The following is a 72,089-nucleotide window of genomic DNA, read 5'->3' on the forward strand; positions in this document are numbered from 1 at the left end:
CTTTTCATGGACAGGCCATATCTGGGCAATTTTCCACATGGCCAGGTAGATGCCAGTGTTGTAGCTGTACTGGAACAGATTGGCTAGGGGTGCAGCATGTTACGGAGCACAAGTCTTCAGTATTATTGCCGAAATATTATCACGGCCCACAGTCTTTGCAGTATCCAATGCCTTCAGCCGTTTCTTGATATCACATGAAATGAATCGAATTGGCTGAAGACTGGCATCTGTGATGCTGGGGACCGACAGAGGAGACCAAGATGGATCATCCACTCGGCACTTCTGGCTGAAGATTGTTCCAAATGCCTTATCTTTTGCACGATGTGGTGGGCTCCTCCATCATTGAGGAGGGGGATATTTGTGGAGCCTCCTCCTCCAATGAGTTGTTTAATTGTTCACCACCATTCATGACTGGATGCGGCAGGACTACAAAGTTCAGATCTGATCGCTCGGCCCTATCACTTGATTATGCTGTTTGGCATGCAAATAGTCCTGTGTTATAGCTTCACCAGGTTGACACCTCATTTTTAGGTATGCCTGGTGCTGCTCCTGCACTCTTCATTGAACCAGGGTTGATCCCCTGCCCTGATGGTAATGATAGAGTGGGGGATATGCCAAGTTCAAGTGCAGTTCTGCTGCTGCTGATGGCCCACAGCACCTCATGGATGCCCAGTCTTAAGTTGCTAGATCTGTTCGATATCTATGCCATTTAGCACGGTGGTAATGCCACACAACACGATGGAGGGTATCCTCAATGTGAAGCTAAGACTTTGTCTCCACAATGGCTGTGCGGTGGTCACTCCTACTGATACTGTCATGGCAGGCAGGATGAGGTCAAGTATGTTTTTCCCTCTTGTTGGTTCCCTCAGCACCTGCTGCAGACCCAGTCTAGCAGCTATGTCATTTAGGACTCAGCCAGCTCAGTCAGTCGTGGTGCTACCAAGCCACTCGGTGGTGTCGAAGACACAGCGAAGTCCCCCACCCAGAGTACATTCTGCGCCCTTGCCACCCTCAGGTTCCTCCAAGTGATGTTCAATATGCAGGAGCACTGATTCATCAGCTGAGGGAAGGCAGTACATGGTAATCAGCAGGCGGTTTCCATGCCCATGTTTGACCTGCTGCCATGAGACTTCATGGGGTCCAGGGTCATGTTGATGGATTTTTACAACAATGGTTTGGTCACCATTAGACTTTTAATTCCAGATTTTTATTGAATTCAAATTCCACCAGCTGCTGTGGTGAGATTCGAACCTGGGTCTCTGGATTACTAGGCCAGCGACAATACCACTACGCCATCGCATTTCCTGTAACATGACAAAAGTGCCTTTCAAACCAGTGTCCTCCACTGCCTAAAAGGGCAGCAGGCACATGCGAACACAAACAGTCTCCCCTCCAAGTCATGCACCATTTTACTCTGCAAATACATAGTCATTCCTTGATTATCACTGGATCAGAATCCTAGAACTCTCTACCTAACAGCACTGTTAGTGTAACTATAGCACATGAACTGCTGTGGTTCAAGAAGGCAGGGCCAACATCCCATAAAAAAAAATTTAAGAGATGTTAAAATTGAAAAAGTCAAGGTCAAATTGTGCTACCTACTCTAATGGGTTAAATTTAACAGCACCAAGTAATCTACTTTAATAAGGTTCATTTTGGCAAATTCTCCGTTAAGAAAAACATCAAACATATTACTCAAAATAAAAACAGAAAACAGGTACCATCTGTGGAGAGAGAAACAGAGTTAACGTTCCAGGTCAACGACCTTTCGTTTCAAAGGTTCTGATGATTGGTCATCGAACTGAAACGTTAACTCTCTTTCTCTCCTCACAGATGCTGCCTAATCGGAGCACCTAAAAGCATTTTCTGTTTTTATTTCAGATTTCTAACATCTTCAGTATTTTCAGTTTGCAAGCATGTTATTAATCACTGTTAAACGCAGTGAAGCCTGAGGTTTGTGTGTCTGTTACATATAGATGTAGATAAAAATATAGATTTTTTTTTAAAAACAGATTCCTCTCCTTTCAAGAACCCAAGCTTTCGCCATGTTTTATCTGAATGAACTTAAATAATTTCCCTTCAGACTAAAGAATACTCTGTTGTAAATGTCGCCAAAATTATTCTTCAATGAAAAATTACCAGAATATAAAAAGGACACTTACAAAAGAAAAATCAAGAAAAATAACCTCTTAATTTGAAAGAAAATCACACCACAATATTCAGATATTTTATACTGATATCTGAAGTAATTACTGGATCAGCCAGGTTAAGATGCTGTCCACAGAATTGGGTCCAAATGGTAAATGCATTAGGTAAACATTATTATAATAAAACAGTGGTATCTTTAGGAAATTAACACTTTTAAAAACAAAATTTTCACATGAGTACTTGCCATTGGTACAAAGTTAGACTGGATGAACAGCTCAGCATTTTAAAAGCAGAAATACTTCAGTATTCACATTTAACATTTGACCTCTGATGGCAGAGCTGAAAGCTTTTTCATAATCAATTATCAGAAAATGTGAATTAAGCTAGTCAAGCCAGGTATTATTTCTTTTCCTCAAAAGATGACCTCCTCCCTGAATTCCACTGCACAAGAGAACTACACTAGTTGTTAGACTAGTTAAGTTTAGGGGCAGGCAGCTCTGAGAATTTGCACTTGTGAATTCAGTTTGCAGCCAAGGACTCAACATAACTGTCAATACATTTAAATTATGTTTTTTTTGTGATTAACCACAGAGGAATCAAGATTGACAGAGTCACCATCCCAGTACTCAAAGAAGTGTTAAATCTAAATTTCAATACATGTGCAAAAATAATTTTACTTCTATTGCACAAGAAGAAACAAGTCATTTTATTTCAAAATTATCGTTTCTTTTTAAATTTCTGTGACTTGGATGCACTTCTGTTTTTATTCTTGTTCTTGACATTATGCGTTTCATAGTATCGAACGCCGACCTTCTTCGAGTGCTGCAGCCGGTCGAGTCTTCGCTTCTGCAAATATAAAATTGCACAGGTCAGTGCAACAGCTCAGTGAGCTGAATGCTCCCCACTAGATTATCTATACAAAATTCACAAATAACACAGCATTTTACCTAAATAAGTTTTACATAGAGTTCCTCCAGAAGCAAACCCCAGTGCTTGGTTTGCTTTTTTAAAAAATGGCATTAACTTGTACTGCTACTTTTAATGATTTGTGTATCAGTACCTGTGCATCACTTTGCTCCTTTACCCTATTTAAACTCTATTGTCCAAGCAGTATCTTCCCTGTTCTTCATAGCAAAATGGACTTACCTCTGTTGATATTAAGTTGCCAGTTACATACCCATTCTACAAGTTTATTAGTATCTTGTACTTTGTTGCTTTTTTCTCCTCAATGTTACGTATACTCCTCAATTTGCTGTTTTCCACAAATTTTGAAATTGTACTACTGATTCACAAGTTCACATCGTTTGTTAGTTTTTATCTCAGCTACACACTGCTTAAAAGAATTTTGACAACAATCGAAAACTGTCTTTTAATGCAACTGTAACTTAGTTTACTGAATCATCATCACATTCAACTTCAGAATCTTTTTGAATGAACTCTGAGAAAGTTACATGATGTAAATTGAGAAGGATTTTTGAATTATTTGTCACACAGTAAAGAAAGAGAGTTAAATTTGTTATTAGGCTCCATTCTAATACAATTGAGTGTAGAAAACAAGAAGAGTTTACCTCTTTGGATGAGAGCTTGGCAGGAGGTTGTGCATCATCAGGTTCTTCTTGAGCTTTTCTCTTTCCTACTATATGACCTGTAAATTGTTTAACAGAAGTTTTACACAAGATGTTCTACTTCAGAAAGACATCTGGAAACAGATGATACTGGAGGCAATATTTACTCATTTACTTAGAGTGAAATATTATAAGCATATAGCTCCTAACTCAACCACACTACAGTTTTAAGTGTTTCTTCTTACATGCTCAAGTGAAACCCAAATTAATGCCCGCCACCTTTTTTATTTATGCTTTTAAGGGATGTGAGTGTCACTGGCATGGCCAGAATTTGTTGCCCAGCCCTAATGGCCTTTGGACCGCTGCAGTCCACAAAATATATAATTAAATACAATTGATACACAATTAACAAACACAAACCTGTCAAGAAAGCACCAATCCTTTGAAAAGGAGCCATATTCCATGTTTTAAAAAAATTATTTGATATTGGGCCAGGGAGAGGAAAGAGTGATCCACACTCTTTCACAATATTGCCTGGGCCATGACTTCAGAATTTATTCAAAACAAAGAAATCACAGATTGCTGCAAATTGCAAAGGGTAAATATTCCAATGATTGTTTTAGTTCGAAATTCCTCAATTAGAATACATTTAAGGCATTGAGATTCTCTGAAAGTACTGAAAACAGCAAACTTAATACAGCATCTTTTTGTGATCTGCATGAATCAGTGTATTCACACTATTTCTTGATGATAAAGTGAAGACCATAAATGAAAATAACGCCTGCATCTTATCAGATGTAACTTAAATAGGTGGTTACTAGAAAATCTCAGCACAAATTTTACAATGCATATTTTTAATTGAATTCTATGAAATGGATTGCAGAGAAGTTGATGATGCCCAAGCTGTCTGAACTTACCCTTTTCTGTTAATTCCTCTTCTTGATCAGCTGCCTTTTGACTTGATTTTGTAAGCAACTTTGTAGTAAGTTCCTTGGGAATCCTAAAAGATTAAAGATAGAATTTTGCACCAGAAAACCTCAGAAACAAAATATGCTGCTGTAGCAAAATCTAGAATTTAAATTCTCGAAATTTAAATTTCATGTTTTATTCTGACACTGAAATTTGGATGAATGTTTGCTGCAAGTATGTGTAATCTCCTACAGTTTTTGTTTTAACTTCTGCTAGGCTATAAAAAACTGCTGGGTTATTACAGAAATTATACTAACTACACCTATGAAAGTAGTCATAAGCTAGATTCATCCAAGAGCCGAAGGATAGCCCTGCTCTGGGGCTGGTTAAAAAATATAACAGAACCAAAAGACAAAATAAAGAACCACAGCAACAAATGAAGTGTTCAGTGGGTGGAAAAAAAAGGTCATAAACAGTTAGGAAATGGTCGAAAAAATGAACAAGGTAATGCACCATGGGCAAAACTCACATTCAGATTGATATACTCCCTCAGTTTCTCTTTTGAGGGCACAGTCAAGTATTCAAGTAATATTTTCTAAACATGAAGATCGTGTGGTTCACTTCATTATGCCATAAGCAATAAAATAACATTTTATTTTATCCTCCTGCAACTATAATCTTTTTGTTAAAAACTCAGTTATAGTTCTAAAAGAGGTTCTTTTTTGTACACCGGAGTCACAGGCTATTCTCTGAGCAAAGGAAGAGTCAATTCCCTTTTGTAATTGACTGCTAGAAGACATAGCCTGGGAAGATTCTTCATGACCAAAAATTTGGGGGCGTGGGGGTGGGGTGGTGGAACTCGAAATGAAACTAGTACATGATGTTCTGCATTGCAAACATTTTGAATAATACATGAATTCCCTTGCTATTCAAATGTCTCCAAGCCATTAAATTAAAGTTGACTAGCTGTGGATGACACCAGTACTTAGAGTAGGGTATAGTACTTGTTATCAGATGTTAAATGGGGCAAAAGGCTGGATTTTTAAGATGAAAGAAACCCAAGCTTATTTTAAAAAACTGAAATAATTCAATGAACATCTCAGAAATGCTTCTTGTGGATAATTCTGAAATTTCACATACAAGCATATGATTACGTGGTGAACTCCCATCTACACTGCTCAATCAAACTTCCCCTGCTAAATGGATAAACAAGAAAAAAGTTACGACGGCTTGAGCAAAATAGCCTCTCTCCCACATACAGGTCTATTTTCTATCCAGTATTACAACAGGATGACACAAGATAATGATATAGAAACAAAATGCCTAAGAGGTAGGTTTACCCCAGCTGTGGGATGTAGTGCATTAGTTCAGTATCTAGCCCACTTTATTAATTACAGACCACTACACTAAACCTCACTGAAGGACATATTATCCATTGAAGTTGCTAACCCTCACCTTTTTTCTCTCCATTTTCAAACAATACACAAACAAAACAAAAGTCAAACAGATGACTACATACTGGACCTTTATTCACACTGCTGAAACTGGTCATCAGAAAACACAGTCTGCCTAGTTAAAATTCATCTCTCCCTCCATTAATAACAACCTGCATTTATAAAGTATCCAAAGACGCTTCAACAAAATTTGACACCAAGTCACATTAGGAGGTATCAGAAGTGACCAAAAGCTTGGTCATGTAACAAAACACCTAAGTGCTGGTCAACACCTAACTATAATACAGCCAAGATTGACAAATCACTGCGGTTCAGTATGAAACTGTGCGATCACTTCACTGCATCCCTTTCCCTGTGCACTATCTGCAACCACGCTAGACCAATTACATCTTTGGCATCCTATTTGACACCAAGCTGTGCTTTCACTCCCATACTTCCACCTCCTTTACACTGCCACTTTCAGCTGCTTTCTCAGTTTACCTGCTGCTGAAACCCTCATCCATGCTTTTGTTACTCCTAGACAAGATAATTCAATACTCTCCTGGCTGGCGTACCACCTTGCATCCACCATAACCTTGAGCTCATCCAAAAGTCCACTGCTCTTATCCTAACTTGTACCTGGTCCCAATAATTCATCACCCCTGTGTTGCCTGACCTATGTTTGCTCCTGGTGCAGCAACACCTAGATTTTAAAATTCCTACCCTCGTTTTCACACGCCACCCCCCACCCTCACCCTCCCCATCTCTCAATCTCCTCCAGCCTGACAACCCTGTAAGATCTCTGCACTCCTCCAATTCAGACACCTTGAGCACCCCGATTTAAAAATCACTCCACCACTGAGCTGCCTAGACCCTAAGCTCTATAATTCCTCCCTTAAACCTCTCTCTCCTCCTTAAAATCTACCTACTCGACCAAGCTTTTGATCACCTGTTCTAATTTCTCCTTATGTGGCTGTGTCAAATCTTTTTGATAATGCTCCAGAAAAGCACCTTGGGATATTTTAAAGGCACTATATAAATGAAGTTGTTGTTGCTGTAGCATGAACCAGTGTTCCAAATTTCTATACTAAAAACATGCCACTTTTCTTTTTAAATTCTTCCCCTTAATCCCTTCCTGTTTTGAATGCGGTCACCATAGGGGCTTCTGGTAATCCAGGGTGGGGTGGGCATTGGGGAAGGAGGAACCCTTCCAGCACCTTGTCCAAGTCACCATATTTCATAAACAAGCAATACTTATCATTGGCAGGCTACATATCCACCCTATAGTGCCATTACAGTCTATCCCAACCAAAGCTTCACCCAGCATCCATATATACTGAATGAGTCTGGGGGCAGGGAACTGGGCACTCAATTCTGATCTGGTGCTGAAAACCCAACCAATTCCATCACTCCCCCTGCCATCTCAGCCCAAGGATGCTGTGGCAAACTTAACAGTGGCTGCCATCATTTAGAGGTCACCAAATTTAACTTCATTTTTTTGTGCTGGGTGAGGTTTGGTGTTTAGGAACTTTTCATTTAGGCTCTAAATTCAGAATCAATGCAGTGTAATGCCCCCTTTGCTGCAGCTCTTAGCTCATTAGAATATCTTCTACTACACCAGTATGATATTACTCCATCTTACATGTCAACTGTCCAGGGGCTTTTTTTGAGCAAAACTGTCAATTTTGTACCAAATTTGGGGCAGTACTGTGTTTTGAGCCTCTGCCTATTCTGAGATGAATTTAAAACCAGGAGTGCAAGGCCAATCCATAAAAGTGTCTCTAAACCTTTTGCCTGTTTATTTAAAAAAAAAGGGATGTTTAACCAGCTTACTTGCTACTTAAATCCAATCCTGTGTAAATTCTCACTTGCCTAAAACCCACATTCTCAACAATCTACATTGACGTCTTGTTTTACCTCAAATTCTGCCCTAAAATTCTTGTCCTCATTTCAATACCATCTGGAGCATTGTCCTATCCTATTTTTGTAATCCTCCAGCCGTCCAACCTCCAAAACATGCTGTTCCCCGAATCCAGCCTGTGTATCCCACTATCGGCAGCCGTGCCTTCAGCTATTGAGATCCTACTTTCTGGAATTCCTCTCCAAACCCCTTCACATTCCTCACATTTCTTAATCTTTTCTTTGGCTTGGATCCACCTTGCTCAAACCTCTGAAATTCCTTTGGGCTTTTAAAAAGTGCTTTATAGCCATAAGTTATGTAAAAATACCTTAAAAGCTTCGTTAACGAATGGAAGGCCACACCGACTAGCTCTGACGGTTCAGTCCCTACCTAATCAGATACCATCAAGTTCAGTAAATATTGCTCTTAAGAAACAATTTTTTGTATCAATTTATTCTGTATAGGGGAGGAGGAAGCTTACCTAACAGCAGAGAATCTCTTTGCTTTGGCTTTATCCAAGAACTTTTTATATTTAGCAATTTTTTCATCCAAATCCTGGAGTACTTGTTTTGGTTTTTTTGATTTGTTCTCTATTTGAATACTAGTTTCTTGATCGATCTTCTGATCTTCATTCAGATCAGCCCCAGGTGATTCTTTTTCTTCACTATCCTCTGTTTCCTCCTCTTCCTCTGAGCAGCTCCCTTCATTGTCAGAAATGTTTACAGGTAGGAGGTCTGTCTCTAAAAATTCAGGTGCCACGTTGATTTTTCCAAAGTTTTGTCTAACTTGTGCAATTTGTTGTGTCACATTGGGTTTTTCAGTTTTTTCTGGTTCACTTTCTACATTCACTTCTTCTGATGACGTCTTCACTTGATTAGGTTCTTTGTTCACTTTCAATGTATCCAATAGCTATATATAAAAAATGAGAGAAAGCTATTACAGGAAAAAGAGTCAGGCTATACGTGCGCACTTTGTGGAACATGAGCTCAAATATAAGCCACATGAAAAATCCAAACAAATATTATACACCGTAACCTCTCCAGTCTGGAACTCTGAAATTCAGAAGCACCAGTTGTCTGGAATTTTTTCACTCAGTCCTGTAACACTCAGACTCTCTACTCGTAATGCTGCAACAAATCGCTGGTAAGTGTAATTTAGAGACTGATTGATGTGTCCGGAATGCGGAAAAAAAAGTCATGTGGCTGAGCTGGAATGACGACTGGTGCCCTCAAACTTTGCTGCATTTCTGCTCCTGTCTGCTTTGTACAGGCTCGTTATCCTGGGCTGTTGGCTCTGCTTTGCAGGCACTGGCAACTGGATCAAAAGTTTGGAAAGCACTGGTGTACAGGATACAGACTAGGTGTGATGAGAGATGTGTCTTTTTATATTCTTGTGGGTTTGAGGTACAAGTAAATAGGTTGGATCTGAAACTTGCATTTTGAGATAAGTTTGGAAACTGAGTTTTCAACTGAATTTCAAAAGGGATTTCAGTCAGGGACATTACCATCTTGCAGGAGCCCCATGAGTAAACAGGGGAAGGTATATTAAATTTTATTGACCCAAAAGTAGAGGCAAAATAGAAAACATGAAAGATTTTTATCTTTGAAGTTGAATTTCAAAGAGGTGTTTGAGGACAATGGAACCAGAGATGAAAGGGGAAAAAGATATTTAAGGAAAGGGATGTTTAACTGCTGAGAGTTGCTGTGGGGGATCCACTGAAGGCCAGCTTCTTTGTGTGTGAGCTGCTGAGAAGCTGTAAAAGTTCTGAATTGGAAGCAGCCACCCTGTGTTAAGCCAGGAGTGTCTTTGTTTTAGGAAATAGTTTGTTTCTAAACCTCCTTTAGGAATTCTACATCAGAGTGGAAGTGTCTGAAAAGGTGTGGGGTGTACCTTTATTAAAGTGACAACAATTCCTTGACTTAGGTAATATTTACTGGATTTTTATGGTTAAAAATCTATAAGGGGTTGTTGCCAGAAAGGTAGTTTAATTGTGTACTTTGGACCAAGCATATTTTTTGGGGGTTATCCCGGAAGACTGCTTTAACTGTGTAATATTTATCTTGTGTGCTTAAGTTTTTTTTTCCTTTTTAGTAAATCTTTTAATTAAAATTCTAAAAGATATTACTCGAGTTTTATGCTTTTGAGGTCAGTAGCTTTTCCTCCTCGTTTTCACAATAAAAAAAAAGGTTCGCAATCAGTGAGACAGACTTCACTCTGGGGTCTGGCTTGCTCAGCAATAACATCAACTGTGATTGTAACATTAGGTAAAAACTTGATATAACTGCAAGTTTCTTCAAATGTATACTGAGTGCATTGCATTTACAAGCCTTAAAGAACATTTTAAAGGAGTGTAATGCTTAATTGTTGATGATGCTCAATTTTATTCTAGACCTCTGTACATTAGTGCATCAGCCCATATTTTCAAATGAACCTGAAAATATGGGCTGATGCACTAATGTTTTGGTATGTTTTGTGTCTCAGGTACATATTTATATTTGGTTCACACACTTGTGATTAAGCATTTAGAGGAGACGGTGGTGTAGTGGCAATGTCATTGGACATCCAGAGGCCCAGGCTAATGCTCTGGGGACATGGGTTCAAATCCCACCATGGCAGCTGGTGGAATTTGAATTCAGTTAATAAATCTTTAATATTGATGGTGACCATGAAACTATCATTGATTGTCATAAAAACCCATCTGGTTTATGAATGTCCTTTAGGGAAGGAAATCTGCCCTCCTTACCTGGTCTGGACTACATGTGATTCCAGATCCATAGACTGCAATGTGGCTGACTCTTAACTACCCTCTGAAATGGCCTAGCAAGCCACTCAATTCAAGATCAATTGGGGGCAGGCAACAAATCCTGGCACTGCCAGTGACATCCATATACCAAGAAAGAATAAAAGACAAAAATTCTAATGTTATTCTATAATCCAGAAATGCCTTGCTCCTAAGCATTCTGGAACACAGAGGTTAAAGTGTATATATGGTTTGGTGTGAAAAATTACAACCATTAAACACGAAATCACCAATGAAAAACCTAACAAACATACATAATGACATATGTAGCTCAAGCCTAAATAACTCTGAATTCAGGATTATTCATAAATATCTAGTTATCGACCAAGTCTTCCAGTTTGGAAGTGATTGCCTACGCCCTAACTTCATGTAAATAGTTCTTTATAAGTATGAAGTGCAGAAGAGAAGGAATTGGCTCCTCAAACAATTTGCTTCACCCTTGTATTTCATGCAATGTTATGAATAAATGTAAAATTTTATATGTTATCAGAACAGATTTTGTGCCTTCTGTAACATTACTAGGAGTTGAAATTATAATTGGTTGCTGTAAGGGAAACAATTCATTCACAGACTGTGAATTTCTAAGCAGATATTAAAAACCAACACTAAAATTACCTTTTGCATAGCTTTACTATCTTTAAAAAAGTTGTTAAATGATATTAATTTTACCATCTGTAAAACAGCAAATGCTGATGGCATTGAGGAACTTACACCCAGTCAGGTGCATCAATTCCTCCTGAAATTCCTCCTGAATGAGATCAGTATTCATTTTGTCATTCATTCATTTTTTTTGGGAAATTAATGAAAACAGACAGAGAAAGATGACAAACAGTGGCCTTGAAGAGAATTCTCATCATATAGCTTTATGGTTTCATGTTGCAGGGCCATCTAGTTGATCCGAATCATTGCATTATACATCACAAGACACAAACATTTCAAAAATCTTGGTGCTAAACACCTCTGTGGTTGTATTTCTGTGCTCTGGGTATAAGCTGTCTTTAGGCAAATATTATGCATCCATAAATATTTGATGTTCAATTCAGCTGCAGAATTAATTCAAGACTCAATTTAAAAAAAATCAATTTCACAATAAGTTGACTACAAAGAGATTTCTGTAGCAACAAGACATCAGGAGAAGGTTCTGAAGATAATCTCTATGCTGCACATTCCCTTGAGCAGCCAAGCTCAAGCTTCTTGACATAACTGGGATAAGTTATTCTGTTTTTATGCAGCCCATTAGGCTGGCTTCAACAGCACCCAGCACAAATTTGATGCAGATGTAATCGAATCTTTTGTTAGTGACAAAATGATTGATACAATCTTGTTCCTTCCAATGCCCAGATGGGAGCATCTAGCCTGGATGAGGTAGGCAGAAGTGACAAGACACAAGTGACAGGACGTTGCAATAATGTCCTGCAAACTTCAACATCACTGAGACGAGGCCAACCTTGGTCTTCAAGGGTTCCACTGCTATAGTCCCAACTCCAGAGGTGAAGTGAGAGTGACTGCCCTTGACATCAAGGCAGCATCTGACTGGATTCAATGTGAATCAGGGAAAAATCTGCACTGGTTAGATTCATACCTAGCACAAAGGAAGACTGTTATTGTTGGATGTCAATCATGTCAGTCCTAGGACTTCGCTGCAGGAGTTCGTCAGGATAGCGTCCTAGGCCCAAACATCTTCAGCTGCTTCATCAATGACCTTCCTTCCATCATAAGGTTAGAAGTGTGGATGCTAGCTGATGATTGCACAATGTTCAGCACCATTTGCGACTCCTCAGGTACTGAAGCAGTTCATGTCCATCTGCAGCAAGACCTGGGCAACATTCAGGCTTGGGCTGATAAGTGGCAAGTAACACACCACACAAGTACCAGGCAATGACCATCTCTAACAAGAGAGAATCTAACCATCTCCCCATGACATTCAATGGCATTACTATCACTGAATCACCTATCATTAACATCCTGGGGGTTATAATTGACCAGAAGCTGAGCTGGACCAGTTACCATATAGATACTGTGGCTACAAGAACAGCTTAGAGTCTGGGAATTCTGTGGCGATTAACTCACCTCCTGACTCCCCAAAGTCTATCCATCATCTACAAGGTGCAAGTCAGGAGTGTGATGGAATACACTCCACTTGCCTGGTTGAGTGCAGCTCCAACAACACAAGTAGATTGATACCATCCAGGACAAAGCAGCTCAATTGATTGGCGCCCCATCCACCAGCTCAAACATCCACTCCATCCTCCGACGCACAGTGGCAGCAGTGTGTACCATCTATATGATGAACTGCAGCAACTCACCAAGGTTCCTTCGACAGCACCTTCCAAACCCACGACATTTGCCACCTAGAAGGGCAAGAGCAGCAGAGGCATGGGAACATCACCACCTGCAACTTCTCCTCCAAGCCACACACCGTCGTGACTTGGAACTAGATCACTGTTCTTTCACTCACTGGGTCAAAAACCTAGAACTCCCTTCCTAACAGCTGCTCTACATGGAATGCAACGTTTCACAAATTCCATATCCTCCTGTAATCAAACTAGCACCATGCAGGTGTCAAGAGGTTCGATTCCCATGTGAAAACAGTTTAAGCTACAGGTGTTAAGCGATAGTGACAGGACTTAATATAACAAGCAGGGAATACTATACCATCTGAATTGCCCAAGTCAACAATTGCAAGGCAACATACATGCAAAGTTACAAGTTTATTCTTGTTTACTTGCTACCATCAGATGTGCAAGTCGGATTTCCTTCTGCAGATTGTACTACAGCAGCCTTGCAAAAGTTGATTGGAACAATAGTCATTGATTTCAATAACTCAATGAGTACTTGAAAATGACTACTACTGTTGCTTTCAAGAGTTAATATAATTTGATATTTTCAGTTTCTGAAGCTTTATACTTTGGATTATGTTTGGATCAATTTAGGACTGTACATATTATAGCTTTTTAAAATTATAGAATTACATTGCTTTGATATGAACAATACACACCATCAACATGGATTTATATTCATGAGCACAGCTTTTATAATCCAAAAAACATTACCTGTGAGTTTACTTCTGCATTTGGTGGTTTCACAAAGAAAGGTATTCGACCTCTTTGCCAATCATTCAGCACCATTTTGGCTACTGTTTGTATGTCTGGTTCTCCACCCTGGAAAACAATAAAAGGTGATAAACTGGAAACCAAAACTGACCTTGGGAAGAAAAAGCAAGCATAAAAACTGTGTCAGCTAAACATTTAGTTATTGTTGATATTCCAAACCAAGAGACCGAAAGCACTGCACTATAGACAAAGATTTCCAAAGCCATGTTCAAACAATGATCCAGCACTGGTTCAACACTGCAATATGTAAGTTGCAATTATTTCACATATCTTGTTTTACCCACTCCTTTCCGTCCCTTGGTGAGTATAATTTTCTTTCTCAAGTGTAGTTTGTTCTTATGAACTAAGTTTCTAAATGTGCAATGATATACTTACTTACTTACACACACTATGTTATTCAGAGAATGCAGAGAACCATATCAGGCTACATACATATAATACTACTGTTAACAATAGGATAAAGTTTAAAACTAAAGTAACATTTTTGCAGATATAGATGCACAATCTATGTATAAATATTTTAGTTTTATTCCAAGACTTCAACATGTAATCAAGGCTGACTTCAATGCATTACTTAGGAAGCAATTACTAAGGGAGCATTACTAAGACAGCATCAATGATGTTGTCTTTCATATGAAACTTCAAACCAAGGCCAATCTACTTGCTCAAGTCAATTTGAAACAAAGTCCTGGCTAACGTACCACAGTCAATCACCATCCAAAAATAGACTAACTCATTAATTTACTTGTTACTTTTTGAAGCATTTTCACTGCAAAATGGCTGCCTGCATTACAGTGGCTAATGCAGTTCACTGTGTGTGAAGTACTTTGGGAAATTTTTAGGAAATATGATGATGTTTGATAAAAATGCATGTCTGTCCTTTAAGTTTTTCAATGCTCCCTGCCTTAAAAATAATTTCCTGGCAGCCAGTCTTTGTGGATTCTGCAACTTATCTCTGGGGTTGTCACTGGCAGCTGGAGACCAACATCCTACCATGCACAATATAAGTGTAGCTGCTTTTGTATTTTCATCCTCTATCTTGTCTTTGTGGTCTAATACTTAGCAGCTGGCTGCCCAGCTGCGCCAGACCATCCAGGCATAATTTTATGGTACTGTCATCCTACCAGGGGGAAAGGCTGTAGCCTCCAATTTGCACGGTTAAGTTGGTAAACAAAAGCAGCAGTACTTGAAACTGTATTCATCACTGCCCCATGGCATTTAGCATTAATGCAAAACAGTCATTTTAATAACTTCATTGCTTTCAGATTTCTTCCAGCGCGTTTGGCAGGACATGTTAGATAAGCAGAGGAAATCTGTTCTATGGAGTGGTCAGTGAAAACTTAATCCGCCACTCTACTACTGGCTTGCAAAACGACACCATTGGTCAAAGTTTGTATGTAAACCAGTTGTCCTTGTATGCTAAAACAGGATATTTAAATGTTGGTAACATCAAGCCTCTTTGCCTTTAACCACTTGAGAAACACAGGGATTGTTAAAATTTGGAAAATGAACAGTTTTTTTCTACCACAAATCATGTCCCACACTGAAAGTAGTTTGCCAGTTACCAGTTTCTCTGAGCTTGCACTTTGGAGCTGGCAATTATGAGGTACACCTTTATTCTCTCTGCCTACAGGTTAGTGGACTACATTTGAACAAGATATTATTCACTTTGTGTGTTTCAAAACGAGGTATAATAGTTAGTAATTCTGGAATGAGTGATAAAAAGTCACCTTCAAAAGCTTCCCCATCCTGAAAGCAAGCTTTTCTAAGAAATCCACTTCATGGCTCCAACAATCTATCTTGTAGGTCTTGCTGATATATTCTGATTTTGCTCTTTCCAGCACTGCAGCAATGTGATCCTCGGGACATTTGATTTTCTCCACTTGAACCTGTAAGGGGAGGAGGGGTTGGGAAGAAAGAAATCAATTTAGGCAGGTGGGGTCTTCCAAACCCAGTCAGCATTGAGTTTTGCTCTTAACTTGGTTCCTAATGCGGTCAATAAAGAGTCAGAAAATATAAAGCTCATAGAAACACTGGTGATCAACAGCAAATTACAACAACTTGTACTTATACAGTGCCTTTAACACAATAAAATGCTCTCAATAAGCTCGGAATGACAACATCACAACTATTAAGCATTGGGTATCAGTGATCTAGAATAGGCTGATTGTTGTGTTCAACATTAACAGCTGCTTTCAACATGAAACAACACCTCAAATTAAGTTGACCAAAGCAACCAATCATGGATGACTGCAATCCAGTAATCCATTCATGGGTCAGATAAAAGACAGCTCCACCTAAACACTCAGGTTTTGCAATTTAAACCTCACAATTGGGTTACTACCATGAATCCGTTATTCTCAACGTAACGTATTATACCTACAAAATAAAACATGCTTTTTCGTGTTTCACTAGATGTTCACTTCCAGGAACCTATAGAGTGATGATTTACATCAGGATTAAATGATTAAACTTAGTAATTCTTAGAATCACAGAATTCTATAGAATTACAAAGCCACAAATAATTTTTCTCCCAAGATGTGCTGAATGTAGATGGAGTGATTGCATCATCTATACACATCACTCAAGAGCGAGTGAGTGCATCTTCTATATGTAGCTTGTATGAAAAGCAAGTGAAGTTTCAATAAGTGGTGTGTAGGAAGAGAGATTGCAGCTTCTGTGTCCTTTACAGATTTTATACCAATCTTCTATGTTATATGTGGTGTAGGTAGAGTAACCCAAGATTTTACTTCTACTCCTGAATTTAATTTATGCTGTCAATCCCTCCATGAACAGGCAGCAGAGGGGAAGCACACATACAGAATGGCTGTTATAAATTAGCCATTGCACATCTATGTAATTCATGGAATCAAATGATGATGTAACACCCAAAACATACATAGGACTCGAGCATCCAATGACATGATGTAACAGCACGGTATCGCCAAAGGTTGTGGTACGGCTGCAAGTGCAGCACCTTCAATGGGCACAGTTAGAACATGAGAACGTAATAGAAAGGAGGAGTAGATCACACAGTCCCTCGAGCCTGTTTGGCCATTCAATATCATGACTGATCTGCCACAACTGCACTTTCCTGCCACTCCCCATATCCCTAGATTATCCGAGACACCAAAAATCTGTCTACCTCAGCTTTAAGTATATTCAAAGATAGACCAAACTCAACCCTTCCGGATAGAAAATTCCAAACATTCACAAGTGAGTGAGGAAATTTCTGTTCATCTAAGTCCTAAATGCTTATTCCCTTATCCTGAGGTTGCAAAACTGTGTTCTAGATTCCCCAGCCAGGGAAAACAACCTCTCAGTGTCTACCTGCCAAGCCTCTTCAGAACCTTTTTATGTTTCAACGAGATCATGCCTCATTCTTCTAAATCCCAGAGTATATCAGCACAAACTACTCAGCTTCTCATCCCAGGAACCAATCTAGTGAACTTTTGCTCTACCACCTCCTTATTCTTCCTCAAACATGGAGATCAAAACTGCGCAGAGTACGCCAGGTGTGGTCTCAGCAACAGGGACCTAGTGGCAGACATTACAATCCAGGGAAAATGAGTCCTGGCCATTAAGGCCATGCCTTAACAAAATCTGAATGCTTTACCATCACCTACTCACTGACTGCAGGAGACCCAGAGGCTGAAGAAAAATAGATAAATAGCTCAATTTACTATACTTAAAACCCCACCACATGGTTTATAGCAACAGCAGCAACACAAAGGTCTCACTTTGGAAAGCAGAAAGCACAATCCAAAAAGTGAGTACGAAAGGAGAAAGTTGTGATCAAGTTCAAGAAGATAGTGTTACATTTTTCTCTAACAAAAAATGTTCAATCCCAAAATTGTCAATGTTCTTTCTTAAATACATTAGTAATTTTGCTAAGAAAGGAAAATTACAAAAAAAAGTTCTGCGGCATCATTACCATCTTGCAAAAAGAATTTTTTACTGCTGTTTTAGATCATATCAACCTTGGTGGAAGTCATCAACATAATTTACAGATTTGTGCTTTGTGGCTCACTTTACAATGATAATACTATTGTTTTTCTAGAGCTAATTTACTTCAAAGTTTTAGACTCACCACTCCTTTCAACACAATTTCAGTCTCTGTATCACCAGACGGATAGACAACACCAGGGCAATCAATTAGGAAAATGCGTCGCATCAGAGTGATATACTGCCAAACCTACAACAAGGAATGAGGAAAGACAGAAATTATTGTAGCATTTTCTGTCATGAAATTATTCTCATATTAAACTACAACTGAACAAAGAGCCACAAATTCCATTTGAGTTATAGAAAATCAAATCACTAGCAGAAAAGCACACAAGGCAATGGTCAAAGTTCATCAATTAATGGGAGTTAGTTATTTTGAGGTCTTCATACTCAAAGTGAAAGATGGTAGCGTTGGAGAGTGGAGCATTTTTCCAGGTTAAGCACTCCAAGGTTAAATATGGGCAAATAGAAACAGACTAAACCCATTTCTCCACTGCGTCACAATGCAGCCTATCTCAATCTTGTCCTCCTGTGACATGTTAATTTCCCACGTCAGCTATCTTTTCAAGATTGGGATTCAATGTAAAAATACTGAGATGCTGACCGTGAATCTACAATATCAAGGGAGGTTGTAGAAGTAAGCAGCTTATCTTTCTGAGATCAAACTGGATAAATATCTTGGAGAGAAACATATTGGTAATTGTAACTTCAGAGGTCTTCTCCAACTTCAAGGGTTTTGATGTTTCTTCAAGAGAGCACTTTATGAAATCTGACTGCTCCTGGTGATAGCATCAACTGAATGGCCAATTGTACATTGGAGAATGAGCTAACTATGTGTGCTGAAAATCTCTGACTCCTAGCCATTCCCTGTTAGGATCAAAGTCAATCTGTCCACCCAGCTATCATCTTCTAATAACAATCACCTTTATGGATCTGGAAAAAATTCTAAATTTCACTTTCTAGATGTCAAACAAACCTTTTAGCTCAGTCAGAATGAGCGCTTAGAAATCATATAACACAAAAGCAAAATACTGTGGGTTCTGGAAATCTGAAATAAAGACAAAAAGTGCTGGAAATACTCAGCAGGTCAGGCAGCATCTTTGGAAAGAGAGAGGGAAAGCAAAGTGCAACAAGTTCAGAGGGGGACAGGTTGGAGTGAGATGAGCAGAGAAATTGAGATGGTTGACGTCATGCCAACAATTCTCAATGAAAGGATCTAGAGGGTAAGAGGCTGGGGGAAGTGGCAGGCGTAAAGGCATTCATTATGTGGGGATAGACTCCTGGTCAAAGAAATGGACACAGAGGCAGAGGTGGAGGAGATGGAAGAAGAGCTCAGTGTCATGCTGAGCTTGAAAGTCATTGAGGTGGGGTCATAAAGAGATGAAGCCAAGGCCTTTGGAGTTCTGATGAAACGTTGACCTGAAAATATTAACTCTGTTTCTCTCTCCACAGATGCTGCCTGACCTGCTGGATATTTCCAACACTTTTGTTTTTATTTCTTATTAATTATAGTCTTGTAAAAAAAAATTGAGAGTGTGAAATGACCACTCATCTACAAAACCTCGGCCAATTCAGTCAGTTGTAACCTTGACGTTGAGTCATTAGAGCAGGGAGCAAGTTGTATTGGTGACACATGATTACTGCACTTACTGAAATATCTGGACAGTTGGGCAGAGAGAAAATCTATTTAAGTATTCCTGAAAAAGACATATTGTTGAAGATTTTTGTCTTGCAGTCATCAGGACAATTCACAAGAACACCAGTAGTAAAGGGAACAATAATTTATACTGCATGAGGAGAGAGTGCTAACTGATTGCCAAGTGGACTCTGATTGTTGGAGGCAATGCCTCTACCAATAAGACAGACTAAAAGGTTTAATGTTAGCGGCCACATAAACGCAGCAAGGTCTTTGTGAGAATGGATGTTATTTTTAAAAATATTTTTAGGGAATATTGTTATTCCGTGAAGAAGGCGGTGTTTCTGCGCGTAGATGATTTGATTATGATGGAGAAAAGGTACTAGAGACAGGTTGTCTGGGAAGTAAGACATGAAAGAATAGAAGCGTTAGGTGTGCATTTGTAATGAGATATTACGGTGGGTTTGAGGTACAAGTAAATAGGTTGGATCTAACATTAAGAGGCCGTGTGGTATGCCTTTCTTAAGGCTACAGCAGTTTGCCTTGGGTAATATTACAGGATTTTATATTTAAACATCCATAAGGGAGTATTGCCTGGAAGGTGTTTACTTGTGTGTCTGATCAAGTAGGGAGTTTTTTGGGGGAATGTTTGGAAGACTAATTTTAACCGTGTAACTGCAGTCTAATGTGCTTAAGTTTTTTCTTCTTGTTAATAAAATTTTTACTTTTAATTTTTTAAATCCCAAAAGTGTTACTGGACTTCTTGCTGCTGAGATCAGTATATTCTCTTCTTGTTTTCAGAATACAAAAAAAAAGGGTATGGTACATTAGCCAAGTTTCCCTCTGGGATTTGGTTTGCTTAGCAATTAGCATCTACTGCGGTCATAAAAATCTTCCATTCAATTTCTCCTGTGACTGGATTTGGTTAGACTTTCAAATTTTTAATTTCACAAGATCTTGTGGTCCATAATACATACCTTTGTTTCACCAGCAATAGGCGCAACATTGCAGACTTTCTTGGATCGAAGTGCATTAATAATAGAGCTCTTGCCAACGTTAGGATAGCCAATGAAACCCACACTGATCTGCTTTTTGTCACTGTGTAGCTGTTTAAAAAAGGGGATAAATTACACACAATGCATTTATAATATTAGTTCGTTCTAAATTACAGTAGAGTAGATAGCAGTTTTAAAATTAAAGCACTGGATTTTTGATAATTTGTATGATACATTAATCCTCAGATACTCATAAGTGCAGGTCTATACAAAATGTGTTCCTCTTTTCTCTCTGCCCATTTTTTGAGGAAAAAGGGAAGATGGAGGAGAGCGAAAGAGAATGCAAACACATACAAGAACAAACCTTCAAGATTTCAAAAAATATTATTGTATCAAATGGTGATCCCAAATCAATAGAAAAAGTTATCGCAAACCTACAATTTTGTTCCATTTTTCAAATTTTTAAGTCCAGCAGTGAGAGACAATTGCCCATTAAAATAACATTGGACAGTTATAAACTGGCTTACCAAATGTTTAAACCATGCTACTGTTAGATTCTATTAAAGTTCTCTTTATAGATACAGCAACAGTATTGTCGGGAGAGAGTAGCCCTGGGAGTCCGCAACTTCGACTCTGAACCCCAGAAAGTCTCATGGCATCAGGCCAAACATGGGAAAGGAAGCCTCCTGCTGATTACCAAGTATCGCCCTCCCTCAGCTGATGAATCAGTGCTCCCCCATGTTGAACATCACTTGGAGGAAGCACCGAGGATGGCAAGGGCACAGAATGTACTCTGGGTGGGGGACTTCAAAGTCCATTACCAAGAGTGGCTCGGTAGCACCGCTACTGACAGAGTTGGCTGAGTCCTAAATGACATAGCTGCTAGACTGGGTCTGCGGCAGATGGTGAGGGAACCAACAAGAGGGAAAAATATACTTGATCTCATCCTCACCTGCCGCAGATGCATCTGTCCATGACAGTATCGGTAGGAGTGACAACTGCACAGTCGTTGTGGAGACGAAATCCCGCCATCACATTGAGGATACCCTCCATTGTGTTGTGTGGCACCATGCTAAATGGGATAGATTTCGAACAGCTCTAGCAACTCAAGACTGGGCATCCATTAGGCACTATGGGCCATCAGCAGCAGCAGAATTGTAGTCGAGCACAATCAGTAACCTCATGGCCTGGCATATCACCCACTCTACCATTACCATCAAGCCAGGGGGATCAACCTTGGTTCAATGGACAGTGCAGGAGGGCATGCCAGGAGCAGCACCAGGCATACCTAAAAACGAGGTGTCAACCTGGTGAAGCTATAACACTACTTGCGTGCCAAACAGCCTAAGCAGCAAGTGATAGACAGAGCTAAGCGATCCCACAACCAACGGATCAGATCTAAGCTCTGCAAGTCCTGCCACATTTAGACGTGAATGGTGGTGGACAATTAAACAACCCACTGGAGGAGGCAGCTCCACAAATATCCCCATCCTCAAAGATGGAGGAGCCTATCAGTGCAAAAGATAAGGCTGAAACATTCGTAACAATCCTCAGGCAAAACTGCCTGATTGGATGATCCATCTCAGCCTCCTCCTCCAGAGGTTCCCAGCATCACAGATGCCAGTCTTTAGCCAATTTGATTCACTCCACGAAAAGGCTGAAGGCACTGGATGCTGCAAAGGCTATGGGCCCTAACAACATTCCAGCAATAATAGTGAAGACTTGTGCTCCAGAACTTGCTACACCCCTAACCAAGCTGCTCCAGTACAGCTACAATACGAGCTTCTACCCGGCTATGTGGAAAATTGCCCAGGTATGTCTTGTACACAAAAACAGGACAAATCTAACCAGGCCAATTACTGCCCCATCAGTCTACTCTCGATCATCAGTAAAATAATGGAAGGGGGTCATCAAAAGTGCCATGAAATGACACTTGCTTAGCAATAACCTGCTCACTGACATCCAGTTCGGGTTCCGCCAGGGCCAGTCAGCTCCTGACCTCATTACAGCCTTGGTTCAAACATGGACAAAAGAGCTGAACTCCCGAACTGAGGTGAGTGACTGCCCTTGACATCAAGGCAGCATTTGATAGAGTGTGCCATCAAGGAGCCCAAACAAAACTGGAGTCAATGGGAATCAAGGGGAAAACTGTCCGTTGGTTGGAGTTATACCAAGCACAAAGGAAGATGGCTGTGGTTGTTGGAGGTCAGTCAGCTCCAGGACATCACTGCAGGATTTCCTCAGGGAAGAGTCCTTGGCCCAACCATTTTCAGCTGCTTCATCAATGACCTTCCTTCCATCATAAGGTCAGAAGTTTGTTGATGATTGCACAATGTTTAGCACCATTCGCGACTCCCCAGATAATGAAGCAGTCCATGCCCAAATGCATCAAGACCTGGACAATATCCAGGCTTGGGCTGACAAGTGGCGAGTAACATTCGCACCGCATAAGTGTCAGGCAATGATCATCTTCAACAAGAGGGAATCCAACCATCACCCCTTGATGTTATATGACATTACCATTACTGAATCCCCCACTATCAACATCCTGGGGGGGTTACCATTGACTAGTTTGGAAGTTTTTTTTTGATTCATTCAAACTGGACTAGCCATATAAATACCGTGGCTATAAGAGCATGCCAGAGGCTAGGAATCGTGCGACAAGTAACTCACCCCGACTCCCCAAAGTCCACCATCTACAAGGCACAAGTCAGAAGTGTGATGGAATACTCCCCACTTGCCTAAATGAGTGCAGCTCCCACAACACTTAAGAAGCTTGACACCATCCAGGACAAAGCAGCCCACTTGATTGGCATCACATCCACAAACATTCACTCCTCCACCACCAATGCACAGTGGCAGCAGTGTGTACCATCTACAAGATGCACTGCAGGAACTCACCAAGGCTTCTTCAACAGCACCTTTCAAACCCATGACCTCTACCATCTAGAAAGGCAAGGGCAGCAGATAGATGGGAACACCACCACCTGGAAGTTCCCCTCCAAGCCACTCACCATCCTGACTTGGAAATATATCGCCGTTCCTTCACTGTCGCTGGGTCAAAATCTTGGAACTCTCTTCTCAACAGCACTGTGGGTGTACCTACACCACATGGACTGCAGTGGTTCAAGAAGTCAGCTCACCACCACCGTCTCAAGGGCAACTAGGGATGGGCAATAAATGCTGGCCCAGCCAACGATGTTAATGTCCCGTGAATGAATAAAAAAACTTCCAAAGAACAAAAACATTGACTTTCAATAAGTTAAGAAATCGGATTCTCAATCCAACAACATTAATCTTCATAAGCTGGAGTTCTGATCCATTACTAACTCCACAAGTAGGCTTTCAACATGTTGGCCAGAAGAGAAATCCAGAAAACCAAAGAATTCTTCATTTGCAGCATGTCTTTCTAATGTATTGAAAGAATTCATTTTATTTCCAGAACAGAGAGTAGAAAAATAATCCATAACCATTTAAATATCCCTCACAAAGCAAATCTTTCATTCACTAAAAACTGGCACCAGCCTGCAGGATGTTCAGACTTTAAATACAGTGTAGTTAGTAATAGAGGATATTTATTGTATAAGCATTTGCTCAGCCATGTTTTTGCACAATAACTTGCGTCACTGTCTCTTTATGATGAATGATTGACAACTCTGAATTAAATGGGTTTTGGACTATTCAAGTACAGGAGAATTTCTCAGCTTTTATTGCTGGTAAGAGATCTGGTCACTGTGGATGAATCAAGATTTGTATTGTCTATAAGCAAATTCACAAGATCTAAAAATCCAGTCACTTATCAAAGGCTGTAGAAACACAATCTAGAGTAGAGTAATGTTGTACAAAATTATCCCTGTTTTGCTTCTGATTATTGCACTAATTTATATCTGACATTATAATTCAGCTTCTGTGCATTAATTACCCTTAAAGTAAATCTGACCAAATAGTTTTGGCCTATATACATTGGTCTGTCATGTGTGATAATTTCCATCTTTCAGAAGGGTCAGGAGTAAAATCTGGGCATGCTACCTGATATCCCGCATTCAACGCTACAGTGAGCGTATTTGTTAAGAGTATCATGGTCAAACATGATGCTGTCCTTACACAATATTTAAAAATGCATCTTTTTGAGCAGAAACAGGAACCCTAACAGTACATTGTTCCTCCCAGTCCTAACACTGAGGCCAACTGTAAAACCCTAACAGCTTCTCCAGCCAAGATGAGATAATTCTTAAGAAAAATAGAACTGAATTTATTATCTTCTGGTCAGTGTTGTTTGACGATGCTACAGATGATGCTTTTACACACCAAGTCATCTAGGCACTGATTTATACAAATTATATTCAACATTTAGACAGATTTAACAAATTCACAATATCCAGTTTAAAAAGAAAGTTCTTACTGCTTTTCATTTCACCTAGCCTCCTCCATTGTTTTTCACCATTTTCTTCTTAAAACTAGTAGGAGGAAGGTCTATATGGGCATTACTGTGAGCTCTAGCAGTGAATATCTCTCCTCAATAGCGCAACAAGAGGTTCATATGATAATCAGAAAACACATGACTTGGAATGTGTTACAAAGTTTTTTTTTATTTATTCACAGGATGTGGGTGTTGCTGGCTAGGCCAGCATTTATTGCCCAACCCTAACTGCCCTTGAGGTGGTGAGCTACCTTCTTGCAAAGTTAATAACATATCAAACCTTTGCAATGATCACAATCTGCCAGTTAACTCACCCAACCCCCAATGCCATTATCTCTTGCCACAACCACACAAAAGTAAATGTGCAATGGAATTAAGGAGAAAAGGCAATTCCACAAATAAAATAAAGAATGAATAGACTACAAGGCAGCACAATTCCCTACTTTATGAAATGCATAAACAGTAAGCAAATGACTGAGAATTTGATGAGCTCAACCTGACAATATATGATCTATGGCCTTCAATATAAAACGCAGAGTTCAGTAGGCCTTCCATTTTTATTTTGTAAATTAAGGCCTGCATTTTGCAACACACTAATTATTTGTATACAGAAATGTTCATAATTGTGAAATCCTTTTATTATTTTATACTATTGCAATCCTAGACCTGAACCCCAAGTTGCTGGTAATATCCGGTTATGGACCAATAACGTTTTGTTTAAAGTAGACAAAGTTTGAGATTCAAGAAACTTGTTTAGTGAGTAAAGCCACAAGATTCCACGGGTTTTGAACAAACAGAAATAAACTTTACAAGGTAAGAAAGATAAAATAATTTACAATATCTAACAATTTACAATATCCATCTTATATATTCTATCATTCAGGGTTAATATGAGATGCATGTGAACTAACAGGCAAACTGCTGTCGAACATAACCACACAGCATAATAAATGGCAGATATGACCGAGACAGAGCCCATGGAGTTCTCAATTACTCACCCAGACATCAGAAACATTGAGTCAACCAATCTCACTGAAACTCTATCCCTCTCACGAGAGATTCCAGTCTTTACCTTTGACGATCTCACCTTAGAATTCTCTCCAAAAGTCGCTCAAACTTGGGCTGCATTAACAATGGCCCAACTCCCTGGGTTTCAATCTCGTCTCCCAAGATTCCGTTCCCCTGGATTCTCGAGCATGCACTCAAGCACTAACCCACAAGCACAACTTCAGCTCTGCGGCTGTGCTGAGCAGGACACTACTGCTCCAAAAGGGTACTTTTGCCCCAACACACCACAGCACAGTCACCAAGCTTCGGCTGCCTTTGTGGATCTTCAAGGCTTCCCCTGAGCCCTCTTCCATTACCAGGGCTTCTCCTGAGCCCTCTCCACTTAAAGTCTGCTAACTGCAACCTTTTTTCTAATTGGAGCCTCTTTCTCTGCTCCTCTTTTTTTAACTGAACGGTCCCCACCCTGGGACTCTTCTTTTAGGACCTCCCCCTGTCCCCTCTTGCTTTGGGACCTTTCCCCATCCCCTGCCTTAGACACTTGTTGGCAATGGCGCTCCGCTCCTGGTCACCTGACTCGGGTTTTCACACCGTTTTCCATCTCTGTTCCGGATGTGGTGGGCCCGTCTTTGGCCCAAAGAACTTAAAGATGCAGATCTGTGCATGTTCAGCCTGCTTCCAGTCTGCACATGTGTGGAAACTCCACGGTCTGCCAGGAACTAGAGTCCCTAACTTCTGCCCTGGACGAAATGGTAAGTCTGGCTTTGATAACAATAATTATTTTATTTTAATGACTGCCTATAACTATGTTATGAATTATGATTACATGTTTTATTTGTATCGTCATCACAATTCACCATCTGCCGCCATGAGGATTTTTCAATAAGCCAAAACCAATTATTTACCTAAGTCTGATTCGTTCACCTGACATTACAATCCTCAAACATGATCTACCTTTAAACTATTTACAGGACAAGTGAAACAATCTTAGTTCAGACTTTGAGGGGCTGCGCAGGCAATCTCCTGTAACCATACTGCATGATCTTAATTACAGTGATACTTACACTGGGTTTTATTTCATTGCATGTTGCTATACAGGGAAAGAGCAGACCCATAAATGTGCATTATCCAACATGTATCCATTTAATATCATGTACAACAGGCTTTCAAAGTAAGTTTTATTTTCTATGCCCTTTGTGTTCTTATCCAAGTCAGTATTTTGTAAAGACCTCTTACCTTCCCAAACTGCCGCAAAAGTTGGATGAGAGCTCCTTTTCCAAAGGGATTGGTGAGGCTGGCATGAAAGGCAAGAGTTGGGTATTCATGCGATAGGACTGCAACCCATCGTTTCTAGAATACAGAGAATTTAACTGTTCACTTTTAATGTTGTGACTAAAGAAAATATGCAATATATACAATCATTATTTTCTTTCACTGTAAAAAAATCATTTGCTCAACTAATATTGCGGAACTTCATTCTAAACCTATATGAAATAATATCCTATTGATTGCTGCATTGGCTCAATGGTTCAACTAATTTAATAATCAGTGAAGCTTTTCAGGTGTTTTTAATTCATCATCGAGTTATTCAGAGCTGATTTTTTTTAATTCATTCATGGGATGTGGACATCGCTGACTCAGCCAGCATTTATTACCCATCCCTAATTTCCTTGAGGTGGTGGTGAGCTGTCTTCTTGAACCGCTGCAATTCATGTGGTGTAGGTACACTCACAGTGCTGTTAGGGAGGGAGTTCAAGGGTTTTGACCCAGCGACAGTGAAGGAATGGCAATATATTTCCAAGTCAGAATGGTGTGTGGTTTGGAGGGGAGCTTGGAGGTGGTGGTGTTCCCATGTGTCTGCTGCCCTTGTCCTGGACGCTGGCAGTTGTGAGTTTGGAAGGTGCTGTCTAAGGAACCTTGCTGCCTTCCTGCAGTGCATTTTGTAGATGGTACACACTGTTGCCATGATGTGTCAGTGGTAGAGGGAGTGAATGTTTGTGGAAAGGGTGCCAATCAAGTGGGTTGCTTGTCCTGGGTGATGTCAAGCTTCTTGAGTGTTTTTGGAGTTGCACTCATCCAGGCAGTTGGAGAGCATTTCATCACGCTCCTGACTTGTGCCTTGTCGATGGTGGGCAGGCTTTGGGGAGTTAGGAGGTGAATTACACACCGCAGGGTTCCTAGCGGCCACAGTATTTATATGGTTAGTCCAGTTCAGTTTCTGGTCAATGTGGATAATGGGGGATTCTGCAAGGGGCAATGGTTAGATTCTCTCTTGTTGGAGATGGTCATTGCCAGGCACTGTGTGGCGCAAATGTTACTTGTCGCTTGTCAGCCCAAGCCTGGATATTGTCCAGGTCTTGCTGCATTTGGACATGGGCTGCTTCAGTATCTGAGGAGTTGTGAACGGTGCTGAACATTGTGCAATCATCAATCACCATTTCTTGATATCACTTGGAGTGAATTGAATTGACTGAAGACTGGCATCTGTAATGCTGGGGACCTCAGCACTTCTGGCTGAATATTGTTGCAAGTGCTTCAGCCTTTGCTTTTGCACTGGATGAGCTGGGCTCCCCCATCATTAAGGATGGGGATATTTGTGGAGCCTCCTCCTCCAGTGAGTTGCTAAATCGCCCACCACCATTCACGACTGACTGTGGCAGGCCTGCAGAGCTTAGATTTGATCTGTTGGTTGTGGGATTGCTTAGCTTTGTTTACCGCATGCTGCATATGCTGTTTGGCACACAAGCAGTCCTGAATTGTAGCTTCTCCAGGTTGACACCTCATTTTTAGGTATGCCTGGTGTTGCTCCTGGCATGCCCTCCTGCACTCTTCACTGAGCCAGGGTTGATCCCCTGGCTTGATGGTAATGGTAGAGTGGGGGATATGCCGGCCCATGAGGTTACAGATTGAGGTTGAGTACAATTCTGCTTCAGCAGTGCCTCATGGTTGCCAGTCTCGAGTTGCTAGGTCTGTTCGAAATCTATCCTATTTAGCACTGTGGTTGTGCCACACAACGCGATGGAGGATATCCTCAACATGAAGACGGGGCAGGACGGGACGGTCTCCACAAGGACTCTGGGGTGGTCATTTCTACTGATACTGTCATGAACAGATGCATCTGCAGCAGGCAGATTGATGAGGATGAGGTCAAGTATCTTTTTCCCTCTTGTTGTTCCCCCATCATCTGCTGCAGACCCAGTCCAGCAGCTATGTCCTTTAAGACTCAGCCAGCTCGGTCTGTACTGGTTCTACTGAGCCACTCTTGGTGATGGGCATTGAAGAGTACATTCTGTGCCCTTTCCACCCTCAGTGCTTCCTCCAAGTGCTGTTCAACATGGAGGAGTACTGATTCATCAGCTGAGGGGGTGGGGTACATGGTAATCAGCAGGAGGTTTTGTTGCCCATGTTTGACCTGATGCCATGAGACTTTATGGGTCCGGAGACGCTGTTGAGGACTCCCAGGGCAACTCCCTCTCGACTGTATACCACTGTGCTGCCACCTCTGCTGGGTCTGTCCTGCGGTGGGACAGGACATACCCAGGGATGGTGATGGTGGTATCTGGAACATTATCTGTAAGGTACGATTCTATGAGGATGACTATGTTAGGCTTTTGCTTGACTAGTCTGTGGGGCAGCTCTCCCAATTTTGGCACAGATGTTGGCAAGAAGGACTTTGAAGGGTCAACAGGGCTGAGTTTGCCGTTGTTGTTTCCAGTGCCTAAGTCGATGCTGAATGCTCTAAGGATTTCATTCCTTAGACTTCGCAGTGGTTTATACAACTGAGTTTCACAGGGCGTTTAAGAGGCATCCACACTGCTGTGGGTCTGGAGTCACATGTAGGCCAGACCAGATAGAGAGCAGAATTCTCTCGCTAAAGGACATTAGTGAACCAGTTAGATTTTTACAACACTTAACAATGGTTTCATACTCATCATTAGACTTTTAATCCAGATTTTTATTGAATTCAAATTTCACCATCTGCTGCGGTGGGATTCAAACTCAGGTCCCCAGAGCATTACCCTGGGTCTCTAGGTTACTAGTCGTGACAATAGCACTATGCAACTGCCTCCTCCAATCTGCTCAAATGGTGAGTGCACCCAAATCCAGGCCAGAAATTTCTTAAATCTGGTCTCAAACTCACTCCACTAAAAAATTGGTATTCACAGATCCCCACTTCATTAATCACCATCTTCGATTCCTTCCTCCCACTTTGTTTGAGGATATGACTTTTGTTGTACTGTGACAAGTTTCCTGATCTCATGACAGTTTTACAAGGTCACCAATTCATAGCATACCACCAGGTTGCTATTATCTCAGAATGTAATTTCAACCCACTTGCACTTCCAAGGGAATTCCAGACTCTACGGCACTAACACTTAGATCAATGGACTAAATTATCATCCTGATATAGAATTACAAAAAAGTACTAAATGTTTTAGCAAAATGTGCAACAGAAACACCTTTGTATGATAGTCTATACTGGTATTTTGTAAACTGAGGCAAAATTGTTGCCATAAACTATTGTGGTGACACATTGGATTATTTTAGCAATGTGTAATTAAAAAAAAACAGAACAGGGCTTTGAATTTACAATTCCCATTTTGAGAGTTTGCATTTTGAGCTCGCCATTATATGTGGCAGAAGATGGCACTTTCCCCACACTAAAAGGAAGGTAATCATATTCCAATGTTGAATTTTTAAGCAAAATGAAAACCAAAAACTTACAGTTGCCCAGGTAGGTACAAGGTCACACTTGTTAAACACAAACACCAAATGCTTCCATGGCTTTTCCTTCTTTATGTAAGCCTCTATATGGGGTGAACGTGTTCCCATTGGATCTCTAGCATCCAGCACTTGGATTATAACATCCGAAGAATCAATTACCTAACAAAAATTATTTTTTTGTTAAATAAGTAAAAATAAAACCCATATATTCCAATATCCAAGCAAAGAAACATACTTATCCTCAGCCTATACTCAACCATCTATAATATTTCATTAAAATATTTATTAAAGTGGTGTACAATTATTAAAGTTAAGTGACAAAAACATTTGTACATGTTTCCTCCAAAACTGGTGGGAAAAACACAGAAGACGTATTCAATCGCTAATAAAACAGAAAATGCTGGAAATCAGCATTTCTCAGCAGGTCAGGAAGCATCTGCGACCTGCTGAGTATTTCCAGCATTTTCTGTTTTTATTTCACATTTCCTGCACCTGCAGTAATCTGCTTTTCAATTTTAATCAATTCCTATTTGGTGTGGTATCTGGTATTGCATCTTGGCCTTTCATCATGCAGCAGAGCAGAACATTGTCTAAGGAAAGCAACTGACGCCATTTACAGATGGAGGAAGAAACAAACCTCTTATAATAGATATAAATGACTTTTAAAGAAACTTATGAGAAACAATGGATGGCGTACAATTCACAGGTGTCTCCACTATAATTCTTATTGATACTCACTATTTTGCTGATAGCAAACATCTGATTATTTGGTTTACAATAACATTTGGAATCAAGTTAACTGCTAATGCCCAATAATACGCCCACTGATATCATTCCTTAACAAAACACATACCTTGTATAGCTCACCCCATATTCTTTTGGACTGCCCTTTTTTGAAGATTTCTTCTCGGACTTCATCCCTAAGCAAAAATTGAAATCAACAGTGCTTAATCGCCAATAATATTACAGTCAATCTCCCATATTCCCCTCCAAGTCACACATCATGCTGACTTGAGCATTTATCGGCATTCTTTCATTATTGGCAGACCAAAATCCGAGCAGACCTTACCCAACAGCACTGTGGGAATGCGGTCAGCACATGAATTACTGCAGTTCAAGGAGATGGTCCACTACAACTTTAAGGCCAAGTATAGATGGGCAATAAATGCCTGAGTCACCAGTGCTACCCACACCCCAACATGAATGTTTTCTTTTAAAAATATCTCTATAGGCATCAAATCTCTGATTATTAAAAAGACAATTCTTTCCCCACTAACAGCCAAAAGCTGAAGCAGATATTCACCAACTGTGCTCTTAAGCACACAAGTGTTGCTCAGAGCAAATCTTGGGTATTTTCTGTCCAACCAGGGAACAACTGGCCTGCACTTACCAACCTTGCACACAACCAGCCAGCTGAAATTGGGAACTTATAACATATCTTACCACTCCTAGCCAATGTGGCAATGATACAATGCACTGTATTAGCCTGAGATGCAGCACCTGCTTCAGCCTTTGCAGCAACTATAAGGCTTACGTCATGAGAGGCAGAGAGTAAATTCCTAAAATGTAACGAGTGGAATATAACCACTGCTGATATTGAGAACATAGATGCAAAAACATACTGAAGCTTTAAGAAACGCCAGTGTTTGTTTTCCAATTTTGAGTAGAGCAATTAAGATACTTGGGTAGTATCTTTGTAATTTTACATGCTCTGATTTTTAAATGAATAAAAATACTTGTGTTCCTAAGGTATTATGGAAACTCCAATAATAAATCTGCAATATTCAAAAACAAGAGCTACATTTGTGCATCCTAACAGTTCATGTGTCCAGATTTCGCTCACCGTACTCCAGTATCTTCCACAACCAGATCGCGATCCTTTTCTAGATCATATTCTTCTGCCAATGTTTCAGCTTTTTCCACCAGGCTCTGTACATCACAAACATTAAGATTTGGTCTCTTTCGCTGAGCTTTAGGACCAAAGGTTGTTTCAAATGTTTCCGTATCCAGAATGTGTACTTTTGAATTCTGCAAGCAAATAATTTTCCTTTAAGCATTCATTGCTTTGAAACAGATATATACCTACCCAAATGTGTAATGTCAATATACTATACTCAAATATGACCTCCCCACCCAAGCTCAGTGAACAATTCACTACACAGTGTGATACTGAGACATATGGTTCAGGAAGCTCGCAATTGATCTTGACCAGGATGAAGTGGGAAATTACAAATTACAATCAATAGGGTAGACTTTAGATTTCACTGCCTGAACAGCAAACTGGTAGAATGGAGCAGAACCGCCACTGAAAGCAATAGAAGCGCCTTGATTTTCAATCACTGGGATGATTACCAATCAACCCCATTGTTTAGAGACGTTATGAAATAGAAGATTCACTCCTGATAATTATTAAGTAACCTCCACTGAGAAAACTGCATCAGTGGGCAATGAGAAAACAACTGAACTTGACAGCTTTGCCTTTACAGTTGAATAGCCTGTCAACACACCCAAACTCATACATAAAGGATCACTTGGTTGAGGTACTCAAATCTGTGCCTGAAGAAGTTGCCACCTTCAAGAAAGCAGGGAAAAGGTGGGGGTGGGTGGGGGGAGAGAAACCATTGTAATTTTTTATTATCTTCCAAATGGATACATCTCCATTTAATATAATTGCTCATATGGACGCAAAAGCCGTCATCATCTACAAACAAGACGAATATTCTCAGCACAGGAACTCAAGACTCAAAGATGTTAAGGAAATTACTGTACCAATTCACCAACCTTAGCTAGAGGAAATCACAGAAATTTGAAGATTTCTCCATCTGTTTTAGCTCAACTCATAGGGAATTTTTACAATCACCTTTTGTTTTGACTATAAACTTTAAAATAAACCATGGCTTAGATAGAAAAAAAATGTTTTAATAACAGCCATCTATGCCAAGATATGCCTTGGAGCAAAAACAGCAATTCGTACTTACGAAATTCTCTACTTTTTCAGTCACAATCATTGAATGAAACATAAAAAGGTGCAGATATCTTGGAATGTCAAGGGTCTAAACATAGAGGAAATTTCCACAATTTCTGAGACACTGCCAACCTAGGCTATCCAAAAAGCTTAAATCCTTCACTTCATTCATGAAAGGATGTATGCTCATGCTCGGCCCAAAGCAGAGCTTTCATCATGTTCTTGAAACCATGTTGGGAAAAATTAATTGTAGAATGAAGCAAACAGCAATGCAGACAACTGACAAGTACATCAGTGAATATGGCAGGAATAATAAATATAAATGGATGGAATGAAATGAACTGCACGTTCCAAATCACATTACCTGTGCAAGGATGCAACAGACAGCCTGGAATTGAGTGAGGATGGAATTTCAGTCACATAACTGATGTTAACTTATTTGAGAGGAAGACACACAGAAAGTAACAAATATAAATTAATACTTAGAGAGGCCTAATAATTATAGCCATGGTTAGGCAGTGGGATTTATACATGAAATGTATATGAAAGCTGGTATCCAGGCACTGTCCTCTTTCCTCCAAGTTTATCTACTACATTAACCTTTCACACGCAGAAATATAGTTTTTCTTGACAACACCACAAGATCTATCTCATGGACTAGTCTTACCCCAAATCAGATCAACCATGATTTCATTGAATGTAGGAATAGGCTCAAGTTGCTGAATGGCCCACTTCTGTCCCCATGTTGAATTGCATCTGTAATTACAAACTGACTGCCAAAACCATAACCTTAACCTCTACACTATTTCCCATTTCTGAAAAACTCATAAAACATTAAATGTGTGCCTGGCACATTTTTGTGGGGACTGTAAATATGCAAATATCACTGGGTTTGGTTATTTATGAGGTATGTGGTTATCCTTACGAACTTGTAACTTCCTCTATGCTCAAAAGGCTTAGGAAAGGCACAGAACACAATGCTGGTGAGAGACTAGTGACCAACATTTACAGACTGCAGCAACAATCAACGCATATTATTGCTGAGCTTTCATCTAACACTTGATGTTCACATAGAAAAATTAAGTAATATCCTTAAGTGGGCACTCTCCTGTGAACGAAAATATGCAGTTTTAATACATCTTCTAAGTGGAATGACATGCCGCGGGACTACCAATTAGCCCTTAATTAGGGTGTAATGTTTTCAAGACCAAATTCCTCAGTCTGCACTTTAATGTGGTAACAGAGTATTACATTTCAGGCTAAAACTCGTGGTCAGGTTTATTTACAAGTCAGGTAATTACTCACCAGTAAAAATACTTTGCAAATTACCAATAGCACAAAAACTTTTTTAAAAAATCACTCTACAATGGGTTAAACTATCTTTTTCAGTCTGATATTCTTCAAAATTTTTTGAAAAAGCAAGTTTTCATGAATTTCAATATGAAATTTGGGCGATGCAATTCCAGAAACTGCAAGTGTTAATTCTAGAAAATGAAAACATAATGAAAAGAGTGCTTATATGCTCTAGTTCAAAAAGCATTTGAATAAAGGCCCAAATCAATAAAGTTCAAAGGTACACCAGCATGTACTGTGCACAAAACTGTTTGATGAGCAACTGCTCATATTATTGCCAGGCCTCTCACATTTCTTAATACTTTGATGATCATTATTTGTAGCAGCACTTAGGACAAAGCTTCTGCACCGTGGCTAATTTACAAATCAAAGTATCGTTTGGACCTTGCACAGAGCTAATCTCTGACAACTAACTTGAAGATTAGCAAAAAAAGACAGCTTCCACTTTAATACCATTTCTGAAATAAGGTGTAACATGCATAAAGATACAATACACAAGATTATGTTATCTGGCACAGGACAAAACTCTACATTTGTAAAAGTATATAGATACTATTTTTGTGATAAGAATATCTTCATATGATTAGCATGAAGTGCAAATGCTGCAAAATTATTTTACATTTACCAGAGGGGTTTTGCTAAAACCAACAACTGCTGGTTAAAAAATCTAAAATTACAGCACTGTATCTCAGTATCAGCTTTCTACACTATTCCATATATGGGCAGTTAGTACTCTGATACTCCTGAAAATACAGAGCTCACAATGATTTCTGATCACCATTACCACCTTCTCAAGAACAATTAGGGATGGGCAACAAATGCTGGCCTAACCACACCCCAATAAAGAATAAAAAATAAAAAAGACCTCCATGACTGTTGAAAAAGAAACTTGCCAGAAAGGATCAGAATGCTTTACTTATTTATGTTTTTGATTAAATTGCGGCAAATGCTAAAGGGCAAAATAAATCTTAGAAATATCCCACAAATTCCTTTGAAAGAAAACCCTGCTTTAAAGGAATTAGTCACGCATCCCCTCAAAAGTTCTAAAGGCAGGAGCCTTTTGAATCATTCCAAATGTGACGGCATCAGGATAAAATGCTTTATTTCAAGGGAAGTTATACCTAATACTGAATGCAACTTCAAATAGGATATAGTTGTCACAAGGCTAAATCTTATGATACTGTTGAACAGCATCGCATAAAAATGCATTAAAAAATACAGCAGTCCAAAAGCTACAAGTTGTACTGCTGATTAAAAGAACAGAGCTTAAATTATTTCCAGCCAGCAATGTATTTAGGCCTCTCAGGAGGGTGATTTGAAGTTTTTTCAGAATTAGGATTCACTATTTAACTTTTAGATTCCCATTTAGAATTCATAAGACAAACTTTTTGACACTGCACTTCCTCCCGAATACATTGTCAACATCGGGAATGTGCCATCAGAATTTGCATCGCCACAGCCAGTGAACTTAACAGTAAACTACTTCAGAGGCTTCTAATGAAGAGTCATACGGACTCGAAACGTTAACTGTATTCCTCTCCGCAGATGCTGTCAGACCTGCTGAGTTTTTCCAGCTATTTTTGTTTTTGTTACTTCAGAGACTATACTGTCAAGAAATTACATACAAATGTAGATTGACTGAGGCGAGAAAGAACCAGAGCATTTCTTTTGGCGTATTTCCGAATTTTAAACATAAACAATGAGAAATCGAGATGCACAAATACTCTCCATTTCAGTTTAAATACAATGCTACATTAAAAACTGCAATTAGCAACCACTTAGTTAAAAAAAAATCAAATTTCTACAAATGATGGCTACGTTCCTAAATTTCTATCGAATCAACAAAAGAAAGTAAGTAACTTACATGAGGCTTGATTCGGTCATTCAGAAGAGACATTGGAAGTTTGGTCTGCTTCATAACTACCCTATAAGGGTCTTTCATAACGTTACCCATCTCATCTTGGAATTTTTGCAGCAATGACTGCTTTATGACCCGAGTGTTAGCTGTTCACAAAACACAAAGATTTGAGAGCATTATATCTTTTTTTTTATAAAGCAGTCTTTTTGTCAAGTTTTAGAAAAAAATCTGTGCAGTACCAGGGGGTACACACACAGGGAACTCTATTCCCAAGTTTCTGCTCTTGCATCAGGCCACTAAGCGGGTGCTCAACTCATTTAAAAATTACCATCTGAACTGCTGTAACCTGCAAGGCTAGGGACCAGGTGCTGGAAAGTGGGATTAAAATGAGCAGCTAGTTTCTTTTTCCTCTTTTTGGCTGGCGCAAGCACGACGGGCTAAATGGCCTCTTTCTGCACTGTAACTTTTCTATGATTTTATGGGTGGGTGACACTCCCAGCAGAATTGATTTCCTTGGCTCAGCGTTTTGTCTAATTGAGGAACTGAGGTCAAGCACTTAGGTGGGGAAATCTTGGTTGCGGGTTTGCATCTTATTATCCAGCACCAACACGAAACCACGGGATAATAAATGAATAAAATCATTAGCAAGGTTTAATTCAAAGAAAGCAGAATTTTAAATTCATATGCACAGTTGAACCATCTATGAAGCATCTTAGATTGATTATTAATTCAACTCTCTCATTCCTTCACTCCCAGCAGCTCCTGCTATTAAGTTTCTAAGGTATCATATATACTGTTAAAAATAAAATATTAAGTACTACACAAAAACAGGTTATGTTTATTCCTTGTATTTACTTAAAAAAAAGGTCTCAGTTACTGTAAGAGCCAATAACATCTATCTCTGGAGTCCAAAGTGTGCAATACCTTATTACTCAATCATATTTAGATGACAAATGTTACTTTGTAACAATTATAGGTTGTATAAACACTAGAAAAGTCTGAACAGAAGACAAGTACTCTCATACTTTCTTTGAATTCCTTTGCCTTGTATTACTGCTTCAGATCATTCCCAGCTACACAAAAGTGCAAGAGGCTGATTTTACCTGCAGTTCCTGTAAAACCCCAGACAGTAAGTTTTCTGCTGACTCTGGCCACCCAAAGAAGATGATCACTGTGTTATGTATGCAGGTGGAGCCCGTGTGTCAAACCATGAAAACTATACCCACATTCTTTCTGCATGGAAAATATGAACTCACCGAACCACTTGATATTTGGCTCCACGCGGGCTACAGTGCCAGATGAAACTGTTGACTGGTATTGCAGGGGCTTGATGACCTTTCCTACTTTGTTTCTTCAGGGAAAGAAATAATTAGGTGTGCATGTAAGATTTCACATTATTAACAAAGTTGCTACACTGTGAAGTAGTGCAAAAATACAATTCATAGATAAATTCATACACAGATGGGGTTGATTGTGCATTTTGAAGATTGTTGCACCACCTCAAAATTTGGGAAAAAAATTCTAACATCCTTAATAGAAAGTGAAGCAAAAACACTAAGTGGATAAGCCATAAGGATGCAATTATTGAGTATGGCTTATTAAACCATTATCCACCCTGATGCAAAAATTACTTTAATTGTAGGGGCACAACTTCAGAGGTCATGTTAGAAAGCACTACAATGGAAACCTCCATTTTACCTCACAGCTGAGTGCTTAACGCAACTCAGTAATCTACCAGGCCCCTGTCAACATTGTCAGGGACTGACTACAATAAATCTTTCATCCTGCCATCATTGTGATTTTGCAGTGATAAAGCAGATCCCTGATATGTACACATATTGCTAAAATTCAAACAGGCACCCCACATCTGTAGCACCATGTGAGAGTATTTAATGTTACAAGATCAGTGATTACTTGAATCATGAAAAGCTGTGGAGGTACTTCTTCCTAGGTCAAACGTTTTTCAGCTGATGTCACAACCCAGAGTTTACCAGGGTCCTATTAGCATCCCACTCCTTTCTCCTCCCTTCCCCTCTCACCTTTTTACAAAGATACAGCAGATAAAGCTTTGGTAAGATCAAATTATGGAGTTGCATCACCATTCTGAATAGGGTGACTGAGTGTTAACTATTGTTCAGATAAATTCTACAATTAGTTCATTGAATTTTTGCACCAAAAGATAATTGGGACACTTACCTTCGTTCTTTCTGTCTGTACATATTAAGGCGTTTAATAGTTGCCCGGTCCCTCCTGTGGCCTCCTGCATCTTTGGGCCGATCTGCACAAAAACACAAGTACCAATAAAATACAAACAACTGACTAATATACCACATTTCAAACTGCACTTATATGGATATTTCTGTCACTTCTCCAGTAAAAAAAATTTCTGAATTACTCAATCATTTGAATCAGGGAACAGAAATGTAGCTAAGTTGAATTAAGCTTTAATGAAGAGGAAAATGTCCTGTAGAACATTCCAAGGTTTTAAAGATGTTTTGTATCCATGTAACATATGTGATATCTTGTAACCAATGTGTATATTACGGCTAACTAGAGACATGATAATGACTTTACAGAACAAGGGAGGCAGGAATTGAAGAATACTAGCTGTTTCAGACTTTTACTTCAAGTAATTTTTCTCCAACAAGCCTGTACAAATTTAAAATTTGTCTTGCAACTCCCTAAAAAACTAGTGACTCAGTTAATGTTCGACATCTGCTTCATTCCCAGAGGCTGATCTCAAGTAGTTGTAATTTTTTAAAGTTTGGTACAAACTTCGAGAAGAATGGGTAAGGTGGTGGACAAACTGCTAAACTATAGATAATCTTATGCTGTTGGCTCATGTATACCAAAAAAAGTGGACCGAAATCATCCAAATCCACGGCATAAACACTACACAGCATGTGCCATCTTCATAATCAATGAGACTATATTATTAAAGTTCCAATCTTTATTTCCCCAACAATCTTTAAGTTTTCTTTAACAGTCTGAATGTAATTACTTTAACTGAAATCATGAGGTATATAAACAGCAAAACATGTTCGTGCCATATTTACAATAGTTAATTCTGTCAGATTCTCATCCTTATTTACAAATCCCTCCATGGCCTTGCCCCTCCTTATCTCTGTCATCTCCTCCAGCTCCATCATTCATATTTATTCCCCTCTTATTCTGGCATCTTGAACATCCCATATTTTAATCTCTCCAGAATTGATGGCCATGCCATCAGCTGCCTAGGCCCTAAGCACTGGAATTCCCTCCGTAAATGTCTTCAACCTCTCTTTCCTCCTTTAAGATGCTCCCTAAAACCTACCTCTTTGACCAAGCTTTTGGTCATCTGCCCTAATATCTGCTTGCATAGCTCGGTATCATATTTTGTTTTATAATGCCCATGAAGCACCTTGAGATGGTTTATTACGTTAAAGTGCTATATAAATATGTACCAATGCTGTTGGAAAAGCATAACACCCAGCTTGAAGAGTACATTTTTACAATACAATCATAAGCAAAAATAGAAACCATGCTTTTTTATATATCATGAAGGAATGTTAACCAACTTGGTCAGATTACAAACACCATAAAGTGTTTCTTAAAAGTCTTCTTGTTGAAATTGTACTGTAAGCATTGTACATACCCTCATTATCATGGCTCCCAGGAGATAGTGGTCAAAATTTTACTGTGGAATTTGTGAAAGCTGGGCCCTCTCTTTCCTCGCCCAATTAATTCCTACCCGCCCCCCCGCCCCCTTCCCTTTCAAACGCTAAATTACCCAACCATGAAATTATAGTGTGATGCAGCACAGGAGAAAGCCATTCGACTCGTTATGCCTGTGTTGGGTCTTTGGAAAAGCTATCCAATTTAGTCCCACTTGCTGGTCTATCCTCATGGACCTGTAATTTTTTTCCCTTCAAGTATATATCCAATTCCCTTCTAAGTTTTAGTATCGAACCTGCTTCCACTGCCCTTTCAAGCAGTGCATTCTAGATCATAATTCATTACGTAAATAAATCTTCATCTCGCCTTGCAATCTTTTCCGCATCACCTTAAATCTGTCCCCTCTGGTTATCAACCATTTTGCTACTGGAAACACATGCCTCTTACTTACTCTTATCGAAATTGTTTATGATTTTGAACACCTCAAGCAAAACTTCTCTGAATATCTGTGCTCTAAGGTGGACAACTCCAGCCTCGACATAACTGAAAACCTTCATCCTTGGTACCATTTTAATAAATCTCTTCTTCACCCACTCAAGGCCTTGACATTATTCCTGCGCAGAATTAAACACAATATTCCAGCTGAGGTCTAACCTGTGTTTTATTAACTGTTTAGCATAACTTCCTTGTTTTTGCATTCTGAGCTTCCATTAATAAAGCTAAGGATCTCACATGCTTTTTGAACAGATTTTTCAACCTGCCCTGCAAAGGTTTCTGGACAAACATCCTCTGGTCTCTGTTCCTACATCCCCCTTAAAACTGTACCATTTTGGTTTATACTCATTCTCCCTATCAAAATGTAACACTTTGCACATGTTAAATTTCAGTGACCACGTGTCTGCCCATTTCCACCTTTGTCCTCCTAAAATCTATTATCCTTGTTGTTTACCACTTTCCCATTTGCAAATGTTGAGTTAACGCCCCATAAAACCCAGTCTAGGTCATGAATATATCAAAACAGCAATGGTCCCAATACTGACCCCTGGGAAACACCACTGCATACTTCCTTAGTAACCTTCTCTGTAACTTAATTGAGTTCTTCAAGGAAGCAAATGAAACATATTTTATTATTCATTTACGGGATGTGGGTGTCGTTGGCTATGCCAGTGTTTATTGCCCATCTCCAACTGCCCTTGAGGTGGTGGTGGTGGTGGTGGAGTTGCCTTCTTGGTTAGGTACACCACAGTGCTGTTAGGGAGGGAGTTCCAAGATTGACCCAGCAACAGTGAAGGAACAGCGATATATTACCAAGTCAGGATGGTGAGTGGCTTGGAAGGGAACTTCTAGGTGATGGTGTTCCGATGTACCTGCTGCCATTGTCCTTCTAGGTGGTATTGGTCATGGATTTCGAAGGTGCTGTCTAAGGAGCCTTGGTGGGTTTCTGCAGTGCATTTGTAGATGGTACACACTGTTGCAAATGTTCGTTGGTGGTGGAGGGAGTGAAGGTTTGTGGGAGGGGCGCCAATCAAGCAGACTACTTTGTCTTGGCTGATGTCAAGCTTCTCGAATGTTGTTGGAGCTGCACTCACCCATCACGCTTCTAACTTGAGCCTTGTAGATGGTGGACAAGCTTCGCGGAGTTGGGAGGTGAGTTACTCGTTGCAGGATTCCTAGCCTCTGACCTGCTCTTGTAGCCACAGTATTTATACGGCTAGTCCAATTCAGTTTCTGGACAATAGTAACCCCAGGATGTTGATAGTGGGGGATTCAGCAATGGTAATGCCATTGAATGTCAAGGGGGGGGATGGCTAGATTCTCTCTTGCTGGAGATGGCCATCGCCTGGCACGAATCTTTCTTGCCACTTGTCAGCCCAAGCCTGGATATTGTCCAGGTCTTGCTGCATTTGAACATGGACTGCTTTAGTATCTGAGGAGTTGCGAATGGCGCTGAACATTGTACAATTATCCGTTAGTATCCACACATCTGACCTTATGATGGAAGGAAGGTTATTGATGAAGCACCTGAAGGTGGTTGGGCCTAGGACACTACCCTGAGGAACTCCTGCAGCGTTGTCCTGGAACTGAGATGGTTGATCTCCAACAACCACATCCATTTTCCTTTGTGCTAGGTATGACTCCAATCAGTGGAGAGTTTCCTTCTGGTTTCCATTGACTCCAATTTCGCTAGGGTTCCTTGATGCACACTTGGTCAAATGCTGCCTTGATATCAAGGGCAGTCACTCTCACCTCACCCCTGGAGTTCAGCTCTTTTGTCCATGTTTGAACCAAGGCTGTAATGAGGTCAGAAGCTGAGTGACCCTGCTGGAACCCAAACTGAGCATCAGTGAGCAGGTTGTTGCTAAGCAAGTGCCGCTTGATAACACTATTGATGACCCCCTCTCTTACTTTACTGATGTTCAAGAGTAGGCTGTTGGGGTGTTAATTTTCTGGGTTGGATTTGTCCTGCTTTTTGTGTACAGGACATAGTTGGGCAATTTTCCACATTGCCAGGTAGATGCCAGTGTCGTAGCTGTACTGGAACAACTTGCCAACAGTGTGGCAAGTTCTGCAGCTCAAGTCTTCAGTACTATTGCCGGAATATTGTTAGGGCCCATAGACTTTGCAGTATCCAGCACCTTCAGCCGTTTCTTGATATTATGTGGAGTGAATTGAATTGGCTGAAGACTGGCATCTGTGATGCTGGGGACCTCCGGAGAAGGCCGAGATGGGTCATCTCCTTGACACTTCTGGCTGTAGATTGTTATGAATGCTTCAGCCTTATTTTTTGCACTGATATGCTGGGCTCCTCCATCATTGGGAATGAGAATATTTGTGGAGCCTCCTCTTCCAGTGAGCTGCTTAATTGCCCACCACCAATCACGGCTGAATCTGGCAGGACTGTAGAGCTTAGATCTAATCCGTTGGTTGTGGAATTGCATCACTCTATCACTTGCTGCTTATGCTGTTTGGCATGCAAGTAGTCCTGTGCTGTAGCTTCACTTAATTGACACATTTTTAGGTATGCCTGGTGCTGCTCCTAGCATGCCCTTCTGCTCTCTTCATTGAACCAGGGTTGATCCCCTGGCTTGGCGGTACTGGTAGAATGGGGGATATGTCAGGCCATGGGGTTACAGATTGTGGTTGAGTACAATTCTGCTGCTGCTGATGGACCACAGCACCTCATTGATGCCCAATCTTGAATTGGTACATCTGTTCAAAATCTCTCTCGTTTAGCATGATGGTACAGCCATACAATACAATGAAGGATATCCTCAATGTGAAGATGGGACTTCGTCTCCACAAGGTCTTGACCGCTACCGTCAAGGAGAGATGCATCTGCGGTAGGCAGGTTGGTGAGGATGAGGTCAAGTATGTTTTTCCCTCTTGTTGGTTCCCTCACCACCTGCTGCAGACCCAGTCTAGCAGCTATGCCCTTTAAGACTCAGCCAGCTTGGTCTGTGGTGGTGCTACTGAGCCACTCTTGGTGATGGACATTGAAGTCCTCACCCAGAGTACATTCTGTGCCTTTGCCACCCTCAGTGCTTCGTCCAAGTGATATTCAACAAGCAGCAGTACTGATTCGTCAGCTGGGGGAGTGGGGGGAGTACGTGGCAATCAACAGGAAGTCTCCTTGCCCATGTTGACCTGATGCCATGGTATCCAGAGTCGTCATTGAGGACTCCCAGGGCAACTCCCTCCCGATTGTATACCACTGTGCCGCCACCTCTGCTGGGTCTTGTGGAACAGGATCTACCTAGGGATGTTGATGGTGGTGTCTGGAATATTATCTGTAAGATATGATTCCACGAGAATGACTATGTCAGGCTGTTGCTTGACTAGTCTGTCAGACAGCTCTCCCAATTTTGGCACAAGCTCCCAGCTGTTCATAAGGAGGACTTTGAAGGGTCAACAGGGTTGGGTTTTGCCATTGTCGTTTCCGGTGCCTAGGTCAATGTCGGGTCTCCATCCAGTTTTATTCCTCATAAGTGACTTTTTCACAGTTGATACAACTGAGTGATTTGCCAGGCCATTTCTGAGGGCACTTAAGAGTCAACCACATTATTTTGGATCTGGAGTTGCATGAAGGCCAGACCAGATATCATATTTCCTTCCCTAAAGGACATTATTGAACCAGATGGGTTTTTACAACAATCGAGAATGGTTTCATGGTCACTATTAGACTTTTAATTCCAGATGTTTATTGAATTCAAATTCCACCTTCTGCCACAGTGGGGTTTGAACCCGGGTCCCCAGAGCATTCCCCTGGGTCTCTGAATTACCAGTCCAGTGCCAATACCACAATGTCAATGCCTCCCTCCGAGGGAAAGAAGTAGCTACACCACACAGACTGAAGCGGTTCAAGAAGATAGCTCACCAGCTTCTCAATGGCAATAAATGTTGGTCTTGCCAGTGATGCCCACATCCTGTGAACAAATTAAAAAGAATCTTTGCAGAGGATAAACACCAACTTTCTGATACCTCTTGGTAATGCGCCCTGGACTGTGACCCCCCCATCACTGAACGTCAAGTCATCGTTTCTCAGACTGCCAATGACCTCATCTTGTTTGGAGATCTTCCCATCTCCAACATCATAGGCCCCAACCTGCAAAGTTTCTAACCCAAGTTCGCAAACATGATCGTCAAACCCACTGTTTCAGTTTGTCCTTGGCCGATAGAACTTATTTCTATTGCAATTATTTTTTCTTATGTCCAGTCTCTTTTCACCTCTGCTTCTGATACCGTCCATCACTTCCCTGTCTCTAACTGTCCCCTTTTCACGATGGACATCCAATCCCTCTACACTTTCGGCCCCCCATCAGGGTGGCATAAATACCCTCTGCTTCTTCTCTGAACCAAAGCCAAACCTGAGCCCACCCATCACCACTCTCCTCCACCTATCTGAACTTGTTCTTACAATGAACAGCTTCTCCTCTCACTCCAAATAAAAGATGTTGTTATGGGAATCCATATGGGTCCTAGCTATGTCTGCCTTTTTGTGGAATGTGAGGAACATTTTTTGTTCCAACTCTGTTCAGGTCGGGTCCCTTTTCCAGTACATTGGTGACAATACCAGTGTCGCTTTCTGCTCTTGCCCCAAACTGGAAAATTTCTACAACTTTGCTTCCAATTTCCACCCTTCCCTCACCCTCACTTGATCCATATCTGACTCTTCCCTTCCTCGACACCTCTAACTCCATTTTTGGGGATAGGTTGTCAAATAATACTGACCCAAAGCCCACCAATTTCCACAGCTACCTTCATTATACTTCCCCTCATCCCGCCTCCCATAAGAACTCTATTCCACTCTCCCAGCTTCTCTGACATCTGTCCGGGTGACGCAGCCTTCTATGCCAGTGCTTCCAATATGTCTTCCTTTGCCCTTAACCAAGGATTCTTCCTCATTGAAGCTGACATGGACCCCAATCAATGTTCTCCATAAGCTACGCAGTTATGCAAGTCCCTGTGTAGGGTGTGTACACGTCAATCCCTTTAAGTTACCTTGACAATTTCTCAAAATTCTGCTCTCACCCCTTCCCCGAACCATGATATGGTTCCCTTTGTCCTCAGCTTTCATCCCACCAGCCTTTACATTCAACAGATCATCCTCTGCCATTTCTGCCAGCTCCAGCATGATGCCACCACCAAACACATCTTCCCTCCCCCTTTTTTCAGCATTCCTAAGGGATCATTCCCTCTGCTACCCCTGGTCCACTCCTCAATCAGCCACATCATCCCTTCCCCATTCCATAGCACTGTGCCATACAAGCATAGGAAATGCAATGCTTGCTTTTTTATTTCTTCCCTTTTCACCATTCAAAAGCCCAAACACACCTTACAAGTGAAAGAGTGATGTACATGTACTTCTTTCAATTTAGTGTACTGTATTTGCTGCTCACAATATGGTCTCCTTTACACTGGGGAGGCCAAATGCAGAGACTGGGTGACCACTTTGCAAATTGCCTCTGTTCAGTCTGCCATCGTGTGCCTGAGCTTCCTTGTGTGTCATTTTAATTCTCTACCCCACTCTCACATTGACCACTATCTTCAACCTCCTATACTGTATTAATGAAGCTCAAGGAACAACACCTCAGAGGAACATAGTAGCAGGAGTAGGCCCATTTGGCCCTTCGAGCCTGCTCCACCATTCAATAAGTTCACGGCTAACCCAATTGTGGTCTCAGCTTCACTTTCCTGTCTGTCCCCAAAAACCCTTGGCTCCCATGTCTAACAAAAATCTGTCTAACTCTGCCTTGAATAAATTCAAAGACCCAGCCTCTGCTATTTTCTGGAGAAAAGAATGCCACACACCAATGACCCTTTGGGAGAAAAAGTTTCTCATGTCTGTCTTAAAAGGAAGACCTCTTATTTTTAAACTTCGTCCCCTAGTTTTAGTCTCCTTTATAAAAGAAAACATCCTCCAGGTATCCAACCTATTAAGTCCCCTCAAGATCTTATATGTTTCAATAAGTTCACCTCACATTCTTCTAAACTCCAGTGGGGGTATAAGCCTAATCTGTTCAATGTTTCTTCATAAGACAACCATTTCATCTGAGGGATGAGTCCAGTGATCCTTCTCTGAACTGCTTCTAAAGTAATTATATCTTTTAAATTTATACAAAAACAGAATCGGTACCAGAATTCAATTCAGCACTTCACAGCCACCTAGACTCAACTCCAAGTTCAACATCTTCAGAACATAACCACTCCTCCCATTTTTTCAGACAGCTATTGCTAGTAGTGATTCTGTTTTTGTAATTTGCAGCTCCTCCAGACTGATCTTGTTTCTTTTATTGGTCTATTTCAACTGCCAGTTCTGATGAAAGGTCGCAGACCTGAAACGTTCACTTTGTTTCTCCCTCCACAGATGCTGCCTGACTTGCTGAAAATTCCGGCATTTTCAGTCTTTATTCCTATCGTAGACCTGAAAAACTTGCCCTATTTCTCTCTCCACAGATGCGACCTTTCTGTTTCAACATTTTGATTTTACGTCAGATTTCCAGCATCCACAGCATTTTGCCTTTGAAGAAAAAAAATCCATGCTGACTTTCATTAACCAGCACCAACTTATCCAAATGCCAATTATTTTTGCCCCAGATTATTGACTCTTAAATGCTTATGCACCACTGGTGATAGGTTGACTGGTGTCAGGGTTTTCATATCCCTTTTTGAAACATGGGTGTCTGTGGCAGAACAGGAATATCCAAGCAGGTTTGAAGATTACGGTTACAGCTTCCGTAATTTACACCCATACCACCCGTTGTGATGCAGGTTGCATCCCACCCAGAGTGGATGTAATTTGTACTTTTGAGTAGTGCCAGCCTTTTATCTCGTAGTTATCTACTAGCCTGGGTATCAATTCCACTCCCCCAGGGGCTTCCCTCAGCCCACCCCGCCACAACCCCTTGGTGATTCCCTCTGCCTGCTCTACCAACCCTGTTGTCACATCCACCACATACCCACCTCCTCCCCACCGCAGTATATGCCCCCACCAAAAACCCACCACAATCGCCTGTCTCTTCACACCCCTCCCCTACCTGACCTGCCCCCCTCAAACCCTCCCAACTCCAGGTCTCGTTCTCGCTCCAAGGACCCTCCCCCAACCTTGGATCTCTGTCTCTCTCTTCTGATTCCCCCACACCAACTGCCTGCCTCTGGACATCTCAACCCCCTCTCTCTCCCAACCCCATCCCCAGGTGTCTCCCTCCTGCACCTCTACCCCCAGGTCCCGCACCCACACACCCGCCATTTCACCCCGTCCCTGCCCCTCACCCACCCCGCCCCGCCTCCCGGTCCTTGTCTCACCCCCCCCTCCCTCCTTCCTTCTCCCTCTGCCCCCCCCCTCTCCTTCTCCCTCTGCCCCCCCCTCTCCTTCTCCCTCTGCCCCCCCCTCTCCTTCTCCCTCTGCCCCCCCCTCTCCTTCTCCCTCTGCGCCCCCCTCCCTTCCTTCTTCCTCTGCGCCCCCCTCCCTTCCTTCTTCCTCTCACCCCCACCCCCCTTCCTTCTTCCTCTCACCCCCACCCCCCTTCCTTCTTCCTCTCACCCCCACCCCCCTTCCTTCTTCCTCTCACCCCCACCCCCCTTCCTTCTTCCTCTCACCCCCACCCCCCTTCCTTCTTCCTCTCACCCCCACCCCCTTCCTTCTTCCTCTCACCCCCACCCCCCTTCCTTCTTCCTCTCACCCCCACCTTCCTTCTTCCTCTCACCCCCCCCTTCCTTCTTCCTCTCACCCCCCCCCTTCCTTCTTCCTCTCACCCCCCCCCTTCCTTCTTCCTCTCACCCCCCCCTTCCTTCTTCCTCTCACCCCCCCCCCTTCCTTCTTCCTCTCACCCGCTCCCCTTCCTTCTTCCTCTCACCCGCTCCCTCTCTCACCCGGGTTGGTGCTTGATGTTGATGGGTTGACGGTCCCGCGGCCCCGGTAACCGGGTTTCACCATCGTGCCCCTGGCGCTGCTCGAGCTTCCCAAGCGTCCACAAGTTCCACGCGACTCCGCGTCCTCAATCTGCGACCAGAGCCTGTACGTCATCACCCCGCGACACCCTTGTCAGTGAGGTTGCTGTTCGAGTATCTGGATTTGTGCTGGCAAGATGTTTAATATATTAAGAAACACAGAAAGCGTTGGAAATCCTCAGCAGTTCTGGCAGCATCAGTGGAGAACCAATCGAAATTAATGTTTTAGGTGGACATCCCTTTGTCACTTCTGATGTAAATAAAGAGTTGCATTTATGTAGCAACTTTCACAGCCTCAGGTATCCCTTTACAGCGAATGAACAACTATTTTATGTGTGGCCATTGTTGTTGTAATGTAGGAAACGCAGTAGCCATTTTATGCACAGCAAGCTCCCACAAAGAGCAATGTCATATTAAACAGATAATCTGTTTGTTTAGTGATGTTGATTGAGAAATGTTGGTTGTGATCCAGGGGTAAGTCCCTTCCTCTTTGATCTGAGAGAACAGCAGGGCCAAGGTTTAAAATCTCAGCTGAAAGACAACATCTCCAAGTCCAGAGAGAGGTAAAATACGTCCTGAATTTTAAGAGGTTTCCCTTATTTTGACTCTCTTGTGTCCCTTATTATATCTGTCCTTAAGTCTTTTGTCCCTTATTTGTAGGACAGACTGTGGGATACTGAGCAGGCAGGTGACAAACTGTCCCAGCTTTTCTGGGATTATCCTGAAATTTGGCTTCCCGTCCAAGAAATGAGGAACAAAAGGAGAACAAGTAGTCAAAATAAGGGACAACCCCTTAAATGCCGGACAGTTGGTCACCCTGGAATAATCCCATCTCTTTGTGCTCAAGTCTGGATTTGAGATTTGAACTTGCAACCTTGTGGATCAGAGACAAAAAGCACAACCCACTGAGTGACAGCTAACTTCTGCGCTTTATTGTGCACTATATATAGTGTGTGATGAGTTTATTAAGAAAAAATCAATAGAACATAATTTCTAACATACGACAACAAGTAGTGAGGGTGATATTTAAGAATAGTTTCATAAATCTTTTTAATTCTGTCATGGTGTTTTCTTCCTGTACCTGGAGAAAGAGAAAGAAAAAGACTTACATTTATGTAGCGCTTTTCATGACCACTGGATGTCTCAAAGTGCTTTACAGCCAATGAAGTTTGTTTTAAATCTAGTCACTTTGGTCATGTAGGAAAGGCAGCAGCCATTTTGCGGACAGCCAAGCTCCCACAAACAACAATGTGATAATGATCTGAAAATCTGTTTTTGTGACGTTGGGTGAGGGATATGGCCAGGACACCAGGGATAACTTCTTGTTCGAATACTGCCACTGAATCTTTTACGTCCACTTACAGAGCCTTGGTTTAATGTCTCATCCAAAAGATGGAGTGTCAGAAACAACAGTGAGCATTTCACCTGGATAATTTTACTAAGGCCTTCCTATATAAAAGCTTCAGTAGTATAAGGCTGCCATCTTCTCATCCTTGAAAAAGGTGGCTCTGTTGGGGTAGCTGCTATTTTCATTAAGTGTTCTTAAATATATATAAATAAATAATAATGGTACTGCTCACAGTGAGTCAGAAGGTCCATCATTTTAAGGATAGGAACAACATAGCATTTAAAATAGATTGATGTGTGTGTGTGTGACTTTATGGTTTAATCATTGCAGATTTTTGAAATGAATGCTGGGTAGGCAGTCTACCAACCAGAGCCCTGTCTTTGTTTGAATGGCAGGTGAATTAACACATTGGGGACTATGGAACTCGTAATATTCTTAAGGAGAGGGATCTAAAACACACATTTTAAAATAGCTTTACACCTGTACGAAATAAATCCAAGAGCAAGCAATCAGAAATGTCAATTATTCAGGTTGGATGAATGAACATACATATGAACATAAGAATTAGGAGCAGGAGTAGGCCATTCGGCTCTTTGAGCTTGCTCCACCATTCAATAAGATCATGGCTGATCTGATTGCAATTGAACACCACATTCATGCCTACCCCCAATAACTTTTCACCCCCTTACCAAGAATCTACCTACCTCTACCTTAAAAATATTCAAAGATTCTGCTTCCACCACCTTTTGAGGGAGAGATTCACTACTCTCAGAGGAAAAAAATCCCCCCATCTGTGTCCTAAGTGGGCGACCCCCTTACTTTTAAACTGTGGCTCTTAGCACTAGATTCTCCCACAAGAGGAAACATCCTCTCCACATCGACCCTAGAACTCTCAGGACCTTATATGCTTTAATCAACTCACCTCTTACTCTTTCAAACTCCAGCAAATACAAGCAAAGATAAAAGCAAAGTACTGCGGGTGCGGCGGAAATCTGAAATAAAAACAGAAAATACTGGAAAAACTCACCAGGTCTGACAGCATCTGTGGAGAGAGAAACAGAGTTAACGGTCTGAGTCTATATGACCCTTCTTCAGACCTGCTTCCAGCAGATATAAGCCTCGCCTTTCCTCATAAGACAACCCTCCCAATCGAGGTATGGAGCGCAGAGAACATTGGATGAAGATTTCTGACCGAAGACATCAATACTGAGGCTTATATGGAACTTTTTAAAAACATAAAAACTGGATAAGGATATATACACACACACACGCAAAGATGTTTAGCAAACCTTCCCTGAACTGCTTCTAACGTATTTACATCCTTCTGTAAGGCATCTTGATATTTTGTGTATTTCTATAATGCTGTAAGGCATTCCTTTGTTTTTTTTTAACATGTATTATATTTATACTTGTGTCAAAATGTGACCAGTTGTGAGGTGGACCAACGTCCTGAGCTCAGAGCTGGTTGGTAGGAGCATGGAGTGCGGAGAACATTGGATGAAGATTTCTGACTGAAGACATCAATGCTGAGACTTATATGGAACTTTTTAAAAACATAAAGACTGGGGCAGTGGCTAACCACCAAACACCCTGATTACAGAAACTGACCTAGACAATGGCCTCTCAGGTGTGTGTGAATGGCTTTCTTCCTGCCTTAACAAGAGACGCAAATCACATCTATCGCTGGCAGGTACCTGGAGACACACCACCCCGCTGAGAGCAGGAAATGACCACGTGCAGGTTGTCTTTGCATGGCCAGGGTGGGATTAATAATCCAATCAGATGACTCGATTTAAGACATTGCCATAGATGCTGAGAGACCAGGGTCAGAAAGGGGTATAAAGCTCTCAAGGATATTGGGGCTGCAGCCAGGAAGTGTGACTTGGTCAGTCAAGGGAAGTCATGTAGTAGGTGGTGAGAAGGGCACACCCTGTCAAATCCTTCATGCACGCCTGAAGTCTACGCCACTGCATGCTGTCCATGAAGCGGCAGCAGGGGGGAAGAGATGGTCGCACAGCTGCTTGTGCCTTTGCAAAGAAGGACTGGAAAGAGCTGCAGTGGTTTTTGTTGAGGTTCATCCTGAGCAGTTCCGTGGCACAAGACTCTGTACTCTACAGGTTGTTCCCAGGGACGCACACCTGGAGAAACATCAACTGCTGCTGGAGGATCATCAACTTGGTGAAAGAAGTTATTTGATCTGCCCGAAACTTGTTGATCTTCCAGTGCAAAGAGTTGTCCATGACCGAGTGTTGGAAACTGACACATTCCAAGGTCCAGGACTATGTGCTAAGGGACACACTAAAGCTTGGGGCAGGGGCCACAAAGCGCAATGGGGAAAGGCCAGTGTGTAAGGCCTTTCAGTTATAGTACACCAAGGGACTGGTAACTGTGTTTGTCAAGAAGATATAATAATTCTCATAATATTGTAAAATAGAGTAAGAGTGAAATGTGTCTTTGTGTCTGTAGGTGTGTGTGTGTAAGACTTAATTGGATTAAAGGCAGCTGGTCTGAAGGCTTTGATGTAAATTAGGTAAACATGGGGAAGTTTAGAAACATTGGCATCAAGGGAACATTTGCATTTGGAAATAAACCAGCCTAGATTGTTTTCAAAGGAGGGTGAAATGTGTCACCTAGCAAGGTGAAGTTTAGAAACCATGTGTTTATCTTTCCCAAAGATTTCTGGTAAAACTTAGTGCTATGTGAGGGTTTTATTATCAGGGAGATAAAGTCCAAATACACAATGAAACAATGGGTATTTGCATTCAAAGAGGAAGATATGTATGAAGAAGAGAAGACTGTTTAGAAGGGAAGGCATTTTTAAGATCTTACAAGTATAAAAATCCCTCAGCATCTATGTGTAAAGCTGCTGACCTCAAAGGACTGAAGTTAAGAAAACTCACTTGGAATTTGACTTGTTCAGGGTACCATGTTTCTTTGCCTAAAACTTTTACCCTATGTGTCTTACTGTTGCCTTAACGAAAGTGTAACTGAGAGTTCGATTGAACAGGGGATTTAGCAGTTATCATAGTAGTAATCTGCAGATCTATGCATGTATTTAAAATCATTTCTCTTATTAATAAATGTTTAATCTAGTTTTATAAAAACTTGGTGGTCTTATTACTATTGAATTCAAGGAACGCATCTCGAAATTTATACAAATTGAAAATTAGTTGTTACAGTTGTTTCAAGTTTCCTCTGGGATTTGAGCAGTTCAGCATTGACCACTAGCTGTGTCATAACTTTCTGTAATGACCATTTTGAAATGTTTATCATAATGTTCTTTTTATTTTATTGAAGCACCTCAGAGTGCAACATGATTAACTTAGAAAATGTGAGTATCATTTCACTTTCCTGTTAAGACAGTTTGAGATATTTTATAATGATCTTTTAGATCTTTTATGAATAAAGTATATTTTTGCAAAGAAAAAATCATGTGGAAGTGGAAAATGTACCCATAGTTTGTTTCTTGTTGTTGATACCAAAGTACGAGGTCAGGATTTTATAGGGTAGTGAGACCCCCTGGTTAAGAGACTTGCACTTCCTTAAATGAGACCAATACTGTACACAGATGTGGTCTTACCAATGCCCTGTACAACTGAAGAATAACCTCCCTACATTTGTTTTCAATTCCCCTTGCAATAAATTATAACATTCTATTAGCTTTCCTAATTACTTATTGTACCTGCATACTAGCCTTTTGCAATTCATGCACTGGTACCCCTAGATCCCTCTGCATCCCAGAGATCTGCAATCTGTCACCATTTAGATAATATACTTTTTTTTATTTTTCCTGCCAAAATGGCCAATTTCCCACTTTCCTACATTATGCTCCATTTGCCAGATCTTTGCCCACTCACTTAACCTGTCTATATCCCTTTGTAGCCTCCTTATGTCCTCTGCACATCTTACTATCCTACCTATCTTTGTGTCATCAACAAATTTCACAACCATACCTTGGTCCCTTTATCCAAGTCATTTATATAAATTGTAAAATGTTGAGGCCCCAGCACTGATCCCTGTGGCACATCACTCGTTACATCTTGCCAACCAGAAAAAGACCTATTTATGCCTACCCCGTTTCATGTTAGCTAGCCAATCATCTATCTATGCCAATATGTTACCCTCTACACCATAAGCTTTTATTTTTGGCAATAACCTTTGGTGTTGCATCTTATCAAAAGCCTTCTGGAAATCTAACTACAGTACATCCACTGGTTCCCCTTTATCCACAGCATATGTTACCTCTTCAAAGAGCTCCAATAAATTGGTTAAACATGATTTCTCTTTCACAAAACCATGTCGACTCTGCCTGATTACCCTGAATTTTTCCCAGTGTCCTGCTATAACACCTTTAATAATAGCTTTGAACATTTTCTCTATGACAGCTGTTAAGCTAACTGGCCTGTGGTTTCCTGCTTTCTGTCTCCCTCCCTTCTTGAATCAAGGAGTTACATTCATTATTTTCCAATTTAATGGAACCTTCCCAAAGCTATGGAATTTTGAAAACTAAAACCAACGCATCAACTATCTCACTAGCTACTTTTTTTTAAGACTCTAGGATGTCATGGAAATATAATAATACTCATAATATTATTGTGATTTATTGTAAAAGTGGGTTGATAATGGAGTTTGGATGGTTTGTGTGTGTGTATGTGTGTGAGATTTAATTGAATTGGAGACAGCTGGTCTGGAGGCTTTGATTTATCAAAAAGAAGCTAGGTTTGAAATGCTAAATACATAAACATAGTTGAAGTTTTAGAATGTGAGATGTGAGGAAAATTTGCATTTTTAGATAAATTAGGGTAGTTTGAATTTCAAAGAGATGGTAGTATGTTACGCCTTTCCAGAAAAAGTTAAGCCAAACAGTGTGTTTATTTTTCCCAAAAGTTGCTGATAAAATTAGTACTATGAAAGATTTATATTATGAGAAAGGTAAAGTTGCAAAAACATATGGGAACAATGGAAGTTGCATTAAAAGGGAAAACATGTATAAAGTAGATGAGGTTATGTGTTGGGGAAAAGGAATTCTAAGATCTAACAAGTGTGATAAGCCTCCAGCCTCTGTGCATCAAATTGCTGTCTACAGGAATCGAAGCTGAGAAATCTCACTTTGAGTATCACTGTCCAGGGTATGGTGTTGTTTTGCCTGGGCCTGTTTAAATCTATTTATTTTTACTGTTGTCTTAACAGGGGTGTAATTGGAAGCCAGATTAATTAGGAGTTTTAGAAGTTATTATAGTAGTAATTTGTAGCCCTATGTTTGTGCTTGAAATCTTTTCCTTTGTTAATAAATGTTTAATTTAGTTTTCTAAAAACACCTGAAGCTGTGATAGTCTTATTACTTCTGAATTCAGGGACGCATCTTGAAATAAAATTCAAATTGCAAAACAGTTGTGACTGCATGAGCAACTTTCCCTCATGGGTTTGATCCACCTGGCACACATCATCTGCCACGTCATAACAAGGATGAAGTCCATTAGGATCCGGGGACTTGTCAGCCCACAGCTCCAACAATTTTCTCAGTACCACTTCTCTGGTGATTATAATTTTCTCGACTTCCTTCCTCCCTTCCATTTCTGCAGCTATTTCTGGAATGTTACTTGTATCCTCTATAGTGAAGAACGACAAAAAATACCTGTTCAATTCATCTGCCATCTCCTTATTTTCCATTATTAATTCCCCAGACTCACTTTCTATAGGACCAACGCTCGCTTTGTTAACCTTTTAAAAAAATTACCAATAGAATTTCTTAATATCTGTCTTTATATTTCTAGACAGCTTTCTCTTGTACTCTAATTTTTCCTTCCTTATCAACCTTTGCTGTTTGTTATATTCTGTACAATCTTCTGACTTGCCATCCATCTTTGTGCAATTATATGCTTTTTCTTTAAGTTTGATACTATCTTTAATTTTTTTTTAATTAACCATGGATGGTGGTTCCTCCCCTTGGAATTTTTCTTATTGGAATGTATCTATTCTGTGTATTCTGATATATCCCTATAAATGTCTGCCACTGCATCTCTATTGACCTATCTCTTAGCCTAATTTACCAGTTCACTTTAACTAGCTATAAGAGCATAAGGCTTAGGAGCTGAAGTAGTCTGCTTCGCTATTCAATCACCCTCACTATATTGTGCCCTACTACCACTACATTCCTTTTTGCTCCCCCGACTTGAATGGCTCCCTGTACCATGGTACCATGCTCAGTTTGCTCATCCACCTGCAGCCTCCACTCTCATCCAAACAAGCTGAGAGAACCTCAAACCTATTGGACAATTGCAGAGGCTCACACTCCTTCAGTCCTTCCCTCTGGGTCCCCTTACCTGTCTCACTCACTGTCACACGCTCCTGTCCCTCACCAAATCAAAATTCCTTATCCTAAGTGGTGTGACTGCCTCCTGCTACAAAGCATCCAGGTAACCTTCCCCCTCCTTGATGTGTCGCAGTTTCTGCAGCTGAATGACTCTGAGCCCAAGCTCATTGGGCCGCAAACATTTATTGCAGACCTGTTTGCCCTGGATCACACTGGCATCCAAATGCTCCCACTTGCTGCAGCCTTGATACATCACCTGTCCTGCCAACCTTAATGCATTTGAATTAATTACTTAATTATATTATTCATTTATTTATGTTCCTATTTTATTAACTTTACCACTATACTATTTTAAACCTTAGGTCTGGAATAGACCTTAACCACTTACCAGATACTCACCAAACAGCTAAATCCTTTCCCTGTAGTACAGTAAGAACCAATTCCTACAGGGTTAAAAAGGTTGACAAACCAAATGGGAAGGAATACCTCCTTTCCCTCCTCACCAAACTCCCCCACTCACCAAACAGTTCGAAAGCTGCACTCATTTGCATAATAACTTTTCTTCATTTACAACTAGCTTGGAGATGTTTGCTGCTCTCAATTCGTTTTAGCCCATTTCTCCATACCCGGCTGCAGCTCTTGAATATGTGGAAGATCTCATTGCCGGTCATCTTGCATCAATCACATAGGAAGAACGATCCAACACCAGGTGTCATAGAATAAAGTTGATAATTATTAAGTGTGATTGAGGAGAGATATTGCAGGAAATATTACACAAGAGTTATAGAAGTGTAATGCCACACACCATGCATAAGACTTTTATTACATTGCTAAGGGATCTCGCATGGCATTGCTATGTCAGGAGCTATGTTTGCCCATACCTGTCTCTGTTGCCTTTGTGCTGTTGCTTCGCTATCTCCCCTCTTTTACTTTATGTTTTCTTTTACCTTTTTAGGTGGGTGGTGTTAGTAGCTTAGCAGGCATGATAGAGGAGAAAGACCCTAAGGCTGTAGGTTATGGTTTGTTGCCATGTTTGCAGGGCATTAGTCAGATAGGGAAGGGAACTGCCAAGAGCCATGCATGGGCTTTTTCTGTGTGGGCAATGCTGGTTGGGAAGGGGCCTGGCCAGCCACTGCAAGATGGTTTGGTGTGGAATGGTTGCTGCTATGGCTGGAAGGACCTGAGCTGCAGTGTGCAATTTCTGATGGTGGGTGTGGGGAAGGATTTGCCAGGACTGCAGCCCGAGGGCTTAGGACTGCACTACCGGTAGGTGGTGGCTAGCAAGTGGAGGAAGAGATCTTGCTAGGGCTACAGGCTAACTTTCAGGCTACAGGTAAAGAGAAGATTCTGTCCAGGTGCACAGGTCAGCAATGGGGAGATGTATGAGTGGGCAGTGTTGTAGAATGCTATATAGTTACCTTAGAGAGCTCTGAAAGAATAATGTTAAAATACAAACATGACAATTTAAACCATGGCCAGCTATAATATACAGGTGTGATATTCTTGAACTCGTAGGTGAAAAGCAAAAAAAAAGTTAAGTCTTGCATTTATATAGCACCTTTCATGACCTCAGGGCATCCCAAAGAGCTTTACAACCAATGAAGTACTTTTGAAGCACAGCGACTGTTATAATGTAGGAAATGCAGTAGCCAATTTGTACACAGCAAGCTCCCAGAAAATAATAGCCAGGTAGATAACCTGTATTGGTGATGTTGGTTGAGGGATAAATATTAACCAGGACACTGGGGAGAACTCCCCTTTCTTTTAATTAGTGCCCTGGAATCTTTTACATCCCTGAGATGGTAGATGCGGCCTCAGTTTAAAACATCCAAAATACAGTGCATCTCTCCCTCAGTATTGCACTGGAGTGTCAGCCTAGATTTAGTGCTCAAGTCTCTTGACTTGAACCAACAGCTTTCTGACTCTGAGATGAAACTGCTATCAACTGAACCAACTCCCTATACTCTTGTGAATGTCTTCACTAATTGTTACCAGCTAGACCTTTTCTAAACCTATCCCATTTAGCAGATTGATAGTGCTACACACCTCAGTGGAGGGAGTGCTCAGTGGGAAGATGGGACTTTTCCTCCATAAGGATTGTGCGATGTCACTTTTGCCTGAATGGACAAAGGCATCTGTGACAGGTAGATCAGTGAGGATGAGATCAAGTAGCAATTTCCCTTCTGTCTAACACCACCTGCCATAGGCCCAGTACAGCAGATAAGTCACTCAGGATTCAGCCAGCCCTGTCAGTTTTGGTGCCAGGAAGCCACTCTTGGTGATGGACACTGAAGGCCCCCACTCAGACTGCATTCTGTCCCTTTGCTACTCTCAGTGCTTCTACCAAGTGATGTTCAACATGTACTGATTGATCAGATGAGAGAGCAGTAGGTGGTAATCAGCAGGAGGTTTCCTCACCCAGGTTTGAACTGATGCCACGAGACTTCATGGGGTCCAGAGTTAATGTTGAGGATTTCCAGAGCCATTCACTCACAATTGTGTGCCACTGTAGTGTGCTAACTTTGGTCAGCCTGTCCTGAAGTTGCGAGAGGACATACCCAGAAATGGTGATGAAAGACAAACAGAAAATGCTGGAAAAATCCATCAGGTCCGACAGCATCCACAGAGAGAAAAACAGAGCTGACGCCTCGAGTCCGCACGACCCGGGTCGTGACTTGATGGGTTTTTCCAGCATTTTCTGTTTATCTTTCAGATTTCCAGCATCCGCGGTATTTTGTTTTTATAATAGTGATGAAGGACTTTGGACACTGGCTGGAAGGTATGATTCTGTGAGTATGACTTTGTCAGGCTAGTCTGTGGGACAACTCCCCCAATTCTGGCGCAAGTCAGCAGATGTTGGTGAGAAGGGTCAACGTAGGCCCATCTTTACCCACTTTGGCATCAAAATCTCCGTGATTCTGTTGAAACAAATCCAATGGTGGAACCAGGCCAAAGTCAGCTGGAACTGTTACAGTGAAGCTGCTGAAAAAGTAGTGAACTGAATCCCTGTGACAATGGAATGTTATCACCTGCTCAATGGCTTCTTTATTGATGGCACCAGGAGGAGCATCCCCAGAGCTTCCAGCTGCTGGACAAGAGAGACCCAGAACCTACTGCAGCAGTATACAACCCATCAGACAGGCCACAGATTGCAAAGGCCCTAATACAGCCTCTAGACTGTCAGGCACCAGCATTTGATAAAGCTGGTGAAAGATTTGGACATTACACGCTTTCCTCACCGTGCTTGGGTCCTACAATGACCCTTGAAGCCATTAATCCTAACAGAATATCGGACCTCAAAAGTTTGGCTCAACTCCTTAGCCTCCAACCTGTTGGAGAGCACAAAATATACACTGGACAAAAGCACTGAGTGAAAGAATCCATCATAATCGCACCTTCGCAATCTGTGGCCTGTCTGATGGTTTGTATACTGCCACAGCAGGTCCTGGGTCTCCCTTGTCCAGCAGCTGGAAGCTCGGGGGATGCTCCTCTTGGTGGCATCAGTAAGGAAGCCAATGAACCGGTGACAACATTCCAGTGTCACAGAGATTCAGTTCACTACTTTTTCAACAGCTTCACTGTAACAGTTCCAGCTGACTTTAGCCTGGTTCCACCGTTGGATTTGTTTCAACAGAATCATCAGCTCCAGCAAATAATGACCTCCATCTTCTTCAAGGTCCATCAGCACAAGTGAAGTGAGTGAGGGTTTAGCTGCAATGAAGAAAGGGAAGGCAGCTACAGAATTCCTTTATAAAGAAGGTGCCAAGGGACTCCATTGGCTGGTGAAAGTGTACATCAGATTGAAGCCAGATGCATTTTGAAAGTGTGGCAGGAGGCGATGATCATTTTGATATTCAAGCTGGGCAAGCTGACCAAGCACCTGAGAAGCTACAGGTTGATATAATTCCTGTGCATGACCTACAAATTCCTGAAACATATCATGTTCCAAAGAAGCAGCCTTCTTGCCAAGTCAGTGATCCCTGAGGAACAAGCAGGAATCTGGCCTAATTGTAGCTGCAACAAATTTTGGCCCTTGCAATACACATTAAGAATGGATTCTTCACACAAAGGGTAGAATTGTGTAACACTCTGTCACAAAAATCCATGGATGCCAGCTCAATTAATATTTTAAATCTAAGATCAATAGATTTTTGCGAGACAAGGGTATAAGAGCATATGGAGCTAAGGTGGGTGGATGGAGTTAAGATACAGATCAGCCATGATCTTAATGAATGATAGAACAAGTTTGAGGGGCTGAATGGCCTACCCCCATTCCTATGTTCTTATATCATGCTCCTGTCATGTAGTACTTTCTACTCAGTTCCCTTCACCATGCTATCTCTGTTTTTGAAAAAAACCCTTAAAACCCTTCTTTTCAATTATATTTTTGGTTTTCCCATACAAACCTCTCAATTTTCTGCATCCACTTGTCCTCCTAAGGTCATCTTTCTATACATGCAGAGGGCTGTAGGAATTAACATTGCTGTTCCTGTTGCCGAATGTTGTTAAAAATGTTTTATAATACCTGAAATATATAGAGTTAGTTTTACTGAGCCTTTCTTTTGACAAAATCCAAACATGATACCATTGGGTTTCAAATGGCCCCAGGTCATATCACACATCAAAAAAATCAAAGAAAACTTACATTCACGTAAAGCTAGCTGTTGACAACCTAAAGTCGTCTATAAAGCCTGGGCCAATAGTGTTTACAGCAAAGGAAACACTTTTGAAGTGCAGCCATTGGTGTTATGTGGACCAATGTGGCAGCAAATTTGCACACAGCAAGATCCCACAAAATGGAAGAACAAAAATAATGAGTTAATCTGATTTGATGAGTTGATCTGTTGACGAGGAATAAATGTTGCCCAAGATGCCGTAAAAAACTCTCTTCTCTTTCTTAAAATGAGAAAGACTTGCATTTATATAGCACCTTTCACAAGCTCAGGATGTCCTAAAGCACTTTGCATCCAATAAAGAGTAGTTTGAGTGTAACATGGGAAATCATGCTATGAGAATTTTTACATCCAGCACATCCACAATGAGTGTTACGAGCCAAATGCTTATTTATTTAGTTATGTTATTTAATAAATCTTGAAATTACTTATTCAGCATAACTAATGTGTATCTCAGAGCATAAAGGAAAGTCTTTCCTTAGAGAAAATGACAAAGAGCGGAATATTCTATAACTGAAATTGAAATGAATGTGTTAGTTATCTACAGGTTATGAATTGAATGATATTCCTTTGCTTCCTTCACTTGATATTCTCTCTCCTTCCCATTTTAAGCTTGGCTTAACCACACACAATTTTGACTGGCACTGGGAATTACATTCTGTTAGTAATCACCTGGAGCTGGATAAGGACAGCTCAAGGTATAAATCCAGATATCTCCCATGCAATGTTGCTGTGGAAAATGGTGCCATGGTGAGTTATTCAACCACTAGTTAAATATAGGTAAGAACATGAAAGACGGTGTGATACACAATCCTTTAGCCTCTGGTGGCTAGGTTTGAGTCCATTCCAAACTGATGGATGTCATTCTCCATTCTGTCGTGGGTCTGGCTGCAGAGCAGAAAAAGCTGTCTGTAATTTGGTCCATTTGGCATATGGCTAGTAGTTTTGTAAGTAGCAATATCACACAGGTGGAGTCCTTTGAGGTTGGGGCTAAGGCACATTGTTGTGTTATGATAGAGGGAGAGATGCTCTCTCTGGTATAGTTTACTCTATACCTGACACTGGGATCAAAAGAAAAGTAGCAGAATGTTCAATTTCCAGCACTGATATCTTTCACTTTCGCTTTCACCCAAAATGTTAAGAAATTAGCTGTGACTGTAAAGAGATGCAGTGAAATATTTGTTCATCTGTCCAACATCTAGTAATTGAAACTTAGCATAAATCATTCCTTGGATCATATGCGATGCATATATCTATAATAAAGGTAGAGTCACCTAGTGTTTGAGTGTCTTGTGGTGCAATGGTAGCATCCCTACCTCTGAGCCAGAAGCTCTGGGCTCCAGTCCCACCCTGGGACTGGACCATGGAAGGTGTGTCCATAATGTTCATAACCTTGCCAAGTATAACCACGGACCAAAACGTTGGAAGTCCATGGTTGCCAATGGCCTTTTAGTGCATGGTATCTGAAGTGAGAGATTTTAGTGGCTATGGTACTGGGTTAACAACCCAGAAACTGGGAGTACAAACTCTCAAAAAGGATGTTTTTAAAACTGAATTCAATACATTTGGTCACTTCTGGGCTGGCAGCAGACAATGACTATGAAATCTGCTGGATTGTCATAAAAACTCTACTCGTTCACTAGTAACCTTCAGGAAGGGGAACTTGCCAGTCTGGCCTCCATTTGATTCCAGTCCCAGTCCACATAGCTGACTTCAATGTTACCCAAGAATTTTCTTTTAAGAAAAATAAACAAATAAAATACAACCTAGCCTCATAGGTCACATCATAAACCATTGCAGGAGTGAAGAAAATTCCACAGATAGCATCCTAACAAGACTTTTATTCCATTATTATGATGGCATTTTTTTGATATTCTGATTAGTTAATCTCTTGTGCTGTTACATTTTTCACCAGGTTAATGTGTGTGTGTGTGCATGATTTATGTATATGCTTCTGTGAGATCTGTTTGTGTGATGTGAATGGGCTTGTATGTGGTATGTGCTTGTATGAGATATCTGTGTGTCAATGCAAGATAAGTGTGTTGTCACTGAGGCTTTTCATCTTGCACTCTTCAGGACAAACACAAGAATGTCAAATTTCAAATGATCACAACAATTTTATATTGCAATTTATACTTTTCTCTTGTAGTATAAATTGTTGTAACTGTTTGAAACTTGGCATTCTTGCGTTTGTCCTGAAGCGTGCAAGATGAAAAGTTTCAGCAACATGTCTCTCCTATCAGCAATATTCTACACTATCAAGTGACTATAAATGTATTTATAAGATCTGTGTATGGCTGATGTTTGTCTATAAGATTTGTGTGTATGTGGGGTATCTGTGTGCATGATATGTGTGCATGTGTGAACAACTTGGATATATGTCTGTGGTGTGTGTGAGATCTCTGTTTATTTGTGTGGACCTCTTGTGTGAATGTGTGTGATATGTGTGGTTTATATGTGGAATCCCTGTATTTAAGTGAGAGTGTGCGTGCGTATGTGTGAGTGTGTGTTTGAGGTTATATGTTGTTTAGCCACCATCTCCAGTGACAACACCGTGAATATAACCAAGATGTCTGATTAAGTGTTCATTGCCTCTCATTTTCTCTCTTTGAGGGGCAGATGAATGGTTAAATACTCAGAAGTGGTTATATGGAAGATTGTTTCCAGTGGTGTTCCATAGGGCACAGTTCTGAGTCTTTTGATTTTTGTGGCAAATATCAATGATGTAGACTTAAATGTAGGGAGCATGATTAAGCAGTTTACAAATAATATAAAAATTGGCTGCATAGTTGATGGTGAGGAAGGAAGCTGTCTACTGCAGGAAGATGTCGATGGACTGGTCAGGTGTAAAGAAAAGTGGCAAATGCAATCCAATGCAGGGAAATATGAGGTAATGCATTTGGGGAGGACAAACAAAGCAAGGGAGTACATAATAAATCTCCCTTCTCCTTCTTAGACAGTCCCTCAGGATTAAGGATGACTTGCTTCCACTTCGGTTTGATGGGTTCTCAGGTGACTAATAAGTCCATTGTGTGATCTGCAGACTCTGCCACATGTGGGCAGGTGGTGCTTGGAGGGTTGGGCAAATGAGGTATTTGGAGGTTTGTGTGCTCCCTCCGATGCCTTGACTTTGCCTCTGTGTGCTCCTGATGAAGTCTCTCGGTGTGCTTAGTGACACAATAAATAGCAGGAGACTGAATAATGTAAAGGAACAAAGGGACATTGAACTGACATCCTATGAATCTCTGTTGGTAGCAGAAACGGTAGATAAGATATTTAAGAAGACACGTGGGATACTTTCCTTTATTAGCTGAGGCATAGAATTTAACAGCAGTGAGCTTATGCTAGAACTAATTGGCAGAAAGATTAGAGGGAACTTGAGGAGAACTTTCTTCACCCAGAGGGCAACAGGGCTCTGGAATTCACTACCTGACCGGCTGGTAGGGGCAGAAACACTCATCACATTTTCAAAATATCCTGGGTCTACACTTGAAGTGCTGTAACCTACAGGGCTATGACCAAGAGCTGGAAGATGGGATTGGACTGGATGGCTCTTTTTCAGCTAGCACAGACATTATGGGCCAAATGACCTCCTTCTATGCTGTAAATTTTCAATGTTTATGAATTCATGATTGAACGTATGCCAGATTGGCAGCCATAAGGAGGAAGTCAGATGTTATTAATGTGGTGACCTTTGTCCTTTGGGCAAAAGCCCATATTTTATTTTGGGTATGTCCCTTTTAATTCCAATGTGAAACTGGGGAGTAGTCTGGAAAGGGTGTAATTGGACTTTCTAGCAAGCATTTCAGTTCCAAGAAATGCCCATGTGACCTGAGGTTGCTCTGGGGTTGAAAGCTAAAAGGCAAAGGGTAAGTAGACAACTAGTTGGGAGATTGAATTGCAGCTGGCCTTAGACATGGCCTCAGTTTGGTGAAAAGCGAGGAGAAGACTCTGAGAATAGATTAGGGACTGTGTTATTGTGTATGTTATGCAGTTGGAAAAGACAGAGAGCTAAAGACAGGGAGTGCAGGAATTGTGGATTGGACAAGACTCCCATTGCCTCTGTTTCAGTTTTGCCAGAACCAGACTGTTTATAGCAGGCTTGACCAATTTTTTCATGCAAGGGGCCACATTCCAATTATTTTCTTCCTCAAGGGGCCAATAAGCAAATTTTGAAAAATTAAGGTTTGGCGCAACATTAAACATGGATTTCAATAAAATGTTGAGGTATGAAGAAAAGAAACAACTTGCTGAGCAAAAATAAAGCAAGATCAAAGCAATGAATTGATAATTTAAAATAATGAGTAATTAATAAAGATGACCATTAGAGTGTGAAAGGGTCAAATTGTATTTTTCTGGCTCACTCTCAGTCTCAGGGTACTTATTCACTCACTCTCACCCATACCCACTGTGTGAGTCTGCTGGTGTCTGGGGGTGAGAGTGAGTGTGATCCTTGAGTGAGCTGGAGTCTCGCTCTCACACACACACAAACATTCTCTTGCACACACACAATCTCCCTTGCTCACACACACATACACACACACTCACTCACAACCACATGCACACTCCCACTCTCTCTCACACACACACACAGACAAACTCTCTCTTACTCACACACACACAAACACACTCCCTCTCGCTCGCACACACACCTCACTCTCTCACACATACACACACGCACACACACAATCTCTCTTGCTCACACGCACACTCTCACTCACATACACTCTTGCTCACACAGACACACACACAGAGACAAACTGTCTCTCGCTCACACACACACACATTCTCAGTCACTCTCTCTCTCACTCACAACCGCATACACTCTCCTGCTCACACACACTCTTTCTCGCTCACATGCACACACACACTCTCTTGCTCACACACACTCTCTCTCTTGCTCACAACCACATACACTCTCGCTCACACACCCACTCCCTCGCTCACAAACACACTGTCGCTCACACACACACGCACACAAACTCACACACACTCTCTCCCACTGATACACACACACTTTCTCCCACTCATACACACGCACAATCGCTCGCTCACACACATACACACTCTCACTCGCACACGCACACACACACACAATCAATCTCTCTCACGCACACACACACTTGCTCACACACACGCACACTCCCTCTCACTCACAAACACACACTCTCTCTCACACACACACATAAATTCTCTCTTATTCACAACCACATACACTCTCTCTTGCTTACAAACACACACTCTCACTCACAAACACACACACTCTTTCTCACATTCTCTCGCTCACGCGCACACATTCTCTCCCTCACATGCATATGCTCTCTCTTGCTCACACACATACATTCTCTCGCTCACAACCACACACTCGCTCACAACAACATACACTTTCTCGCTCACACACACTCTCGTTCACACACATACTCTTTCTTGCTCACACACACACTCTCTCTCCCTCCCACACACACACACTCTCACTCACAACAACATACACTCTCTCGTTCACACATACACACACACTCTCTCTATCGCTCACAACCACACATATTCTCTCGCTCACACACACATACGCACACTCTCACTCACAACCATACACTCTCTCGCTAACTTACACACTCTCTCTTGCTCATACAGACATACACACAGACAAACACTCTCTCACTCACACAAACACTCTCTTTCACTCACATACTCATGCTCCTTCACTCACACACACACACTCTCTCGCTCACAACCACACACTCTCTCTCACTCAGACACATATGCTCTCTCTTGCTCACACAACACATTCTCTCGCTCACACACACACATTCTCACACTCTCTCTTGCTCACACACACACTCTCGCTCACACACTCTCGCTCACAACAACATACACTCTCACACACACTCTCTCCCTCTCGCACACAACCACACATACTCTCTTGCTTACATATACACTTGCTCTTGCTCACACAGGCACGCGCTCACACAGACATACGGTCACACAGACACACACACAAACACTCTCTCACTTACACGCACACGCTCACACACACTCTCACTCACAGACACGCACACACTCCCTCTCGCTCACATACACACTCTCACTCACTTACACGCACTCACTCACACAGACACACACACAGACAAACTCTCGTTCAAACGCACATACTCACTCACTCACACACACACTCTCTCTCGCACACACACACTCTCTCTCGCTCACACATAATCTCCCTCACTCACACACACACTCACTCACATACGCATGCTCTCTCACTCACACACAGACACTCTCGCACACACTCTCTTGCTCACGCACACTCTATCTCTCGCTCACAACCACATACACTCTCTCTTCTCAGACACATATGCTCTCGCTCACACAACACATTCTCTCACTCACTCACACACACACACTCTCGCTCACACACACACTCTCCCTTGCTCACACACATATTCTCTCTCGCTCACACACACATGCACACTCCCTCTCTCACACAAACACACTCTCTCTCACTCTCTCACACAGACATAATCTCTCTCTCACTCACAACCACATACACTCTCTCCTCAGACACATATGCTTTCTCTTGCTCACACAACACATTCTCTCACTCACACACACTCACTCTCACTCACACACACTCTCTTTCACTCACATACACATGCTCCTTCACTCACACACACACTCTCTCTCGCTCAGACACATATGCTCTCTCTTGCTTACACAACACATTCTCTCACTCACTCACACTGTTTCTCGCTCATGCACACACAAATGCACACTCCCTCTCACTCACACACACACTCTCACTCTCTCTCGCTCACACACACATGCACACGCCCTCTCGCTCTCACACACACACACACTGCCTCTCACTCTCTCACGCAGACATAATCTCTCTCTCTCTCACAACCACATACACTCTCTCTCGCTCATACACATGTGCTCTCTCTTACTCACACAAAACATTCTCTCTCTCACACACACACACACTCTCACTCACACACACACACTCTCGCTCACATACACACTCTTTCATGCCCACACACACTCTCACTTGCTCACACACATACACACACATGCACACACACAATCTCTCTCGCTCACTCTCACACTCTCTCTCGCTCACACACACACAAACGCACACTCCCTCTCACACACACACTCTCACGCACACACATAACCTCTTTCTCATTCACAACCACATACACTCTCCCTTGCTCACACACACACACTCTCGCTTACAAACACACACTCTCTTGCTCACAGACTGTCTCTTGCTCACACGCACACACTCTCTTGCTCACATGTACACTCTCTCTCACACACACACACACGCTCTGTCTCACACACACGCATATGCTCTCTCTTGCTCACACACATTCTCTCGCTCACACACTCACACGCACACACACACTCTCGCTCACAACAACATACACTCTGTTGCTCACACATACACATACACTCTGTCTCTCGCTCACACACACAAACACACTCTCACTCTCTCACACAGACATAATCTCTCTCTCACTCACAACCACAAACACTCACTCTCACTCACACACACACACTCTCGCTTATGCACGTACATGCACACTCTTGCTCACACATACACACACACTCTCGCTCACACACACACTCTCTCGCTCACACACATACGTACTCTTGCTCACACACATACATGCACCCTCTCTCGCGCACACACACACACACTTCTCATTCACACACAGACCCACCCTCTCGCTCACACACAATCTCCATCTCACTCACAAACACACACTGTCACTCACACACAGACACAGACACACACACAAACTCTCACACTCACTCTCACTCGCTCACATATACTCTCTCTTGCTCACATAGACACACCCATGCACAGACAAACTCTCTCTTGCTCACATACACACATGCTCCCTCTTGCTCACTCACACACTCTCTCTCACTCTCTCACGCACACAAACACACTCCCCTTCGCTCACACACACATATACTTTCTCTCTCATTCACACACACTCTCTCTCACTCACACACTCTCGCTCACACACAAACACACTCTCTTGCTGACATGCACTCTCTCGCTCACACACACTCTCTCACTAACACACACTCTCTCACATACACATGCACTCTCTCGCTTACATATGTACTGTGTCTTCCTCACACACACTCTCACTCACACATACACACACACACACACTCATTCGTTCACACACACTGTCTCTCACTCACACACACGCTCTCATGTACACACGTACATGCACACTCTCGCTCACAAATGCACACTCTCTTGCTTACATACACACACACACTCTTTCTCGCTCAGACACACACTCCCTCTTGCTCAAACACACTCACTCTCGCTCACACACACACACTCTTTCTCTCGCTCACACACACACTCCCTCTCGCTCACACACACGCTCTCTAGCTCACACACACTGACCCTTGCTCACGCACACTCACTCTCGCTCAAACACACTCACTCTCGCTCACACACACACGCGCACACACACACTCTTTCTCTCGCTCACATACACACTCCCTCTCGCTCACACACACGCTGTCTAGCTCACACACACTCACCCTTGCTCACGCACACTCTCTCTGGCTCACACACACTCTTTCCCTCACTCACAAACATACATGGTAGCTCTCACACACAAACTCTCTCACTCACACACACTCTCTTGCTCACACACAGACACACTCTCTTTCTAGCTCACACACACTCTCTCTCACTCACACACACACGTTCCCTCTCGCTCACAGACACACTCCCTCTTGCTCTTACACACCTCTCTTGCTCACACACACAAACTCTTTCTCTCGCTCACACACACACTCCCTCTCGCTTACCCACACTCTCTCTCGCTCACATACACTTTTCCTCGCTCACAAACATACATGGTTGCTCTCACACACACATACACACACACTCTATCACTCACACACACTCTCTTGCTCACACACACACTCTCTTTCTAGCTCACACACACACTCTCTCTCGCTCACACACACACACATTCCCTTTTGCTCTTACACACTCTCTTGCTCACAAACACAAACTCTTTCCCTCGCTCACACACACACTCCCTCTCGCTCACCCACACTGTCTCTCGTTCACACACACTCTCTCTCGCTCACACACGCTCTTTTCCTCGCTCACACAAACACTGCCCCTCGCTGTTGCTCACACACAGAAACACACACACACACATATGCACACACACAAACTCACACACACTCTGTCGCTCACAAACACACGCACTCTCTCTCGTTCACACACACAAACCCTCTCTCGTTCACACACACACACAGACAAACTCCCTCTCGCACACACACAATCTCTCTCACTCACACACATACACACATGCACACATATATGTAGCTTCCAGTACACGCAAATGCGCCACACCGCATGTCCAACTGACAATCTTAAATTAGCACATCGAGGATTATTTAGCAAATGTTGTCCAATCACAGAATCACATCTAATGTTGGGCACTGTGTTTTGAGTTTTGTAAGCACGGACTGGTTGGATACGGTCTGTATCCTGCCTGTTGCAAACAGCGGAAGGGACATGCTGTTTGATAAGATCCACCAGCCTTTGGGATGTATGGCCTGCATACCTAGCATCACATTGGCACTGAAATTCATATACCACATTACTCATTTCAGTGATAGGCTGAACATCATTTTGGCAGCATCCTGTTAGTGGTGAATACCACTTGTGTTGCTACTGCATAGTAGCAGTGTGAAACAGCTAGCTTCACCTGTTGCTCAAATTTTTGAGATACCTTGCCCTTCCAGGGTAATCTGAGGTAGACTGGGCACATTTCAGGGCCAAAAGTGATGACCTTAGGCCCATTCCCGAGTTTGCTCCATACATAGAGCGAAATGATCTGATCAGGGTAGCCATTATCCTGCAGGATGCCTTTGATGTGCCCTATTTCAGTATCAAGTTTGCACGGTGAGCAAATGGCTCAGGCCCTATTTATGAGGTTGCCAATAAGGCCAATCTTATAGCACATGGAACTGTAAGAATCCCAACATGTATATTGAACAGTGAAGTCAGGCTTGTGGTAGACCATGGTAGGGAACCCCACCCTGGCAGATTTCTCAACTAGTACATCAAGGAAAGGAGAGCTCATTTGACTGCTCCATTTCAAAGGTGAAGTTGAGTGCAGGATGGAACCCATTAAGACATGCAAGTAAATTATTACATGCAGCTGTGGATTTAAATATAGCAAATGTATCATCCACATATTTGAAGAATGCAAGGTGTAGGAAGTTGGGTGTCATTCTACTGGAGACATGTTTTGCATGGAACCCAACAAAGATGTTTGCGAGAGCTAGGCCTAGAGGGGATCCCATGGCAACGCCGTCTATTTGGGCATACATGGTGTCATTGAAACTGAGCTCAACTGTGCAAATTGTCAAATTCATAAGTTTGAGGAATGCTGATTTACACAACGGTGGTGGGTCTAAATCGCCATGGTATAGTGCTGCAGCGCAAAAATCTATGGCTTCCTTAGAACATTGGTGAATGGGCTAGCAATGTCAAATGAGCACATGGACACAGCAGTGCTATTGATATGCAGGTCCTGTTTGGTCTTCGCAAATGTGAAGGAGTCCTTCGCCGTGTATCTGGAAAACATGTTCAAAACTGGTTGTAATAATTCGTCCAACTATTTGGCCAATTCTTGTTGTGCAGAACCAGTCATAGATAAGATAGAGTGTAAAGGGACATCACTTTTGATACAGCCCATATATATGCAGATGCAGCAAGCCATGAGGATGAAAGCTGTCATATATATCACGCGGCAGCTCATCGC

General features: G+C 41.5%; 1 protein-coding gene across 2 annotated transcripts; it reads right to left on the minus strand.

The window, feature by feature from the left end:
• Positions 1 to 2,804: 2,804 nt before the first annotated feature.
• gnl2 (G protein nucleolar 2) lies at positions 2,805 to 49,007 on the minus strand. Of its 2 annotated transcripts, none has more exons than XM_078566965.1 (16): positions 48,855 to 49,007; positions 39,027 to 39,108; positions 38,087 to 38,181; positions 36,837 to 36,976; positions 32,498 to 32,682; positions 31,508 to 31,574; positions 30,655 to 30,813; positions 27,166 to 27,279; positions 20,487 to 20,615; positions 17,959 to 18,063; positions 15,599 to 15,757; positions 13,809 to 13,916; positions 8,437 to 8,864; positions 4,631 to 4,713; positions 3,717 to 3,793; positions 2,805 to 2,994 (listed from the first exon to the last, which is right to left on the minus strand). In XM_078566965.1, exons 1-16 carry the CDS (start codon positions 48,916 to 48,918, stop codon positions 2,866 to 2,868), a joined length of 2,124 nt encoding a protein of 707 aa, XP_078423091.1. In that variant the 5' UTR covers positions 48,919 to 49,007; the 3' UTR covers positions 2,805 to 2,865. The 2 variants fall into 2 exon arrangements, with proteins under 2 accessions (XP_078423091.1, XP_078423093.1); XM_078566967.1 differs by lacking the exon at positions 48,855 to 49,007 and adding an exon at positions 40,465 to 40,540.
• Positions 49,008 to 72,089: the final 23,082 nt, after the last annotated feature.

This window comes from Cetorhinus maximus, chromosome 21 (genome assembly GCF_964194155.1).
Source record: "Cetorhinus maximus chromosome 21, sCetMax3.hap1.1, whole genome shotgun sequence".
NCBI lineage: Eukaryota > Metazoa > Chordata > Chondrichthyes > Lamniformes > Cetorhinidae > Cetorhinus > Cetorhinus maximus.

Bases quoted from the DNA above. Each gene is read 5' to 3' on its own strand.
- gnl2 (XM_078566965.1), bottom strand. From the start codon at position 48,918: ATGGTGAAACCCGGTTACCGGGGCCGCGGGACCGTCAACCCATCAACA. The intron at 27,280-30,654 runs GTAAGTTTTTGG...TCTGTATTCTAG, and splicing joins TTGTACCTACCTGGGCAACT to AAACGATGGGTTGCAGTCCT. The intron at 20,616-27,165 runs GTAAGAGGTCTT...TTTTTTAAACAG, and splicing joins TTTTGCGGCAGTTTGGGAAG to CTACACAGTGACAAAAAGCA.